This window comes from Equus przewalskii, chromosome 22 (assembly GCF_037783145.1).
Source record: "Equus przewalskii isolate Varuska chromosome 22, EquPr2, whole genome shotgun sequence".
Classification (NCBI taxonomy): Eukaryota; Metazoa; Chordata; class Mammalia; order Perissodactyla; family Equidae; genus Equus; species Equus przewalskii.
In genome coordinates this window covers 3,966,295-4,027,242 of record NC_091852.1, presented here as the reverse complement: position 1 = coordinate 4,027,242, position 60,948 = coordinate 3,966,295, and the positions used below count along the sequence as shown (strand labels likewise).

The 60,948-nt window shown below is 46.8% G+C and overlaps 1 protein-coding gene across 3 annotated transcripts; it reads right to left on the bottom strand.

The window, feature by feature from the left end:
• Window positions 1-1,374: 1,374 nt before the first annotated feature.
• Window positions 1,375-55,585, bottom strand: GOLM1 (golgi membrane protein 1). Of its 3 annotated transcripts, none has more exons than XM_070590384.1 (10): window positions 55,428-55,585; window positions 44,655-44,804; window positions 42,859-43,038; window positions 25,509-25,563; window positions 25,117-25,219; window positions 17,264-17,393; window positions 12,720-12,879; window positions 11,795-12,055; window positions 9,691-9,804; window positions 1,375-4,040 (listed from the first exon to the last, which is right to left on the bottom strand). In XM_070590384.1, the coding sequence occupies exons 2-10, from the start codon at window positions 44,781-44,783 to the stop codon at window positions 3,964-3,966; spliced, it is 1,209 nt and encodes a 402-aa protein (XP_070446485.1). In that variant the 5' UTR covers window positions 44,784-44,804; window positions 55,428-55,585; the 3' UTR covers window positions 1,375-3,963. The 3 variants fall into 3 exon arrangements, with proteins under 3 accessions (XP_070446485.1, XP_070446483.1, XP_070446484.1); XM_070590382.1 differs by lacking the exon at window positions 55,428-55,585 and adding an exon at window positions 54,840-55,357; XM_070590383.1 differs by lacking the exon at window positions 55,428-55,585 and adding an exon at window positions 54,860-55,334.
• Between the last annotated feature and the right edge of the window lie 5,363 nt (window positions 55,586-60,948).

Genomic DNA, 60,948 nt, shown 5'->3' with positions numbered 1-60,948 from the left:
TGCTTTTGCAGTAAGAAATAATAATAAACTTTGGATGACTAAATATTTTCATCATCCCACAGCTGCCAAAGGTGTTTTAAAAATTTGCTTGTGAAGTGTTGAAAGGACCTGTCAGATTGCAGCTGTCCACCTGTGCATTCATTCACACTGTGGGCCTCTGCTAACACTGCTTTCCATTTTAGAAGAATGTCAGCTTTCGGAGGATCTTTTCTACGCAACAACTCTGAATTTCTACATTACTGCAAAGGTAAAAATGCAGCACCTGCCACCTTGTGTTCAGATTCAAACTTAGCCAAGCTTAAAGGAAAGTGGTGCTTTGTTGTGATCACAGGTCATCTGTTGACTTCTAGAATAACTTCTGAATGAGCCCATCTCTAAAAACCAGAGCAAGGAGATTGTTATACCAAGATTATCCTTTATAGGAAACGTCTGGCAGTTGCAGACTGCTGGTTAAGGTCACAGAACTTCTCTTTTAAATGATACTCAGATGTTAAAATGTTGATAACGCAGCAGCTTTTTTGGACAGTGAGGTAAAACATTTAGGTGAACATTTAAGTTCCGAATAAAGGCAGACATGATATATCAGCCTGGGGGTTCCATTACTGAGATTTTACTACAGGTTTGAAAGAAATTAATAAAAAGCAAGCTAACATCAGGAACTCTTCCACAAAGACACTGGCTTGCCTCTAAGGCTAAGTTGGTTTTCATCCGAATTTTCATGTCATTAACATTCATTCTAAAAAGGCATTTGGTCATCTAAATCTCTATAAAGGTTCTCAAAGGCAAAACTTCAGTTATACGGGAAATCAGAGTGTCTGGGACCACCTCTCTGATCCATCTGAATCATTCATTTGGACTTAACCGTCAAATATTTACCAAGCACCCATCGCAGTATTAGAATCTTTGCAGGCGTACAAAGTGTGTAAGCAAGGTATGGTCTGTCACTCAAATCAGGACAGTTATTCTACTGTAGAACCGGCTAGGGCCTTGGTTTATAAAAAAGCTCATTATCTGAAGTTTATATGTCGTTTAAAGATGACAATATTTCAAGTCATTTACCTTTCCCAGAGATGTGTTTCCCTGGCACACCAACAAGGACAGAAGCATTTAGTTTGGGGTTCAGGTGCAGAGGAACATATCTACTTAGAGTACTCCTTCGGTGCGTACATTACCGGAACTTTACAAACCAATTTTTAAGAGACAGTGGCTTACTACGCTTGAAGAAAGTGTTGCCTCCGAGCTGAGAAATAGCACACAAACATACAAATATTGAAATACACAATTATCATAAGCTTATTTGCCCAACTTTCTGACACTAATGAACATTTTCAAAGTCTTAAGCTAACCACGTGAACAAAAATTGTTAATATAACCCACAGTTAATAGAACGTTTATTTTAAATTTACATATTTATTCTAAAATTCATCTCAAAGACAAGTGTTAGAAGTTGACTGTCCTATAAACTACCATTATTTATAATGAATAGTCTTTCAGGCTAAAATACACAGTGGGAGCAGACTGCCCCCCCTGGACCTTAAATGACCCTGATTTCACCATTCTCTTCAAGCACTCGACTGGGAATGGTAACCAGCTATTACCAGCTATTACCAATTAAAACAAGAGTCATGCTAGTGACCAATCTAGTTATTTAATGACAGCACAGTGACTTCACAGGTAACGATTTCTCAAATCCAGCACACAGAAGTACATTAAGTATGTGCAGTGACTGGATTACTCGTGGAATCTAATCCAGTGTTGCTTAGGGAATCTCCATCTGCAGTCCTATCTGTAGGAGACAAAGACCAAACGAATCCACTCCTGTCTACACGCCATGTGAGAGTACAGAGGAAGGTGTGAATTAAAGAGTTTACACCTGTTAAAAATTGGATAGCTGCTAAATTTAATTTTGGATGAAACCAAAAGACCAAGGTTGGTTTTGATATCTACCTGATGCTTATTACACAGGTTTTTGGGTTTTTTTAAACAGCCATGACACCTCTAAATTGTTGCGTTGGAATAGGTGCCTGTGATCCCAAGGGAAGCCAGCGGTAAATAAAGCAGGATTGCCTGGAGAAACAGCTCACAGTACACACCCCTGAATGAATGGCCTTTGGGTGCCTGTGTATGTGAAGACGAAACCATCATCGTTATTTTTTATTCGTACTGACATCTCATCTCACTCCACAAAAGATTTACGGCAAACTACCATCCTTAATCCCCAATTTAAAGCTAATTCTCTAGAGATCCAATAAGGGATGAAGGGAAAATTGAAAGCAGTTTTAAAAGTTTAACTAATAAAGAATATTTTATTTCTCAGCAACTCTGTGCACACAGATTAAACTGAGATGAATAAAAGTTTTATTAATTATTTGAAAAAGCAAGAGAATATCAACACTAAGACTAAGACACAAAGGGAGCTTGGACATGGACTTAGATAAAATCCTGCAAAGCTACTTTTATACCCCTTCAGTTGCCTTTTCTGGGTGAAGAGTTGAATCTCAGTGATTAGGTAAAAGGATAGCATACACGAAGACCATTCAAGTTGGTGATCTTGACCTGGACGCAAACCAGGTCCCGACTGGGTGATTACTGGGGCACAGCGAGTCCACACTGGGGGTGAGGCCAGGATTCCAGCTCACCAGCTCTCTGGCCTGATAAGCGCCACAATTTCTCTGGGCCCTGTTTCCTCGCTGAAAACAAAGGGGTTACACCAAATGACCTGAGTTCCCTGCAGCTCACATCCTGTGACTCGAAATGCACTTTAATAAGCATCACCACCCATGTACCCTTTAGGGAGCCTCGCTGAAAGTCATTCCTGTGACTTTCAGTTATTCACAAGTGGCAACGGCCTGACTACCCTAAATATTAAGAACCAATGCAAGTCAAACCTAATGTCACTATTGTCAGTGTAAATTATGATTAGTCATTTTCCAACTAACTTGATTTTTACATCAGTTTTGTAATAGTTACCACAAGCTAAATGTGTAGACTAGGACAAAAGGACTAGTCCTTTGTCTTGCCTTTCTAAACGTTCCCAATTCATAACACTGCACGGATCCTTAATCTCGCATGCCTCTGCTCTTACTCTAGTGGTGAAGCAGGCAGCCTGTCCACAGCGAGCCCGCGTCGCCCACAGTGCCTGTGGCCGCACCGCTCTGCTTCAGCCCCTGCTGGGTCGGTCTAAGCCCCTTGTGGCTCTTCTTGGTAATATGGTATATTACACAAGATTTGCTTTGCTCACACATATTAAGCAAAGTATAGGCCACAAGTTTTCAAATTACAAGTCACTTGAAAGCATTTTGTACATTAATGACAAGGGTATTATGCAAGTAGTCTTTCTAAAAACTCTCACACAAAACACCTTTGTATTTAGACTCATTTAAAACTGCGGCTAGTGATGTTTGGGTTAACAGTCGGTGCTCTAGGACATTGATTGTCAGAACCAGAAGTGCATGTATGAGAGCATAAACCAACAATGGTTCAGTGCTGACCAGGGAGGACAGAGAGAACGTGCTGGCACCGGTCACTCGGCACAGCATGCGGAGAAGAGAGTGACTCCAGAGGGAACCGAGAAAAAGGAGTTCCCCAGCGCGCAGGTCTCTCCTTCACGTCTGAAGATGGACTCTTCCTGCAGGCTTTTATTTTTTAAACAAAGTTATATTCCAGAAGAAGCTGCCACCGTCGCCATACTTGAAGAACTTGGGTTCTACTTTTGGTGTTGAACTCACGAAATACCTATTAGCTGACAAATTTTGACATTTTAATATACACACTTCAAAAGTACCCCCCAAAACTGTCTAAAGACCATCTCATTTTCCTACATAAAGTAGGTACTAAAACTCCACAATAATCATCTTTAGATGTATGTTTGACTTAGCGCATTTCACAGTATCCAATCCCTCATGAATATTTCGTAGCGTTCTCTGTTCAATCCTGACACGCAGCACGGGATTCCAGTTTGATTCAGAGAGTGTGATTCCTCTTTTCACGCTGATCAAGTAAATTTATTGTGTCTCTTTTCTGATTTGCTGCATTAAGAACTAAAAAGGAAAGAAAAAACACAATATTCTAATATTAAACATTTTGAGAAACCAGCCCAAGCAGGTCCCATTTGACCTAAGTGTCTACAAACTGTGTCACACAGAGGACAGTATCTCCCAGAGCAACAACCTAAGGTGGATTTGCATTCCTAATCAAGGACAAGGCAGTAAAGAGCCCACAGCACAGCCAGCAAGGTGCCAGGAAACAAAGCCAAAACAGCTAAGAACTCATTGTTTAAAAGAAGGAAACAATGCCCCATATCCTATAGAATGGACACGATAAAATGTACTCTCATCAAATTTTTGACATGACCAGCCCCTGGTGTGCCGCGTGGCTCCCTCTGTCAGTGCACCTCCAGCAGGAGGCCCGCTGTCTTAAGTGCCACGTACGGCGTTGGTCAGCTCGTGACTCCAAAGCTCTTCCTTGACAGAGCTGAGGTCTTTCTGTGGCTTCCACCATCCTTACTCTATCCTTTGACACACAAACGACGTAAAAAGACACAGCACAAATAAAACCTAAAACCAATGTCCTAATTTACAACGACTGCACATTAAATGGTTAATGATTTTTTAATTAATTAAATGACCGCCTTAAATGAATAGTGTCTTTTAAAGTTCTCTAATAAAATTGGAGCTAATGCCTTTTTCTCCTACCGTCGCTGGAGCAAACAGGGTCTTAAAGCGGTTCAATGACATAATCTTAAAAATGATGTTGATGAGACGACTTCAACTTAAAACTCTTTCTTAAAAGAGCTTGCAGAGCATTTATCTTCTTTACTTTGCCTACCCCCTCACTCTGTTTAAAACCTTGCACAAGGCCAAATCCTGAGAGGGACACCTGGGAGTGGGGGATACAAGATCCCAAAGCGTGACTGTAAAGCCGAACATCCTGTGGGACACTAGGTTCGTTCCCGGGCAGGGAACCACAACACCCGTCTGTCGGTCTTAGTGTAGTGGCTGCGTGTTGCTGCCGTGATGAAAACTGTGCCAGTGGTATCTCAGATGCCAGCAGGGCCGCTCATGGTGCACAGGCTTCAGGGGAGCTTCCGGACTAGGACAGGCCAGGAAGAAGGACCCGGCCACCCATTTCCAAATAACTGGCCGTGAAAACCCTCTGAAGAGCAGCAGAGCACTGTCTGATAGAGCTCCAGAAGCTAAGAGGATGGCGCGGAAAGACCGGGCAGAGTTCTACTTTGCTGTACTCAGGGTGGCTAGGAGTCAGAATCAACTCGATGGCACCAACAAAAGGCTCATTTAAAAGGATGTGTCAAAAGAGATGAGAGAAACCACACCAGAAAACATGCTATTCAGGAACTGAGGGACACAAACGAGTGGAGTCAATGATAAAGAACAGAAAGATCCAGAGACCTTGTATATGCTTAAAATTCTGACTGCTAATGTGTTCACCTTTTGCATTACAAAAATTACCTAAACAGCCCATGAAAATAATTTAAAAATCAAGTTAAGACTTCTGGAAACCCCAAACAACTCCGCCAATTGTAATAACTGACATGTTGGATAAAATTGAAAGGTATTTTTTAAGAACACATTGTTGAATCAAACAAACCCAAACTGAGGGCCTTTCTCCCAAATAGCTGGCCACAGCACTTCAAAAACCATCACTGTCATAAATGATAAAGCCAGATGGCTCCGAGTTAAAGGACACTAAAGAGTATGATGGTAAACGCAGCGTGTGATCCTGGGTGAGGTCTGGGACCAGAGAGGGATACTGGCTGGACAATTCACTAAATTTAAAACATGTCTATAGATAATAGCAGGTGTCAATATCACTTTATTCATTTTGATAACTGCTCTATGGTTACATGAGACATTAACATCAGGGAACCTGGGTGAAGCGTATACGGAAATTCTTGCTATTTTTTAAAAATCTAAGCTATTTCAAAATGAAAACTTAAAATTTTTTTTAAAAAGTAAAGAAAACATTAAAAAGCATTGCCTATAATGGCAGTAAAAGAAAGAATCTGCCAGGCCAAAAATGAAGTGAAAGTTACCACTCCTGAAGGGGACAAGCATCAAAGCCACCTCTTGCCCTAAGGATTCTGTGGAAGCCTGAAGACACTGGGCTTCTCCCTTCACAGGTTCAAAAGGTGCTGGAGGCCAAAAACTCAAGACTAGGGCTCCACTCAAGACGGGAAGTCAAGAAAGGGGATCCTACATGAAGATGAAACCCTGAAGACTCCCATCCTTGGCTTAAAGGTAATGGGAAATGAACCTGGAAAGAAAGTGGGACGGCAAGAAAGCCCCAGGTGTGGACTGGCGGGATTCTTAACCACGTGAGATGACTGTGTGGAGATATAATTTGAACTTACATTTCCTATGTGATCCAAAAAAACCTGAAAAGAACTTAACTTTATTAAAGAGGTTGTGAGTTTGCAGTGCCCTCCTCAAGACTGGCAGAGGCCAACTGCGTTCTCCAGTGGAAAACAACTGTAACTCGGTCCTCAAAGACGCCCCACAGATGAGGTTCCAGGGAACCCAGGAGCTCACAGTTAAAAAGCACCAAACACACAAAGAAACAAGGGATCGTGAGAGGGAATGTGCAGAGAAAAGAGAAACACAAAGTTTTCAGATACTGCAACTAGAAGACAGGGAACATAAACAACTCTGTGTGATATACAGTTAGAGAAATAAAAGGTGTTTGCAAACGTGAGCAAGGAATAAGGGCCCACACAGAGTGGCCAAATAAAGTTCAGAAATGAAAAATAATTAAAATTAAAAACAAAGCATGAATTAAAGAATAGATAAGACATAGCTGAGGGAAAAATTGTTGAACCAGAAGATATTTCTGAGGAAATTATTCTGAATACAGACTAGAAAGGCAGAAACTGAAAACATGAAAAAGAGGATAAGCGACAGGAATAGAATGAGAAGACCCAACACACTTCTCATTGGAGTTCAGGAAGGATTCAAAAGGGGAGGAAGCGTTATTCAAAGAGACGTCGGCTGAGATCTTCCAGAGAGACTAGACCGGCCAGGTATTTTTAAAAGCTGTTAGACTTGGAACAGTGTGAATCATTAGAGAAATCAATGGCATAGAAAGAGAAAGTCCAAAAATTAGACCCAAGTACACAGGAAATTTAGCATTTGATGAAGGTAGCAACTCAAATCACTGGCTTTGACATGGCAATTTGAGATGGTGTTGGGCCAAATGGGCAGCCCTTTGGAAAAAGAAAATTGGAGCCACTCCTTGTGCCATATACCTGAACACATTTGAAACGAATCAAATGAATCAAGAGATCTAAACGTAAATATGAAAGCAGAAGAGGATTCTGGAAAGACGGTGGCAACAGTGGCATCGTTCTTGAATCTCTGAGTCCCTACACAAAGCGATTAAAGTTTAGCTAACTAAAAAACTCAAAAACCATGGATGACATTTACAACAAAACTAGACGACAAGGACTCTTGCAGACCCCAAAACATCAGCAGTTAAAGACAAACCATGGACATCCACCCATGTGATAGCAGCGTCTAGAGAGAAAACAGAGAGAACAATGGAGCATCTGATAGACCTAGCGCAAGAGAACCCCAAACAGCCAACAGATTTACAGCAGAAAGGACCCGGGCCAATGCGTGAACAGCTGGAAGTGGGGGAGCTCCTGCTACTTCCAGAGCAGGTGACCACACAGTCCACGCTAATAAGGGGCGGGTGGAGGCTGAGGCCCATGAGCTTCTGAAACCGCTCTGCCAGGGCCCCTCCCCAGGTGGAGCCCCTCATAGAGAAAAAGCGCCAGGTGTGGAGTAAAGCAGCGGCTGAGCAGGAGGGCGACAACAGACCAAGGAACCTGAAGACGGCCAAAAGACGGGACCATGTGAACTTCAAAAAGGAGAATAAATGCAACTGAGTGAGATCCATCAAATAGGTTTAAATCCTTAAGTTTATAATTATATTTTAAAAATGTCACCTTCAGAGGATGAGAGGGAAATAATTCCTGATTGTGAAAATGGTAAATAAAGAATCAAGCATTTATCCTGCCTATACTATATGAACAATACCACTGACTATTTAGAAAATATTCCAACTAACAAACGAAATAGCAATGGCTGAATTAGAATGCCACCAATCAATTAATATACAAAGGCACTGACCGTCAACTGCTGCTTACCTCACAAAAAGAAGGACACACACATTACGTGTGTCCTGATGAAAGAACACGCCACTATGCATCATCCTCCAAGGGCCTGAGCCCAAATATCAGCTGCTGATTTGCAGGAAAGAGGAAGGAAAGCAGAACATGCTAAACCACACCATGAATATACAATCCGCACCACCCGCACTGTGGAAAACTCCAGGGCAGATGGTTTGGCTCCGTAACAGACTGTAAAGAAAAGAAAGGAATGGAGGGGGGACCTGTAGATTAAGAGAGACTTAAAGACAGCTCAAATTTACAAAACTGGCGAAGTCTGAACAAGGTGTCCAGGGATGCCCACGTGGTTGGTAAATCCATAAATAAAGGCAAGAACATGCCTGGCAGAAAGGTCAGGACAGGCGTTTCTACCACAGGAGGGACGGCGCTGTGACCGGGACAGCAGAGGGGCCTCCGGAGGGCCAGCCGAGCTCTATCTCCTGACGGGGGCAGGGGGTGCTCACATTCTCAAAGTTCATGTTTTGTGTGGTGTTCTGAATCTGTTTTCCTTCATAACATAAAACAGAAAATTCTGAAAGCATACTGAACAAAAACAGGCGAATTCCTTCCAACTCTAGATGGGAAAGCTTTCTAACTACGACTTAATATCCAGGGGCAAGAAAAGAAAAAAAGACAAAAATTTTTGAAACTTTAGCATGGCAAAAACACCATAAGCAAAACCAACACAAACTGGGAGAAAGTATTTGCAACTTACATCACAGATAAAGGGCGATCTCTCTAGTGTGCAAAGAGCTACTGAAAACTGACAAAGAAAACACCAAGAACCTGACAGAAAAACCAATTTTAAAAAAGGAAACCAGGAGTCCATAGTGATGCTAAAACAAGTGTGCGTGCACACAGGGAGTGGTCCTTAAAGAACGGCAGCTGTAAAAGTGAGGGGGGACAGGACGCGGACAGTCACCGCGCAGACCAGGGTTTTTTCCAAGCTTCCCCTCTAGATGACTATCGGCTCCCAAGCGAAAATGGGCCTCTGCCATGGAGGCAGCTGGTGGGCATCGCCTTAACCAAGGCAGTACCCGCCATTACGAGGCTCCTGGTATGAAGCGAGAGGAACACCACCTGCATGCAGTCACAAGGAAGCAGACGAGTCCAGAACCCGATCCACCCCACTCTTCAGGAATCGAAACAGTAATAATATGGAGCGCTACTCCAAAAAGCTGTCTGGAAGCTGTGCGCGCACGCGAGGGCTTTCTGCTGGGCGCTGTAGAGTGATCAAGTCCCTACATGTCAGTGAAGACAAACCCCCACCGACTCCTGAGGGCCTGAGCCCACCGCACACGCGGCCCTCCCTAAAGGTCTGCAGCTGGGGCTCCTCAACCCTCCGCTGCCTCCCCTGCCCCTACACTCAAAGGCTTCTGAAGAAAACGAGTCCCCTGGAATAGCGATTACGTACAGCACTGCCGTGGGAGTCGTAGCACAGTCAGTCCACAGGTGAAGGGCCACCAAGCAGACATGAAAGTGACCCACCCCACCCCAGTTCTCACCATTTACGCTTTTGTCATTGCCGGCAAGGGCTGCCTGCTTGTCTCTTTCAGATTCTGCTTCATTTTCATCTATGTTGTAGTCATCATCTCCTCCCGGTTTCTGCTGGTTTCTCCCTATAAAATTGGCACAGACACATAAAACACAAGCTACATCACTTCTCTCTTGATGCCATAGGAACACCAGAGCTCAGGTACTGAGAGCTCTTCATGCCCCCTCTCAGGAATGACAGGGGCTCATGTGCTTGCTTCCGGTACAAATGCCCTGTAGGAGTTCTCTACTTACGCATGCCCCACTTCAACTCTGACCTACTATACAAAACATAACCCTAAAACAAAGGGATATACTGCAGGCTGGAAACGGGGCAACTAACCAGCTAACTAAACCCAAATCCTGGTTTTTTAAAGAGACAATCAACTCAAAGTTAAAGAAAGGCACCACTCTTTTTCAGAAACAACAGATTTCTAGTTAATGACAGCATCTCCTCAGAATGGCTCATCGCTCCAGAAGAAGAAAATGGAGTGGCTATTGTGAGCCAAAGGATAAAATTTTCCATCACACATACAGAATTAGGTTCATTCTTCATTATGTTCATCCCTGGAGAGAACAGCGACCAGGAAAGAAGATTGGGACAAAATGCATTCCAGAGATATATGCAGACGGTCTAACGTAAGCATTTTATATGTGTATACATGTAGGTAAACAGCATCTTTTTTAAAAAAGCATGCCCGGGCAAGTTCGCTCTAGTTAGACTCCCTGCACCCACTGCCTGCCGTGGAAAGGAAGCGCAGGCCTGGGAGCTGCGGCTTTACTCTACAGCGAGAGCAGTACAACTGCCCCAGAGCAAGGGGTCTCCCACAGGCCTGCAGGTGCTCTGAAACCTGAGTGCCGCTGATCCGCCACTAGAGTTTCCTTTCTTTAACTGAGAACTCGTGAGAACACATTCTTCAGAAAAAGAAACTTGAGAGAAAATTAGATTTAAGTGGAATCAGGATAACTTCTGCAAATAAGCACATTCCCCAAATTCTGTTACTTGCTCAGTCCCAGAGCACAGGTGTCTTCTACCGACAGTCCCCTACGTGACAATGGTTCAACTCAGGATTTTTCGATTTTACGATGGCGCGAAAGCGATACGCATTCAGCAGAAACCATACTTTGAATTGTGGCCTTTTCCTGGCTGGCGATGAGCAGGAGGATACACTCTCGTGCTGCTGGACAGCGACGGTGAGCCGCAGCTCCCAGGCAGCCGCGCCATCACGAGGGGAACCACCCAGACACTTAGAGCCGTTCTGTTTTCCACTGTCAGCACAGTAGTCAATAAATTACATGAGGTATTCTATGCTTTCTTATACAGCAGGCTCTGTGTCAGATGGTTTTGCCAACTCCAGGCTGATGTAAGTGTGAGCACACTGAAGGTAGGCTGGGCTAAGTTATAATGTTCAGTAGGTCAGGTGTACTAAACGCATTTTTGACTTACGATATTTTCAACTTACACGGATTTAGCAGGATGCAACCCCATCATAAGTTGAGAAAGATCCATATTTAAGCGGCTCCTGTGTCAGCTGGGTTTGAAATTTTTCACGTTTTTAAGGGACCAAAATACATCCCAGAATATCCTGTTGATCTCAGTTTCCCACATTTTCCATTAAAAAAAAAGCTCAACCAAACCAGAAAGGGATTCATGTGTCACTTTTCCGCACTGCTCAAATATGCCCCAAATCCCATTGATCCAATCATCGCCCCCCCCTCCCTCCATGTGCCAGGCGCTGACCGGTGACGCCGCAGGACATGCAGACAGCTGCAGGCATGTGGGCTGCCTGCCACGAGGCCTAGTTCACTTGATGCCAAGCACCCATCTCAAGGTCCTCCACCTGAAAAGTCCCCTTGCCTAGTCGTGAATATTATTTCTGAAAGCGCCAAGTGTGGGGAGTGCACTGCTCTCCCACCTGCCTCCGACTCAACAATGGACGCCAGACAAACAAAGTGAGCCCCAAATGGGGAACTGCCGTTTGGTGAACCTCACGGTTACCCACCCGGAAGGAGACTGAGAGGGCCAAGCGCTTGGTGGAAAGGGGTCGGCTGGCAGCCCCGGAGCCTCTCACTCACCTTCCTTGTCAGCATCCTGCTGCTCCTCCTGCCCATCAGGGATGACGAGCTGGTCCCGCGCAGGGCCCTCCATCTCCTGATTTTCCTGGCTCTCCAACAGGGTGGCTGGCACCTGTGGGGTCCGGCCAACTTCTCCAACGCCTTTTCCACCCGCACGTTTGTCTTCTTCCACAGCCTGCTCCTGGCCTGGCTCGTGTGGCAGCCCCGGGCTGTCCCTCTGAAGTGCCTCCTCACTCACAACCTGAACCTCATTGGTTTCCTCTGTGCACAGAACAGTTAGCTGTGACCTCACTAGCATTTAATTTAATTAAAACAAAAAACCTAGTACCACTCCATTCCAGAGCCTTCCAAGGAGGGTGGATGGGGTGGGCTGTGGTGGGTGAGGCGGTTGGGTAATATATTTTGCGACCTAAGCAGAAGACTCTAGGCCTCTCTACGCCCGCAGCTCCTCTTCAGAACCGCAAGAGGAAAGTGGTTAGACAAACAGCCTGGACTAAGTTACCTCAATTACAGCAACCACCTACAAGAGGAAGAGGGTGCTGAGGTGACCTGACCGTCCCATCTGTTTGAGACAAGTCCTTGGGAGCCAACGACAGCTAGGACTCAGCCCCCTCCCCTCAAAGCCACAGTCCCACCCGTGTCCCGAATAAAGCTGTGGCCTGCACATTTTTCACACGGCTCCCAAAGGACAAGGCAATCAGTTCAAAGGACGAAACATCAGGAAGATGGAGAACGAGCCCTGCAGCCCCGACTCCAGGTGCCCGGGGACACTCACTGCCCCCTGCGGGCCCCCGCCGCGCCCGTCCCCAGCAGCATTGTGCCCTGGGAGGACTAGTGCAGAGTGGACGGCATGCACTGCTGCTATGTTTTTTATTTGAATGGGGCTCCAAAGGGGGCTTAAACGTAATTACCAAGCTACACTTACCTTTGTCACCTTGTCTCTTCGAATCCACAGCTGCCTCAGAACTGGGGGCCGGGGTCCGGGGCTCGCTGTCGCCAGGCACGTCTCCTTTCCCTTGTGGAGCCTCTGCCTGCGGCAGGCCTGCGTCCTGCGGCCGGGGCTGAGGCTCGCTAAGGGCTCGGAGCTGAAACAGGAGCACAGGACCACAGGGCAGGGGCTCCGTGACCATGAACTTACAAAAACCCAAGCCATGCAACAGACCACATCCTTCTGACAAACGGGATCACTGAAACCTGAGACAGGCTGTGATCTATCCCAATCACACCCTCTCACCTGGCGTAAGTCAGGGGATCTGAGGTTGAGTCAAGATCTCCCAGAAGTACTTTCAACACTGGATTACCCAGGAGGCAGAAGATCAACAAGGAAAGAGAAGATTTGAACAACACTACAAACCAACTAGCCTGAACAGACATCCAGAGAACACTCGACCCAAAAAGGGCAAAATACGCATTCTTCACAAGTACACATAGAATATGCTCTAGGACAGGAGAGATGCCAGGCCACAAAACAAGCCTCAACGAATTTTCTTTCCTTTTTTTTTTTTTGGCTGAGGAAGATTCACCCTGAGCTAACATCTGTACCAATCTTCCTCCTCATGCTTGAGGAAGATTTGCTCTGAGCTAACGTCTATGCCAAACAATCCTCTATTTTGTATGTGGGATGTCGCTACAGTACGGCTGCCAACAAGTGGTGTAGGTCCATGCCCGGGTGCCAAACCTGGGTTGCCAAAGCAGAGCACACTGAACTTTAACCACTAGGCCACGGGGCTGGCCCCTAACCCTCAACAAGTTTAAAATCACTGAAATCTCACAAAATATGTTCTCCAATCACAATGGAATGACACTACAAAACAATAACAATGAAATCTGAGAAATTCCCAAATATGTGGAAATTAGACAATATGCTCCTAAATAAACAATGTGTCAAAGAAATCACAAGGAAAATTAGAAAGTACCTTGAGAAAAATCAAAACAAAAACACAACATACCAAACTTACAGGAGGCAGCTAAGGCAGTGCTTAAAGGGAAACTTACAGGCGTATATTAAGAAAAGAGACAGATCTCAAATTAATAACCTAATCTTCCACCTTACGATGCCAGAAAAAGAAGGGTGAACTGAACCTAAAGCAAGGAAGGACAAAATAGATATTAGAGTAGGAATTAATGAAATATGGAACAGAAAAACAACAGAGAAAACCAATGAAACCAAAAGTTAATTCTCTGAAAAGATGAAGAGAATTGACAAAACTTTAGTTAGATCAAGAAAAGAAAGAGAGAAGACTCAAATCACTAAAATAGAAAACGAAAGGGGACAACACTACCAACTTTACACAAATAAAAAAGGGAATACTCTGAACAACTTTTGCCAACAAGTTTGATAACAGATGAAATAGATGAGTTCTTAGAAAGACACAAACTACCACAACTGACTCAAGAAGAAGAAAATCTGAGTAGACTTATAACAAGAGACTGAATTGGTCATTTAAAACTTTCCCCCAAAAAAAGTCCAGGCCCAAAGGCTTCACTAGTGAATTCTACCACACATTTAAAGAATCAATACTAAATCTTCACAACTATTCCAAAAACAGAAGAGGAAGGCGTACCCCCAACTCATCCTATGAGACCAGTAATCACCCTAGTATCAAAGCCAGACAAAGACTCAGGAAAAAACCAATATCTCTTATGAATATAGACACCAAAATCATCAACAAAATACTAACAATCAAATCCAGCAACATATGAAAGGGTTATACACCATGGCCCAGTGGGATTTATCCCAGGAATGCAAGGTTAGTTTAACATCTAAAAATCAATTAATGTAATACATATCAAGAGCATAAAGGACAAAAAAACACATGATCATCTCAACACATGCAGAAAAAAATTTGGCAAAATCCAAAACACCTCTTCTTGATAAAAACGCTCAACAAATTAAGAATAGAGGGGAATTTCCTCAACTTGGTAACGGGCATGAAAAACATACAGCTGACATCAAGCATAATGGTGACAGACTTAGTGCTTTCCCCTATGATCAAGAACAAGTCAAGGATGTCTGCTCTTACCACTTCAATTTAACACCGTACTAGAGATCCTAGCCAGGACTAAGAGGCAATAAGAAGAAACAAAAGAATCCAGATTGGAAAGGAAGATGTGAAACTATCTTCCTTTTCCTATTTTAGATGACATGATCTTGTATACAGAAAATCCTAAGGAATCACAAAAAATACGATTAGAATAAACAAACTCAGCAAGGCTGCAAGATACAAGACCAATACAAAAAATGAACTATATTTCTATACACTAGCAATAAACAATTTGAAAATGAAATTAAGAAAACAATTCCATTTATACTAGCAACAAAAAATACTTAGAAATAATTTGAACAAAAGAAGTGCAAGACTTCTGAAAACTATAAAACATTGTTGAAAGAGATTTTCAAAGGACTTAAGGAAGTGGAAAGACATCCTACATTCGCACATCGGGAGACTTGATATTGCTAAGATGGCAATACTCGCCAGTGACCTACAGAGCCAAGGCAGCCTCTGTCAGAATCCTGCCTTGCTTTGCTGAGAAACTGGCAAGCAGATCCTAAAGTTCATATGGGAAGCCAACCAGTGCACACTAGACAAAATAACCTTGAGAAAGAAGAAGAAAGCTGGAGGAACCACACTTCCAGATTTCAAGGTTTACTACAAAGCTACAGTAATCAAGGCTGTGTGGTAGTGACACAAGGACAAAGAGGTCAATGGAATAGAATTGAGAGTCCAGAAATAAAGCTTCTTATTTACAGTGAACGGATTTTGACAAGGCTGCCGAGACAATTCAGTTGGGGAAAGAAGAGGGCTTTTTTCAACAAACAGTGCTAAGACAACCGGATATCCACATGCAAAAGAATGAAGTTGGACACTTAGCTCATACCATATACAAAAAATTAAATTAACTCAAAACGGATCAAAGGACTAAGTGTAAGAACTAAATGCTAAGAACTATAAAACTCTCAAAAGAAAATACAGGAGTAAATCTTCATGACCTTGGATTAGGCAAAGTGTTTTTAGATATGACACCAAAAGAACAAGCAACAAAAGAAAAAAACAGATAAACTAGACGTCATCTAAAACTTTTGTGCTTTAATAAACACCATCGAGAAAGTGAAAAAAGAACTCTCAGAATGGGAAAAAGTATTCGTAAATCATGTATTCAATATCTTTATATATCTATGAATATATAAAGAACTCTCACAATGCAATAATAAAAATAACTCAATTTAAAAATGGGCAGATTTGAACAGACACCTCTCCAAAGAAGATATCCAAATGGCCAATAAAGCATATGAAAAGATGCTCAACATCATTAGTTACTAGGAAAATGCAAATCCAAACCACTCCACACCCAGTAGGATGGCTACAGTGAAAAAGACAGATGATAACAAGAGCCACTAAGAATGTGGCGAAACTGGAACCCTCATAAACTGCTGGTGGAAATGGGAAATGGTATGATCACTTTCTGAAAATAGCCTGGCAGGTTTTCAATACATTAAACATAGAGGTACCATATGACCCAATAATTCCACTTTTAGGTATATGCCTAAGAGAAATGAAAAATTCCGTTCACACAAAAACACATACATAAATGTTCATAGCAGCATTATTCATAGTAGCCAAAAAATGGAAATAACCCAAATGCCCATCAGCTGCCAAATGAATAAACAAAATGTGGTATATCCATACAATGGAATATTATTCAGCCATAAAAAGGGATGGAGTACTGATACATGCTACAACATGGATCAAACTTGAAAGCATTATACTAAGCGAAAGACATCAGACACAAAAGACCACATACCGTCTGATTCCACTGATAGGAAATGTCCAGATAAGGCAAATCCATAGAGACAGAAAGTAGATTAGTGGCTGTCGAGGGCTCTGGGGACTAGGGGTAAGTGGGGAGTGAGCTATTGGGTACAGGGCTTCTTTTGGGGTAATGAAACGTTCTAAAATTGACTGTAATGATGGTCACATAACTTTGTGAATATACTAGAACTGTAAGTATGATACGGGCGATTGTATGGTCTATGAATTACATCTCAATAAAGCTGCTATATTTAACACAAAGTTTTCCCAGAAGGCTGTGCTCTGCACGGCAGGCTGACAGCACAGCACTGATCAGCCCCATCAGTGACCAGGTGACCACGGTGGCCACAGGATGTAACCATCTCCTTGGGACTGAGTGTCCTCAAAACAAGAAAGCAATAGCAAGTCTCTCCCAGGACGGCCATGAGCTTTAAGTGAGGTGACCCCTGTAAGCCCTGAGCGTGGGGCTGGGACTGCAGGCCAGTGCACTCGGTCAGAGTCCCGGCATCTGGGGACCGGCTGCTGTGTCTCAGGGAACCAAACTCACAAGGAAGAGCAGAGATCAGAGCAAATCAGACAGTGGGCAAGGGAAGAAGATGCCTGAAGAGAGGGCAGGAATACCTTCTGGAAGTCCCTGGCAGAAAAACACGAGAATTACCTGCTGGTTTGGGTCCTTTTTTTCACTCAGGTCCCTGGAAGCGACAGCTTCATTTCCCTTTTTGGTGACTTCTTCTATTCGCTCCTCACACTGCTCCTTCACCTCTTTCATCTGATTGATGCACTGGCTCCTTCGGTAAAAGAATGCAAAAGAAAGGACAAATATTTAGGGATATGTCTGTACACCCAGCACGTCCCTGCTGTGACTCTGAACCCACTTCAAAAGGAGACCCAGCACATTTCTTTCACCCAAAAACACAAAGCTACATGTGTGTTTTCAGTTATTAAATGACAAGAAAACTGTAGTTGATTGAACTTACTAAAAATGTCACATTGTTCTAAAATAAGTGAACTTTACTGGTTAGAAAAAACAATTTTTTAAATATAATCTGATATAATAAAAAATTTGGTCTTTGTCCCCAACTATTAGCACAGAGCTCCTAAAACCCCTGGAATTTCCTGAGCAATAGGAGCGTCTTCAGTTCTTCATAAGCAGCCCCTGTGGACCACACCTGCGTTCATGCTAATGAGCTGACTCAGGATGGAGGCTGCTGGTCAGAGGAACAGGCCACAGCACCAGAGGACAGGAACTTTCAGCCCTGCCCTGTCCTCCAGGGAGAGGAAGGGACTGGAGACTGAGTTCCGTCTCGTGGCCAACGACGTAATCAACCATGCCCATAGACCCTTAGACACAAACTCTGGACCACCAGGCTTGGCAAGCTTCCTGGTCGATGAACGTGTCTACATACCAGAAAGGTGGCCCCCCAATCCAACAGAAGCTCCTGCTTCCCCTCACCCCAGACCCTGCCTTATAAGTCTCGACCACTTAGCTGCTCCTGAGTTCTACCCTTTATACTAAAACTGTAATTTTAAGTACGGAACTTTCCTGAGTTCTGTGAGTTCTTCTAGAGAATTCTTGAATCTGAGGGTGTTGTGGGAAGCCTTGAATTTGGAGCTAGCCAGGCAAAAGGACAGGTGGCCTGGGGACACCCGGAACTTGTGGCTGGTGTCTGAAGTGGGGGCAGTCTTGTGGGACTGAGCCCCTTAATCTGTGGACTTTGTGCTAACTCTGAGGAGTGTCAAAACTGAACTGGACTTCCACTTCCAGGAAGATGGAACATATGCATTTTTCCTATTCCTCCCACTAAGCACAACTAAAAACTCTGAACGTTATATTTAAAACAAACATAAGAAAACTCTGAAAGGTGGAGAGAAGGAGGCAGACTGACTCGGGACCTCAGGATCTGAAGGACACCCAGCAGTGTCACTGCAGAATCCGTAGGAAGCCTGCATTTCCACGTAATGAGGCCCTCTGCCTCCCCATGGGGTGGTGTCAGAGGACGTCAGGGAGGAGTCAGGGCTCCACGCCTGCCCAGAGGTTTCAACCAAAAATCACGCAACACATCAAGAATGGGATGAAAAGAGAGAATCAACAGATCCCAACACCGACAGGAGAGAGCAACTGAAATGATCTGACGAAGATTTTAAAGCAGCCACCAGAAAAATGTTTTAATGAACAATTACAACTTGCTTGAAAGAAATGAAAAAATACATAGTCTCAGCAAAGAAATAAAAAGTCTTAGCAAACAAATAAAACATACAAATAAGAACCAAATGGAAATTTCAGAACTGAAAAATGCAATAACAAAAATAAAAAAACTCTGGAGGAAAGAATCACTCAACTGGAAGACAGAACAACAGGTATTATCCAATCTGAACACAAAAGGAAACAGACTGGGGGGAAAAAAGAGCAGAGCTGCAGGGACGTGTGACTCTAACAGACGGCCTGATTTCGTGTCATCAGAATCTGGGGAGAAGGAGAAGAAAACTTCCCCAGCAAGGCCCGCGTAGCTGATCACTTTCGTGCCCGTCTTCAAGATACTAGTCTTATTCACTCCCTCCCATGACAATATAAACTCTCTGCCCTGCCCGGATCACGCTGAGCTCCCCAGATTCTCTTTCTTTTCTAGAACAAGTCCTAATCCCCCTTCTCTACTCCCCATTCTGTAAGACTCACTTCTAAACGGCCTTTCCTAAGAAGTCTTACTCTGGGTCACAGACAGGCACTCATCAAAATGATACAGTTTGGTTGAGAATATCGAAAGGCACTTTCAAAAAGTGTATAAGTCAGCATCAGGTTTGGCTGCATGAAGCACACAGGCCCTAAGATAGCAGTTTACCTTTTCCACACATAAAAGAGCTCTGGATGTAGGTCATCCAAGGCCCGTATGGCAGCTCTGAGTCACCAAAACTCCAGGCTTCTCTTTCTGTCTCAATATCCTAGCACTGGTTTCTATCCTTACGATTACCTCATGATCCAGGATGGCTGCTAGTGGTCCAGCCATCTTGTCTGAGTTCTGGGCAGCAGGAAGGAAGGAGGAGGGAAGGGGTGTGCAGTGGCCTGTCCTCATTTTCAGAGGCCTTCCTACAAGTCCCACCCCACAATTTCCTTTCCCCACTGGCCAGACCTTAGTCAACTGGCCATACCTAACTGCAAGGAAGGATTAGAAATGTAGTATTCTTGCTGGGAAAAAAAGATGAATAGATTTGGATAAGCACTGACCAGTCTTTGCCACAGGCAGTTTCGAAAACGTTTTGAGCCACAAAACATTGATAAAGTAACTGAATCATGTCCCAAGTTGAGAACATATCCAATTACATACTACATTAATTTAAATGGATTAGAGTTGGAGACAGCAGTATGAATTCATGCTTAACTTAATCTAGATACAGATACACACACACGTATCTCTTTGCTCTGTCATCTGAGAAGGCCTAGCAGCAATGACACCCTGGGAGCAACAAGACGCCTTGTGCCACGATCTTGGTTTCTAATACCATTCTTAATAAAAAGAACCAGAGCTCCCTAGAGAAATGGTGGATTGGTTGATTCCAGGACTGGGACAGGAAATATATAAGTCTGAAGCGTCTTCTGGTGCCAGAGTGTAAGAAAGTGCTATAAAAAAGGTGGGGGAGGGGCACAATACTGGGATATGTCGACTGGATAAGGGAGTCAGTTGAAGCAGCTCCCAAAGGCCAAAGCTGGAGCAATTTGAGGAAAAAAATAAAAATTGGATTATAACCCAAAGTCTAAAATAAATATCCATGAGTCCATCCTGACATAAACAAATAAGTAGCCTGATAGATAAGAAGAGTCAAATCTCCCGTGCAGGAAAATTCCAATGTATACAGATACCCCACCCTAAGGAAGCGGAGCATAAACCTGCGCCGTCTCTACGTGCAGGCTCCCACAGGGACTTCCTTCCAAAGATGACAGAGCAGAGGGAGAAAGCAGAGTAACCTCCTCCTGCGGAAAGCTGACCAACACGCCTCCAGCAGGGGACCAGCTGAACGTCGTCGCAGTGACAAGCCCTCCTCACGGGAAGGGATGGGAACCGTGCTTCCACTCCGCAGCCTTCCTCCCAGAAATGCCGCCCCAGAGGAGCGACTAGAAAAACACCGGATATATGATGACTGAAGGACATTCCACAAAACACCGACCAGTACTCCTCAAAACTGTCAAGATCATAAAAAAGAGAGTCTGGGAAACTGTCACAGCCAGGAGGAGCCTCAGGAAACAGGACAACTAAATGTCATGTGTATCCTGGAACAGAAAAAGGACATCAGGGAGAACCGGAATAAATCTGAGGATGTCTGAATCAAGCATGAACTTCAGTTAATAATGAATCTATACTGGTTAATTAATCGTGACAAATATACTATCCTAAAGTGTTAACAATAGGGAAAACTGGGTGTGGGGTATACAGGAACTCTGTATTCTCTTCTCAATAATTCTGTGAATCTAAACTCTTCAAGAATTTAAAATTTGGGGCTGGTCCCGTGGCCGAGTGGTTAAGTTCGCATGCTCCGCTGCAGGCGGCCCAGTGTTTTGCTGGTTTGAATCCTGGGCGCGGACATGGCACTGCTCATCAAACCACGCTGAGGCAGCATCCCACATGCCACAACTAGAAGGACCCACAACGAAGAATACACAACTATGTACTGGGGAGCTTTGGGGAGAAAAAGGGAAAAAAAAATCTTAAAAAAAAAAAAAAGAATGTAAAATTATTTTTAAAAAATAAATAAAACTAAATTGAAACGAACTGGAGGACACCCGGTTGGCGTCAGAGAATTACGGTTGGCGCGTACAATCTAATCAGCCCGAGCTCCCAACGAGCTGAGACATTCGGAGGCATCGCTTCAGCTCTCTGCCTGGAATTTATTTTAAGCGTACCTTAAATGTCAGAGCTTCGAAGAAACTGAGAGAACTCCCTGCCTGTACAGGTAAGGAAGCCAGGCGGTGAGCTGACTGTCTGACACCGACAGAAAGCGCTAAGGCGGACACCAGAGCCACACGTCGGCTTCTGACTGTGCCGTGTCTCCTTCACACGCAGGCATTTCAGAGCAAGTGTCAGGGCACTCAGCCTCCACCCCTGGGACACAGCCTTCTGGTCAGAGGACTGACTGGGTCTCATCGTCCCACACATACAGGGGCATCGAGTATTGTGGAAATAACGAAAGACAGGCTTCCTGGCCATGGACAGCTTACACATCGGGAGAAGACTTGGTGAAAAATTCATGTAAATAAAATTCTCACAAACATGCCAGCCCCAGGCAGTAGACTGGTGCAAAGCAGCTTAAATACAGCGAACGACAGAGAGATGTCAGTATCCTGAAAGAACTAACCATGTCCGATTCTTCACTACTAAGCAATGTCGCAGAAGCTCGGGATGGCAAGTGAGCAGGGGCACGGCGTTCCTGAGCCTTTAAACCTACGAACAGGAAATGCTGTTTCCACCCACTCTCAGCCCGGCCAAAATCTAGAACAAGGAGCCTCTCTCCGAGCCTCCAGATGAAGGCTGGCTGTCCACACCCGAGCTCGACAGCAGCAAGAGGAACCACCTCAGAACGAAGCTCAAATTCTCAGACACAGATCAGCAGATGGCGACACTGTTACTTCCTGAGCCTCAGGCTGGCTTCTTCCCACATGCACATGGCAAATATTCAGGCATCAACTGGAGCTAAAATGTAGGACATACAGGACTGGGCACCAGCGACTATTCTAACTGGTGCAACTGACAATCAGAGTACTATGAACGGAATGTGCTCAATCCAGCAATCGACCAAGGCAGGGGAGCCGACCGTCCAGGGCGCTATCTTCAGAGTATGACTAGCTACAGTCCGGGAAGAGCATCCACAAACTGTTTCCTCCTGGCATGGAGATGAGACGGCAGGCAGTCCATCTGATACACCTCCTCTGAGCGCTTTGGGGAGAGACTGCAAGGTTGTGTTTGGTTCACATACAGTGATCACTTAGTGATGTGTGCCACAGGTGTAGGAATAAGAAGAGGGGACAAGTGCTGACTCTGATACTGGAGAAAGAACACTAACTTACGCATCAGGAAATCTAGCCTGTCAGCTTTTTCATTCTCAGCACTGCCCTCTGTAAAAGGATTAGACCAGAAAGGGGGTTTTAACAGACGGCGTGCAGGTATGCTTCCGAGGTCCCACAAATTGAACACACAACTTTGTGTATATATCCATTTAGAAATTTGCTAACAAGGTGTCCATACATTTTATCGGATTCTCAAAAAGCGTCTATAATCCAAAGAAAGTTAAGAAAAACGAACTCTTTCCAGTTTTCAACATTCCATGAACATCATCCCTGGAAGCATCCAGCATATGGTGGTACAAGGGACAACTAGTGAAACAGATGTGGTCAGCTAGCAAGAGTTTCCAACCCAGCTATCACCCTCCTAAGGGAAGAATGTGGCCCGCAAAAGCCAACCCAGGTTAGAACGTTCTGCTCACTACCTGTCTGAATGCTCCTACACGGGGAGCCGAGCTGCATGCCCTGTCACTGGGCCCTGGCTGACTTCCAGCTAGGTCAAAATCTTCTGCGTCGGCATTTATCAAGGGAGGCCATTGATGGCTTATTGTATTCCAATCACTGGAAGGGAAACGCGTGTGCTAAGGCATCCTTCAAAGATGAGTAAGACCGGGGCACTTCCTTTTCATCTGATTGCTTTTCGGTGGTTACCAGCCTAGCTCAGGGTTTCTTACCTGGCACTCCCGGCGTCTGGGCAGGTAGAACTCTGCTGTGGGAGCAGCCCTGTGCACTGTAGGTTCTGAGCGGCAGCCCTGTTCTCGGCACACTAGAAGCTGGTAGCACCCTCTCCCGAGCTGTGATAACCAAAAACTTCTCTAGACGTTGCCAAAGGTCTCCTGGGGGCAAAACTGCCACCCATGGAGAACCGATGGGCTGGCTGAATAAGGTTCCACGCGCATATTTTCTCATTGTGTTTCCCTTGCTTTGACTGTTTGCGCATGTCCTTTCTGTATTTACAAAGTTGATCTTAAAGTAATCAGGAAGATATCACGGTGAGCAGACAATCTTTAGAAGGAACATCAGAATCCCTACAAGGGCAACGGGCGGGCGTAAGGAAGCTTACTCTCCTGCATTGCTGGTGACCTTCCAGAGGGCAATTTGGCAATGGATACCAAGTGGCATACTAACCCTACAGGTGAGTCTTTTTTAGAAGGAAATAATCCAAAACGATAATTTTTAAAAGTTATATGCACTGATGTCAGGCAAGTTATAATAACTGAAATTTAGAAGTAACCTAAATATCCAACAAACAGGGAAACAGTAAATTAAATGTGGTACCTATACATTATGGAATATTAACCAGCCATTTTTTACGATAAAACATTTTGGAGCAATATGGATTTTTATATATACATAATGCAAGTGAAAAAATGATTTAAAAATTTTAATGGCGACTGCAATTATGTAAAAAATTCATACGCACTTGGACACAGACTAGAGAGAAGTCAGTCACAGGGAAAAGAGGGCTGGGGTCACGGGTGGCTAGTTGTCCCCAAATCCCAAACTTCCTGTGCTTGAGTTATACTGTTTTTATGAGGAAAAAAAGGAGAAAAAATACACAGACTACAACTTCATTCTCCACCCTCTAAATTGGTTTTTATTCTCTCACGAATGGGTTAAGGTAATTTTTTAAAGCTTACTGTTCTCTTTTCATCATAAAAGTACTCCAAGAAGTGAAAGTGTAGAACTTTCACATGTAACTGAAGTCATCAGCTGGAAACAGGCTGTCACAACTGCGAGCAGGAGGCCTAATGTGCAGCAGGTGACCACTCACAGCACCACACCTGGGCTCCCGCCACAGACACAAAAAGGGAAATCGCTGAGATTACGGACACTTAATTCGCTTGACTGGAGGCATCATTTCACGATGTACAGTTATACCAAATCGTCATATTTTACACTTAAATACACACAATGATTATTTGTCAATCACACCTCAATAAAGCTGAAAAAATAAAAGTACTCCATTCTCACCGCAGAAATTTGGAAAGACCTTAAAAGTCTCAAAAAAACAAAACGCCCACAATGCCAACAGCCAGTGATAAATCAGACCAATGTTATGCCAGAATGCCTTCTACTCTGTGAGTTGGACTTGGGTCACATCTGAGCACTTCTGGAAGACATTTTTAAAGGCTTTAGATTATCGACTTAACCAATACACCTATGCTTTACGGACTTTTAAACTCTGTTAAGTTTTAAAGCATGCGGAGCAAATCATTCCTACTAAGGGACTGCCCTCTTATTACTGTCTATGGTGAGCCCACTGGTGAACTTTTCCACAGCTTTCTGAAGCACTGCTGACACTTCAAACGTAAAATGCATGAAGGACACGACTTGTAGAAGGGACCGAGGCTTTCCCGCAGGGCCCTGCATGCTCCATACTGGAAGGGCCGGGGAGCGGAGGCTGGACCCTGCCTGCCGCCCTCCGTTTAGAAAAGGTCAGCCCCTGAGGGGCACGCACTTACAGGTCGTAGGAGAACTTCCTCTCCAGGTTGGTCTGGTTCTTCTGGAACTGGAGGACATCCTGCTGCAGTCTGCCGTAATTCTTCTGCAGGGCCTTTAGCTGGTCTGTGCCGAGAGGCGGGCACGAGATCGCACATGTCACTGGCACACCATCATGACAGGGCACACCATCAAAACCCACAGACAAGAACACGATGGGCGGCGGGACATGGGGGCGGGGAGGGAGGGAGAGGGCAGAAGACGGGCAGTCATCACTACGTTGGCCTTGGAAGTGGCCCTGGAAGGAAGACCAGGGCCCCGCAGGAGCCTGCACCCTGACTCTTTGCTAGACGGCTCTTTAAATGTCCTTTTTGAAGGGGAAAGAAGGCGCGGCACGGAGCAGAGGCGGACTCACCTTGCAGCGTCCTGATGAGCCTCTCGCCCGCCGTGATGTTGTTCACCAGCACCGCCTGCAGGAAGACACACAGATGGAGCCGCAGCGCACGCGCAGGCCCGGGACACGCCCAGCAGCTGCGGGGGCTCCCGGGGCAGCGCTGAGCCACGTGGCCCAGCAGGGCAGGGGGCCGGGGCTGCCCCAGCTCTGGACGCACTCCTCCTCCACCACGGACCCCTCGGCCCTCTGCGCAGCCCGGGACACAGCGCCGCCTGAGCCCAGGCGGCCAGCAGAAGGAAGGGCCGGGCGCAGGGCGCACCGCCAGGCAGCTGTCTGCGCTCCCGTCCTCTCCTGCCCGCAGTCATGGCCCCTGGGGCAAGGCAGGTCGGGGAAAGCTGACAATGGAGGAGGGAAGAAGCAACACAGGGCTCAAGAAGACAAAGAAAAAAAGGAACAAGTGTGAGTGTGGCATCCAGCGTGACAAGCGGCCTGTACAGGCCGCGTCCCTGGCGAGCACTCCACGTCTACGCCGTGTTCACTCCTCACTGCAGGGGCACGGGCGGCAGGGCTACCCACTTTATGGGACAGGAAACGGAGGCACAGGCTCAAGGGCACGTGGCTCTCTTAACAGCTACAGGACCCGAGCCCGGTGGCTCCTTCCAGACTGCGAGCTCCTCGGCACGACTTCCAAACTGGGAGGGGACCCCAAGCAGGATGCCAGCTTAGCAGACACAGCCAGTGCTAAACCCAAGTAAACCCTGACAAAGAGAGGGCGAGAATGGTGAACGTCCGAGGGTAGCACATGGTGTACGACGACAGCCACACCACCTCGCTCTTCTGCGCCTCTGTGGTCTCCCTGTGCCCTCTCTGTCCAGCCCTCACTCTCTTTGGCCTGGACAGAGCCAGGAGTGAATACAGGAGTGTGCTCCCAAAAACGAAAGCTGGCCAAATGAATCTGGTGCTTATTTTGGGAGATCTGAGGACACACAACATTTCCTGGCACAACAAGGAAGAAGTGACAGTAGTAATATCTGTATAATTAATCTCTCAGGGAGAGAGTATCAAGAGGAGTGTTTCTAGATGCTCGACATGGGCAGGGCGCAAACAGAACCAGAAGTGACAGGAGGACTCAGCTCCCAGCTCCTGCTCCTCTCAGAAAAGGCCTGCACAGGTTCAATGAAAAAGACAGAAGATTAGCCTAAGAGCCAGCAGTCCCACTTCCAGGTATACATCCAAAGAACTCAAAGCAAGCTCTGGAAGAGATACCTGCACCCCCACGTTCACGGCAGCAGCACTCACAACAGCCAAGAGCTGGAGGCAACCCAGTGTCCCTCAACAGACAAATGGAGAACGACAACTGGTACATACACACAATGGAATATTATGCAGCCTTTAAAAAAGAGGAGTGTCACATGCCACAACATGGATGAACTCTGAGGACATTATGCCAAGCAAATCAAGCCAGACACAAAAGGAGAAATAATGTACGATTCCACTCACATGAATTGTTTAAAGCAATCAAAATAATAGAAACAAAGTAGAAAGGTGATTCCCATGGGCTGGGGGAAAGGGCATTAGCATTTAACGGGTATAGATTTCACTCTTGCAAGATGAAAAAGTTTTGCTGCACAACAAGGTGAACATATTTATCACGACTGAGTTGTACACTGAGACTTCCACCTCACGTAAGTATCAAAACCACCTTCCCGCTGAACATCAGTGCTGAAAGAAAACAGAAAAAGGGCAGGAACAGGGAAACGATTATGCGCTAGTCATCTCGAAAGCTGCTCTCTCTCAGGTAAGTCATTTCTACAAAAATTATGGCGATGTGACCAGTCCCTTCACGCATTCCCCTCAGCCTGAGCCCAAAAAAACCCATACTGGAGTCTGCAACTATCTGAGGGTTTAAGAATGTTTAGGAACTGCTGCAGGCTGCAATATTTGAAGATACTTCTGTCGCCCATGTGACTTCACTCTTCCAAAGAAAATATATTCTAGTTATCTTCCCCCACCTACTTACTTATGCATGGAAAAATACAGTCTCCACTTAAGAAAAGGAGAAAAGGATTGCAAAATGCCAGCGAGATCTTTTCTATGCAGTTCTATATTTATTGAAAATCTTGTTGACTCATTTCCAGGAAAACTATGAAAATGCTTCTACCTTCTTTTTGGGTTCAGTACAAAGAAAAGAAAACACCTGCATTAGACAAAATTACTTTCAAATGAATTATATATTCTACTCTAACAGCCCAGCTGCTGTTCACATCGCGGGCAGCTGTACTTGCTGGTGTGCGTGAAGTGTCCCCTGGGAACGCTCACGGGAGACAGGGAGGCTGTAGGTGCCACCAGACTTTACCTGGAAACTAAACTCAGAGGACTCGGTGCATCACCCACGGACAAACTTACTGTGACCATTCTATCTGGGAAACAAGTATATTCGATCCAACTATTTCTACATTAGATTCCTAGAAAAATAAGCTCAATGTTTCATGGAAATTTTCAAAGCAGTAAATCTACAACAAATTATCATGTTCTGAAAGCTCAATAAGATGTGAATGACTAAATTTTAAAAATACTAATGTTTTAAGAGCTCACTGGAAGTGTGACGCTGATCCCATTAAGAAGAGAAGGCAGCCTTTGCTGCTGTATTCGTTTGGCTCATTAAAATAATCAACCTGCTGTGAAGGTGGGGTTCCACCTTTAAGCCTCGCTCAAGAGGACCCTCCAACTCTCTAACCTTGTCAACCCACCAGCAATCAGGCACCTGGGGAACTTCTTTGCAATGACATTCCTGTCAGTGCCTCAGGGAGATGAACCTTAAATGAAAATCTTAATCTTAGGGACCTGCGAATGACATTAAGCATGAGTGGAAGAGGAAGTAGTCGTTTGTCTTCTTTTTACCCCTCACCAACTTCAAAACCTCCCAGAGCAGTGCCATCCAACAGAAATACAACGTCAGTCATAAATGGAAAGTTAAAAATTTTCAGTTCTCACATTCAGTAAGAACAAACAGGTTGGGCAAGGATTTGAATAGACATTTCCCCAAAGAAGATACACAGTGGCCAGTAAGTATATGAAAGATGCTCAACATCATTAGTCACTAGAGAAATGCAAATCAAAATGTGAAGATACTGCTTCCCACGCAAAAGGCGACAAGTAAAAAAACCAAAAAAGCAAAGTAAGTATCGACAAGGATGTGGAGAAACTGGAGCGAAACTGGAGCCGTCACCACAGCTGACGAGAATGTAAAATGGTGGAGTCGCTGTGGGAAACAATTTGGCAGTTCCTCAAAAAATTAGAGTTATCACACAACCCAGTAATTCTACACATAGATCCAAGAGAAATGAAAACATACGTCCACACAAAAACCTGTCCGCACATGTTCACAGCAAGAATTGTTCATAACAGTCAGACAGTGGAAACAACTCAATGTCCATCAAGTGATGAAGGGATAAGCAAAAGGTGGTATATCCATATAACGGACGACTATTCAGCCATAAAAAGGACTGGAGCACTGACACGCTGCAACATGGATGGACCCTGAAAACACTACGCTAAGTGAGAGAAGCCAGAGACAAAAGGCCACAAAATGTGTGATTCCACAAATGCATGCCCAGACCAGGCAAATCTAGAAAGTAAATTAGTGGTTGTCAGGGACCGGTGGGAGCGGGAAACGGGGAGTGACTGCTTAACAGGTATGTGTTTCTTTTTGGCGTAATAAAACGTTCTGGAATTAGGTAGTGGTGATGGTTGCAGAACATCGTAAATATACCAAAACCCACTGAATGACACACTTTAAAATGGTTAAAATGGTGAGTTTTATGTTGTGTAAATTTTATCCCAATTAACAAAAAGAAACAGGTGAAATTAGGTGTTAATGCTTTATTGAATCTAATATATCCAAATTATCATGTCAAGATGTAATCAACATAAAAAGCATTAACGAGATATTTTACTTTTTTTTTCATACTAAGCCTTTGCAACCCAGCATATTTTACACTTTCAGCACATCTCACTTGAGACATTTTCAGCACTCAACAGTCACTCACCGGTAGGGACAGCACAGCCCCTGGGGAATAAGAAGGGCGGGCAGAGGGACAGTCTGGGAGCAGAGAACTGCCAATTAGTTATTTATTTACAGCATCCCACTGAGATTATACACTCATACCAGCACCCATTGGCAACCACAACAAAACAAGTACTGCCTGCCACACACTTCACACCTATGGCCCCTGTGGGCCAAATGCTGGCTCACCAAACACATGTTCTCAGAGAACCCAGGCACAAAGTCGTGTGGCCACTAGTCCCGTCCACAAAAACCCTACGGTTGACAGCAGTCACTTTTGTGGTTAAAAATAAGCACACACAGAAATGTGAACACTGGCTGGATCTTTGCTATGAAGGGATCACTGGCATTTTTAGTGTGATAATGGTATGAGAATGTTATGAGAAGAGCAGATCCCGCCTTCTAGAGATACACAGTGAAACAGGATGGAAACAGTGTGTGTCATCATCACTAGCTTGATGTTGGACACATGTGGGGCCAGCAGACCATTCTGTCTACTTTTTCATGTTTTAACTAGTCTACACACACGGACACACACAGATAATCTTGTCACAGCACTAATAATTAAAACTGAAAAGCAAAGTTAAGAACAAATTCTTTTATAATCAACTTCAAGGCTGGTTTTAGTGGAAAAGAAAGATGAGTTGGAAGATGCTGAGGTAGACTTTTATTTTCTGAAGGAAATTCTGGCTAAGTTCAAGATCTTTCAGAGGCACAGATCCTTCCAGTGTGTTATTTCTTACCTGTAATTTCCCTCGTAAAATTAAGCAGTTTTCTTATCACAGTATATATAGTTCCACCAACAATTTTTCAGCTACGATAAGAGCTTTTAAGGCTCATTAACGGGATAAAAGGGAGGAGCAAGAAAAGGAGACATGAGGAGAGAGAGCAAGAGAGAAGGCGGAGGGGGTTTTCTTGAAGAAAATGAAAAGACTTGAAAAGTGGGGAAGGAAATGGAAGATTCCGTGGATTCTGGTTTGGAGTCTGCTAATTTGTTCCTTGTCCTCTGACATATCACTTAACTTCTCCCGGCCTCAGTTTCCCCAGCTGGAACCTAAAGCCTGCCGCGTTTTAACAGGGGCACACGATGGGCATTCAGATTGGACGATTCTTTATTTTCCGTACTGTCCCCGACAGGGCAGCATCTTTAGCAGCCCTGCTCCCCTCGCCCCCTCTAAACGCCAGCAGCACTCGCATCCCTGCAACGTGTGTCACCAACACAAAAGGAAAGCCCCTACATTTCCAAGTGGCCCGGAGCGGACGCTGGAGGTTCAACCGGTCAAACCATTGTTCTTTCAAGAGAAACCGTGCAGCGGACACAGAGGAATGACAGTGGAGCCAGGAGAGACGTCCAGGCCCCGGCTCAGCACGCCCGGCCCCCAGCCTCTCCACCACGTGGAGAAACTTCTCCACTGGTCCGACGACCACAAGGATGCCTCCAGCCCGAGCCGTCCGCGATTCTGCAGGCCGCCAGCAGCGGGAGGGAGCGCTCCCGGGCGGCCGGGCGGCAGGGCGGGGCGAGCGTGCCGGCAGGAGCCGCGCAGGTGCAGAGCGGCGGGCAGGCCCGGGGAAGCACCGAGCTGGGCCGAGGGGCGGCACGTGCAAGCCCGCACGACGGGCGCACTACGAGGGGCAGGGGTGCACAGACCACGCCGCGGCCCGGGGGCTTCCCCGGGGAGGGCGAGGGCAGCCACAGGCCAACTCACAGAGCAGGCCGAGAGGCGCACGGGCTCAGTCCCAGACCCACTCTCGGGAGAGAAAGAAACCCGGGACACTGCAAGTGTCAGCACCTGCAGCCTGGGTTACTCGCGGTAGGGGCTCAGGAGTGTGTGAGAGAATCAGGGTGCGGGTGTTGAAGACAGCGTACGCAGTGAAGCCAGCCAGACACAAAAGCACAAACACTACCATTCCCCTCACGTGAGACCCCTGGAGCAGCCAACCACGCCCAGGCAGAGAACGGTGGTGCCGGGGGCGGAGCGCCGGGAACACAGAGTGGGTGGCTAACGGGGCAGAGTTTCAGTTTGGGAAGATAAGTTTCTGGAGAGAGATGGTGGTGACAGTTGCACAATAACGTGAAGGTACGTAATGCCACTCAACTGTGCACCTCAAAATGGTTAAGATGGGGGCCAGCCTCGTGGCCTAGCGGTTGAGTTGGACTGCTCGGCTTCGCCATTCCAGCTCAGTTCCTGGGCGCGGACCTACTCCCCTTGGCAGTGGCCATCGGTACCTGCGACTCATATACAAAATAGAGGAAGACTGGCACAGATGTTAGCTCAGGGCCAATCTTCCTCAGGAGGAAAAAAAATGGCTAAGATGGTCATTCTTATGTGATGTATGTTCTACCACAATAAAAAAATAACCAAAAAAACTCCACAAAGAATGAGTGTGGGTGAGTCAGTGAATTAGTGTGTGAGGGTGTGGACATGAGCGAGTGAGTCTAAGTCAGTGTGAGAGTGTGACTATGAGGGTGTAAACAGGAGAGATGAGTAGGTGTGAGTGAGCGCTCAGGAGGCAGAGGCAGACACCTGGAGGGTCCTGGTCAGAGGCCAAGGTGCCCACCTGGCAGGTGCCAGCACCAGGCAGGAGAATGGGCTCAAGTCCTGAACTTCCAATGGAAGGTTGATGGGAGATGATGCATAGCTGTATGCAAAGCTTAAAGAAAAAAGAAAGAAACATCATCTATCCAGAGGACCCAAGACACACAGGCACAGCTGCTCCAACACCCCAAACGGCTCTTGCCCTAAGGTCCCCACGATGCCACGCAGAAGGGAACAACATCCTCCCACCCTGGTGGCTGGGAAAGCACACCCCAAACTCGCTGGCAGGCAGGGTGGGACAAGCCTTGGGCTGGGCCCCTCCTGGGTGCTGGTTCTTGCCTTCCCAAATGGGAATCCTAACAACATCTCCACCCTCACCTGTGGGAAAGCCCAGCTTGCAAATTCTGACTTTCTGCAAAGAGGTGTACACAGACACCTGGGGACTAAAGAGAAAACGAAAACTGAACCAAGTGTACTGGACTGCAGCCCGTGCTCCTCACAGATCCCCCACGTTGTTCTTAAACACGAATTAATCAGAGCCCCACTCGTCAATGCCAAAGAGAAAACAAAGGAAGAGAGCGCGGGGTCCAACTAACCGTCTCTGTGCATTTCACCTGGAACACCTGTCCTGTGAGTTAAGTTCACAGCAGGTGAACAGAAGCTCGGGATTCTGAGTGACCAGGGCATGAGACAAGGCCAGCCACAGGAGCACACCCGGGGGCGTCAGACCTCCTACTGCAGGAAACAGGAAGCACTCTCCTGGAAGGAAGCAGCCAAGCCCAGGAGTAAACAAGAAGCCCGGTACCTGTGTGGGCCACATGTGCTCGACGGAGCACGGCCACCGCACACCACCAGAGGACGCCTTCCTCGTGGACCTACCCAAGGTGCACTGTAAAAGCACAGCAGTCTGAATCAAGCCTTCCCGAGCTTTCTCCCGAGGTCCAGCACGTCCCTTCCCTTGAGCGTGGGAGGTAAGGGGGGACGGGAAGGGTGGAGACCTGCCACGCATGCCCGCTGGCGCAGGGGCAGTGCAGAAAAGGGCATCTGCTGAGCATCAGGTATTTTGCTGTTTTTCCTAACAAGCACTTTTTTTTTTAACCCGGGAGGTAAATTACTCGAGTTTAATTACAAAGCTGTCTTTTGAGGCTACATCCAATCAGCAAATTAGAGAATTTACAATCTGAAAAGACAAAGTGTTCCGAAACACCTTTTTTCAGGGAAACAGATTTTCGGTGAGGTTTATTGCACCTGCTTGCACCTTCTGCCTCTACGTAGACCTCTCCACATCCCATCTATCGCCAGGCCTGTCGGTTCCTCCCGGGCTCACTCTCCAATCTGCTCACCCTGCAGAATTCATTCCACTCCTACCTCCATTCAAATGCGCAACATCATTTTTGCTTCAAATAGTCAAGAGCCACCTGAGTGGTCTGCCTCCTCCCCGCCCCAAAATACTTCCCAGGGGCCAGGGCCTGCCTTTTAAATCCCCAGATCTGATCTGATGGCTCTGACCCACAGCTTAAACTCAAGTCCAAACTTACTGGCTTAAAGGACCTTTTGCAAACGGGCCTCCACATTCCTCTACTCTCTGCCCAACACCACTCGCTCCGTCTCACACCCAGCCACCAGGCGCCATTCCTGGGAGGAACACACTAACCTGGCGTGTGCAGGTGAGATACCTGAGGGCGGCTCTCACAGTGACTCACGCAGCACTTACAACACCCCCCACCCGCCTAGCAGAGTCCTCATGTCTGTGACACGCTCCTTTTGCCCCGTTTTCCTGAAGGGAAAGATGCAAATGCTACAGTACATAGTCCACACTCAATCCCAGCAGGATTCAGACTCCAATTAGATGCTGAGACTGGAACGCCGAACAGGGTTAGGGGGTGAGGTGCAGAATGGAGCAAGGATGGGGTGCCCCTGGCTCCAAGCCAAGGGTGCAGCCACAGCCTCCTGGTCCAGGCTCGGGGTCGGGCCTGCTGTGGTGAGCTATCCCCGTCGAGGCTGTTCCTCCAGACCCTTCCCACCTTTCTGCAGGCACCTGCTTCCCCGTACTAAATCCTTTCTGCTTAAAATAGGTAATTCCTCTGTCTACAATTGACCCCAACAGGCCTATTTAACTAGTCTTTCTCCAGCACTCAAGGGGAAATACACAGACAATGGACACCACCTGGTACAAACATGGCATCTGGCAGAATAAATACTGAGCGGACGGGCAGAACTGAATACGGAAAATGAATGGTAATAAGAACAGAAAAGCTGCTTTAGAACCCTTGACTCATAATCACTCACAGGGATACAAGATGATAAAAATCAAAGACACTACTTTTATCTGCACAAGTCCACTCCAGTTCCCCAGGAAAGCCAACCCTCCAGAAGAAAATCACCACGTTCTCAGGTGGGCAAGAAAAGCTGGCCCCGAGAGAAGCAGCTGGAACACTGTGAGAACTGTGTCTGGCTGCATGAGGACTCAGTGGTGGAGCAAGGGAGATGGGAAGAGCCAGCAGCCTGGGCCCAGCCCCCGCCGGCCGCTCTGCAGGTCCCAGGAGCCGGCAGGTGACCTCTCAAGGCTCCGTCTTCACCTCCGTCTCAGAGTGACGACACCTGTCCCCTGTCAGGCACTTTGAGAAATTTAATGGGTTCACGTGTGTGAAAGCACTGTGAAAACTCTGAAGTGGGACAAATGCCCAGACTTCTTAACGTCAGTGATCTCCTTTTTAAGGGGCAAAATCTCAGAGGGAGTCATTCACAGCAGCGAATGCTGCGGCAACTGACTGGGGCTCCACCCCCAGGTCCTAACCTTGGCTCTCCCAGCTCTCACCGTCCAGCAACCACAGAAACTCCAACTAACTGGTCACTTACAACAGGAAAGCCCTCTAAAAGTAGGACGTTTTCATCCCACTCCTGAAACAATGCTTTCTAGAGCCTCCTCAGGCCCCAAGTTACTGTGCGAGAGGGGAGAAACCTGGAAGCTTGCGTGGCCTCCTCAATGTGGCCAGTCTCTCTCCACCTTGCCAGCTGCCTCCAGCTATAAGCTTTTCTCTCTGGACACACAACAGTTAACGCATCTCCAGCACCCCCTCTTCTGCCCTTCCACTCTGCAACCTCTCCTTTTCCAGGGCAGTTGCTTCCCTTCAAGAATGACATGGGAGCTGGATTTTCATTACAAACGAAATGTTCCTCAAAGGACTTTCTCTGCACTACTGCAGGGTTAATTCACATACTGTAACAAATAAGTGGAAAGTCTAAATGTCCACGCTGATAAATGGCTGCGAGAAACTGGCCTTGAGAGACTGTCACAAACACAAATACGGAAAGTGAAGCTCTGACTCTAACTTTTGGCCAGTGCTCAAAAAATGAACACAATGGCGGGAAGCTCAACACACCCTGGACCACGCGCCATGACTAACCCAAGGGCTCCCAGACTCGTCTCCCGAGCATTTCAGACATCAAGTCACCTGTCCTGAGTGATGGGATTACAGGTGATTTTAATTTTATCTTCAAAACTGTCTGCAATAACAAGTTTTTGATAATTAAGAAAAAGACAACTTTTTTAAAAATTACTTAAGGCTGACTTACACACAATCATTTCCTGTTTCAAAACAAAGCTGGATATCCCTTTTTATATATGGCTTAGGAAGTGACCATACCAGGGCTTCCAAGTTATATAAATACACATGAACTTGCATAACTGCATTCATGGAGTCAAACCGTCCTAACCACACGTATTTCTGTAACAGACAGGGAGGCAGGAAAAAAAGTAAATGAAAATGACAGTTCAATCCCCAAGATTCAGTTGAAGTCTCATTTGAAGTATCTGCTAGCAAATGATCAGAGTCTGTGGTTCAAATTATCAAGACAGAGAATCTGATTGATTGGTCAATGCCCTGGCCAATGAAGGCTCTCCCTCTGTGCCAGGTTTCTCCCCTCATCCAATGGGCTGTGGGCCATGAAAATGGAACAAACACGGCCACCTAGCCTTCCAGGTGGGCAGCAGTGACGGTGAAGGGCCATTCTCCAGAGAAGGGAGGCCTTTAGACAGGGCAGGCAACGACACATGCCACTGCACAACTTTATCTCCCAACGGACTTCCCAAACAGCCAGCTGGGATTTGTCACACCTTCTGCTTTCCCATCTCTAACCCTTTGCTTTATGTTACTCTACACGCTGAAAGGCCATTCTTCCTCCACAAACTTCTCTAAATCCCATGTTAACCTCCAAGGATCAAACCCAGTCTTTTCAGGAAAAGACTCCAACTCCTTTAGCCAATGCTGAGCTCTCCCTTCATGGAACTCCTATTGCTGCTAATACTTACTTATTCTCTAGTCATTTGAAGGAATCTCCTCTTCCGCCAAACAGAATGCAAGGTGCTGAGGACAAAGGGCCCCAGGCACATGCTAGATATCTAGCAAGTACTGGTCTTTCCGGGAGATTCCCATTCATTTATTCATTCACCAAAAGCTTGAATTTCTACTACTGAGTGCCCATCTCAAACCTATGAGACACAGCCAATGATCAGGCACATGGCTTAGAGTGGGGCAAATCAGAAAAGAAGAGTGAGACATCACACACAGAAATGCAGGGCCGCTGACGGGCTCCCTCTGTGCCAGGCTTCTCCCTCATCCAAGGGCTGCGCTTCGTGAAAACGGAAGAGGCCAGGAAGGCGCCAAAAGTGAAAGACAACAGTGGGACCACTTTCAATGAGCAACAGCTAATAAAAATGAAAATATGTGCAGCTTCAGGTCCAGTCATTCAACTTTCAGGGTTATCCCCGTATCCTTCAAACTCTTTTGACTGTGACCCACAATGCCAAAGGGTACCTTATAATTCAGTACATTCACACATATACAGAGTTTTTATATAAACTGACACAATGGATTCACTAAACAATACTTACCATGTACAATAACACTGTAACATTCTTAATTTTTTTACTGTGGGTCATAACCCAATAAACTATTACTCACAGCTCACTAATGGGTCCTAAGCTACAATCAGAAAAACACCGTGGGGTTGGAGACACTTGTACTGCGGAGGGAGCCCTGTGGAAGCACGGCCACTGTCACCTCCTCTGTAACAGGGAGATGCCAGAAACTACCTGAGGGCTCACTGATGGGGCTGAGAATCCATGGTTCATTTATACAAAGAAACAGGGCACAGCAGTTAGAAGGAGTGATCCAGAACTATGAAATAAAAAAAGACCTCAAAAACAGTGCTTACTACAAAGAGTAACGGAGCAACCAAACATGCACATTAAAAACTCAAAAATTTAAAAAACATGTATTGCTTTTGGCTGCATGCTGTCAAAGTTCAGAAATACAAACCAGAAGGCTCATCATTAAAGTCCATCCTAGTGCCCATCTCTGGGCAGGAGAGAGAGAGGGAAGGGACTGAGAAGGGACACAGAGGGCCTCTATTCATGTTTTTGTTTTAAAAGATTTCTGGGTGAGCAGCACACAGGTGTTAGCTTGTTCTTCTGACGTTCCTGCAGGTCCAGCTATTTCAACGTAAAACTGTCTGGGTCTCATTTCGTCACCAGAGCGCAGCTGCGGAGACGCTCGTGTAACGTTGCCACGTGTCTACCCATCTCAGGTGACACTCGCAGGGCGCCTGAGTGAGCTGGTCCCAGTGCCAAGGACTGGAGACGCCCCGTGTTCCAATTCTGGGTGAGTCGGCCATCTGGGGAAAAAGCGGTGAGCAGCGAGTCTCTGACATGTCTTCTGAACATTTTCAAAGATCCCAATAATAATGGGTAAAAATGCGAAAAGATCTCAGAAAGAAAGTATTAATGGCCATTACTTTGTAACAGCACTGCCAAATTATTTTAAAAGAGTTATAGCTCTTAGTTATAATGCCCTCTACTTTTTAAATCGTTTCATTCAGGCAGGGCCAAAAAAATGAAAATAAAAACCCTAAGAAAGCAATTTTATTTTTAAAATAACAACACAAAACACCTGGGCCCCACGCCGGTCTCCGGATCAGTGGCTGCGTCACGACGGCCTGAGCGCTCAGAAGACACTGCGCGTGCACGGGTGCGCGGAATCTCCAAGAAACGCTCTGTCCTCTGAGGACTTTCTCCAGCACCCAGGGATCCTGAGCCAGCGTATTTTTCTGGGTGAGCTCCCGGGTGACAGTGACGCGCCTGGGAGAGGGCTCTGGCTCTGAAACAGCTTCCGTAACCAGGCAGTCAACATGCCCAAGGGGCGGCGCAAACGCCAGCCAGCGGATAAGCGGAGCCCAGCCTGCCGCATCACGGAACAGTCGCAGGCTTCCAGAGGGCACAGCCACCCAATCAGAAGGCGGCCTCGTCCTCCAGCACACGACTCGGAACCCACAGAGAAAGGGAGCGGGCGCCAAAGACGCGAGCGAAGGGCCCAGCGGCTTCTCCGCAGAGCAGACTCTGCACCTCACAGGCCCAAACCAGGCTTTCTCCCGGAGTTCCGCCTCTCTCCTCCAAAGCCGCACTGTCCAACATTTGGCTTTTAAATTTAGATTAGTTACAATTAAATAAAACTCAAAATTCAGTTTGTCAGTCCCACCAGCCGTATTTCTGGTGTTCAAAAGCCAGACGTGGCCAGTGACTGCTGCAGGGCAGAGCACAGAGAACGTTTCCTCCATCACAGGGAATTCTACGACACAGCGCTGACCCAAAGCACCAATTTCATCACCACATTTTGCCTTTCGGTTTGGTTCTCAGGCTTCTACCCAGGCCCCCACCTGAGCACTACAGTGCCTGCCCCGGCTGGACGCTGGCAGGGGCTGGAGGTCTCCAGGCCATCTAAGACTTGCAAACTGCCCCCTCCCATGGCTGAGAATCACTACTAGACCATCAAACGATTCTTCAAAATTCTGAAAAAGAATGTCATTCCAATTCAAACACAAGTGCTAAGCTCCTAAGATACGAAACGAGATAAGGTAAAGGCAAGTCGCTGGGGCGACGGACCAGCCCTACTTCTCTGGGAGCTGCCTGGCCATACTGAGAGAATCACACATTTTTTGCCTGAGAATTTGGAGTCGGCAACAAAGGCGAGCTGGGTGGAATATGGCAGTCCTTCGAAGCAAGGAGATGGAAAAACAATCCCACCACCCAGCTCCAACAGCGATCGACTGAGGCGGCCTGGCTTCCGCTGAGGCCCACCCATCCACGCCCCTCTGTGCTCGTAGGTGACCGAGAACTCCGAGGAGCCTCTCGGGGCCCAGAGCAGCCGTACGTGCCCAGAGCAGAGGGCGGCCAGCGGCAGGGAGGGAGGCCTCCTGGGGGCTGTGAGGGTCCAGGCCTCATCCTGGGGGACGGTTACTAAGCCCCTCTGGGCCTCAGTTCCTTCCCCCGTAAGATGAGCGCCAACCTCCTGAGGCTGTCGAGAGGAATACAGGAAACAATCCCATGAGATGTTGAGCTCCACACCCAGCTGAGCGGAGAGCAGTAAGCGTGAGCCCTCCTGGCTGGGGCAGGGGCTGTCACTGGTACTCTATCCATGGCCCAGCGGCACCGTTTGCTCTTGGTTCTAACAGACACCCCAGCAACTTCTTCATCCCTTCTTAAAGCTAGGACAATCTGGTTTCACGGTTTCACCTTGGGAGGAAAAAAAGGAGTCCATACAAAAGAATACACATATACGATCACTACTGATGCTGTGGCTCACTATTACCTCCACTGCTATGCTTTTACTATTACTGTGACGACGACTGCTACTACTACTAGTTACTACAACTAGTTGTAAGAATAGTAACCACCATTTTTTGAGCTTCTACCCCAAGTGAAGCACCATGCCACACCCTTTATAAGTATCTCACTGAATCCTCAGTCACTTGTAATGAGATTCTGTTATTTTTTCCACTTGACAGCTGAGAAAATAGGTCCAAATAATTTAACAGATTTGCCTAAAATCACAGAGCTGAGGAAAACAAGGACTTGAACCCAGGTCTGCCTGACCGGATACCCCATGCCTTGCACCACTACACCCAGCCCAGCTAAAAGCCTCCTGGAGCTAAGAAACTAGCCCCCCAACCTCAAAAGACAAGAACTTTGTATCACATAACCTAAAAGTTAAAAACGCCAAACGAACAAGGACCCTCACTGTTTTCCAGTGGCTATTTGACCCTCTTTCAAACGTGCAGTCTACCTTCTTTACTGGGACTCCTCGATTTTCATTATCTATGATCAGCTGTTTATTCTGACGACAAGGGCCGCCCTCCCCTTGGACCCTCAAACAGTTCTTCAACTTGCAGGTGGGGCAGGAGGAGAGAGATCTTACATTTTGCCCCCTTTTTAAAAAAGCCATAAAACTGCAGCATTAAGAACCAAGGTGAGGGGGCCAGCCCCATGGCTGAGAGGTTAAGGTCATGCACTCCACTTCAGCGGCCCAGGGTTCACTGGTTCAGGTCATGGGTGTGGACCTACATGCCGCTCATCAAGCCATGCCAAGGCGGTGTCCCACATAGAAGAACTAGAATGACTTACAACTAGGATGTACACCTATGCACTGGGGCTTTGGGGAGGGGGAAAAAAAAAGAGGAAGATTGACAACAGATGTTAACTCAGGGCCAATCTTCTTCACCAAAAAGCATACCTTTAAAAAAAAAAAAAAGAGCATTAGCCACGGGGATGGTAGCCCTGGCTTCCCAGTCACAGCTTGCCTTTAAAAGAAAGAACAGAGGTGAGCCAGTCCCCTGTTTCTGGCTGGAAGATGTTCCCTCTCATTTCTTCCTTTAGAGGCAGATGTTCTTAGCAAACAGCAGGCCAATCAGATTTCAAAGAATTCCAAATTTGTGGTCTTAGCTCCACCACAGACTACGCTCAAATGAACCAGCATTTCCATCTCGAGGACTTGCCTGTGGGGATGATGCTTCACTGACTGTCACCGTGACCCCTCTGCAACGAATGATTCTGTGCATCCTCAGGACTCTGCCCACACGACACGCAAGCCTGGTTGTCTGCAGCCCGTTTCACAGGAATTGGGGGCCCCACGCATGCACACCCAGGCTGGGGCAGGACACCCCATGAGCAGAAATTACCCTGCAACCTCTTTTCCTTCTCTCCACCCGAAACATGCACCCACTTCCATGCAACGCACAACAATGTCCAGAAGCTGGGAGGAGCATGAAGAGACAGACAGTTGCTCCCAGGATTTTGGGTTTCATGGGCCAGTAGAATTTCAGAAGCATGTAGTAGACTGATGGAGTTAAGACAACAATGACACTTAAAAGTAACCACCAAACACCACACACGCACACACACACACACACACACACACACGGCCACACTATCTTCTATCACTACCATTTCACAATGAAAAAGTTAAAAACAAAAATGTAGACAGGCCAGAGGTCCACAGTAAAAGACAGTTCTTCCAAAGGAAAAGAGAGTTAAATTTTCACGTAATGACACACACACACAGGGGAGGAGAGGCGGCACACAGACACACACAAGACCTTATTTTCCTTTCTACCTCCAGATGGAAACCCGCGCTCTGGCTGGTCCGCGCCCAGTACCGGGCACTGCAGAAGTGCTCAGCCAGCATGGACGGCCCTCCCACCTTGCCTTGCCCAGCCCGGGAACCCATCTCAGCCCAGGCTCTGCGGGCGATCCTGCTGGTCCCTCCCGGGTCCACTTTCCCAGCCAACACCCCCCAGCGCCCATCACACTCCTCCTTCCTAACCAAGCAGGAGGCCGGGGTGCCAGAGACCTCTCTGCACGTCCTGCAAATCCCAGACGGAACTTGTGCAAACTTTCTTCCTTGAGAACAAACTCTACTTCCTCCAAAACGTCCTTTGAGGGGTTCTGTCCGTGTACACACTGAGAAACGTCTAGGTTCTCGTTTACTCAGTTAAAGGAGATTTCAGGGGCACAAACAGTGTCGCCCACGTACAAACCAAGTGATGAAAAATCAGGAAGCACTTTACTATAACAGCATTAAAATTGGAACAACTCCCAGAGAAGAAATGTACATTTGTGAAAATGGGGAAATACTCTGCAAATAAAAAAAAAGTATTTCTCACATTTTAAACCAGTTACGTAAGAAAAGTCTGAGGCCCACCTAAAAGTGATTCATTTTCTGGCGAAGTGCTAGCCAGCAGTTCATAATAAAACCAAGTCCACCTTCGTAATACTGCCTTCTCCCAATGAATCAAACATTCCACGGCCAGAGGCGCAGGCATTAGTGGTGAGGGCTGAGCCCTTCTAGGTAACATGCAGTCGTGAGTGTGATGTGCTTTAGGATAGAGGATATTAGTAACTCACACCTTTACACAATTTAATTCACAGCAAAGTGCAGCCACGCCTTCCTAACAGAAAAAGCAAGACACAGAAAGCTTAGATGTGTTCACTAGCAGGATGCCCCTTGCTAATCTATGTAGGATCTGATTTTTAACTTTTTTAAAAACCAGCACTCCTGAGTCCCCTGCATTCTTTGGTAGCATTGATTAAAGGTCTGATCTCCTCTCGGCATGAGATACTCGAGGGCACAGATGCTATAAAGCATCTGGCACAGGCTGGCACAGAGCAGGTACTTAATCCATGTTCGTAAAAAGTAAGAAAAAAAGCCAAAAGGAGGATGAGTCTGATCCATTTTGCATTTCTCCCATTTATCACCACTGCAAAAGGTTTTACAGCAAGCCCACCCAGAGACTAAGGGGAGGTGGGGGAGATGCCCAAGGCTTGATTAAGAGGCAAATTCTACACAATCACCTAGATATACCCACAGCCGCTCATCTTCCCATTGAGAAGAATTTGGCTGGAACAGAATTAAGAGGAAAACAAAACGGGTCTTGCCTTCTCATCCTGGTATAACTTGTTGACGCTCTCCATCTGAAAGTTGTGGCTGGACTGGATTTTGTCAAGCTGCTCTCGTTGCTTCTCCAGCTCTCCCTGGAACTCATTCTTCTTCAGCTCCACAGCGCCTCTCTCTGCAGCCGCCCTGCGGACCCTGCCTTCCAGTTCCATGATTCGTGTCTACAAGGACAGCACAGCATAAGGGCAAGTGTCGAGCCACCTCTGGAGACCAGTCCACCGAAGCTCCCTCAGTAAAGACAGCATCGGGGCCCAAAGCCAGCACCAAGCCTTACCCACAGTGTGCTCCCACGGCTCGATCTTGTAGGCCAGTTGTCTAGAAGCTAAAGCAGGTTTTTCTAGAGAAATGGTGCTACATGTGGAGGAATTCACTTCTCTGAGCTTCGGTGTCTCCCCTGCTTCGGTGTCTCCATGGAAACACACCTCACCCCTCAAAGGGGTTCTCTGAGGCTTAACCGAGCTAAGCAGATGAATGCCTCAGGCTTTACCTGGTGTGAGCCGGTGCTCAAAATCTCAGTTCCTTCCCCTGCTAACAGAGCACTTGACAACTCTGTACTGGACAAAATTTCTGAGAACAGATCCAGCTCCCCAACTCCAGACACCAGACCACATGTGCCCGGGGAACAGGAGCACCAGAACCCCGGGTAGCCAAGCCAGAGAGCAGGACCAAACCCGCAGACGGGACTCAGCTCCATGGCTGAGGGCCCCAGCTCCGCGTCAGAGACTGGGTTGGATCCAGCTCCCCTGGACTTCACCTCTCTGTGCCTCAGTTTGCCCGCCTATGAAATGGCAAAAGTAAAGTCCCAAACTTAAAGTCTGTGTTCAAAAGAAGATCATGTATGTAAGGTACCGCTAAAGCAGAGTTATCTGACACTTGTTAAAACGGTAAGGGAAACTTTATTCAAGACTTCTCCAACAGGGGTCAGGACTGTGGTTGCTGGGAGAGGAATTGTGCTCAGCTCTGAAGACGGCAAAGGCAGGATTTACAGCCAAAGAGCGGAGTGCGGGGCCCAGTGGGGGCAGAGTATTAGGAGGAGACATGGAGGGTAGGGGATTCTTGCTAAACCGGCCTCACAGGATCCTTGCTGAAGGCCAAGGGCTTAGACTCCAAGCATGAGGGATGAGGAGCTTGATCAGGTATCAGGCGTGGGGGATGACTTGGCAGGATTCCCTGCTAAGCTCAGCTGGGCAGGCCACACACAACCTGGGGGCCAAGACGGAGGCCTGGTCGAGAGGAGGGCTCAGAGAAGCCTGAGTTTGGTCAAGGAGGGCCTTTGTCACTGCCCAGCACGGTGCCTGACCCACAGCAGGCAACAATAGATAGGAAAGCTAAAATTATCATTAAGTGATGATGATAAAGATTGCTACCTCTGAAAACATTTCTCACACCCATTATCCAAATACGTTTACACCACTGCTCTTTGGTATCTAGTGTGAACTGGAGGACCAGAAAGGACTGTGGTCAGAGGACGTAAGCAAGCTGTCTTCCCAGAACCGGCCCAAATGGCTCGGCTGAAAATTAACTGACATGACAAGCCAAGAGGGATGTTCTGGCGCAGTCTAAGAAGGCATGGGGGGTCCTTTCCCAGCCAAGAGCAGAGGTGGTATGGAGCGTCAGGCCTGGGGCTGCGGCGGGATCTGCACACCCCTGAACCCGCATTACAGCGTCGCACACCACTGAGCAAGGTGCCTCATGACAAGTGACAAATCCCTCGGGCCCGCCACCCAGCAACATCACATACTCCATGACATCCACAAAGACAAGACAAACAGAACACCTGGAGATCCACGCTCCGGGAGCTGGCGATCCAGTAGTTGAAGCCCAGGACAATGATACAGGCCACCAGGGCAGCCAGCACAAGGGGCGGCGACTTCATGCTCCGACGCCCGTTGCCCAGTCCCCTCATCTCAAAGGCAGGGCTGAGGAGCTGCCAAAAGAAAACAAATACGTAAGCCTCAATGCCAGCCTTACCATGCCCAAAGCAGGCCACAGCCGCCACCACAGCCACAGAGAGGCGGCCTGCCCCCAGGCACGAGGAGCATTTCCTCCTGGAATCGTGAAGCTGGCCCTGAGGAAGAACGGTGGGCTGCAGTGGTGCGCGCCCCGACCAGGCGGCCGGCCGGCTCCCCGGACAGGCTCCTGGAGCGCAGGCAGGAGAGCACTTCTCGCACGCGTCAGCCTCCTCCTGCCTCCCCGCAAGGTCTGAGAATTACTTATCGGTCAACAGCAAGAACAAACATTAAGTGCTTCCATGTCATATTAAAGACAATCCGTTTCTCCTTATTAGCCAGAGGGCTTTGTGATTTCATTCCTAACAAGGGACGGTTTTGCCCTTTGACAGAATTAGTAATGACACCTAATTAACGTGTCTCCTGAGCAAAGCAGGAAGTCATCCTGGAGGAGTGTGGCCTCGTACTGTGAGCTACCACAGCGCTCGCTGCTCAGACAGGGCCCAGCAGCAGTAACAAGGACTGGCCCTGGCTTCCTGTGCCACCTGCCCCCTCCTGTCAGAGCCTGGATCAGTGTGGGCACAGCGCAGAATGGCACACAGCACGGCGAGTAGGCAGAGACTTCGAGAGCTGCAGAGCGCCAAGCTGCTTAAAAGAAACACAAACGCAGCTCACACGAAAGGAGCTGCTATCAGTTCCATTCACAGGCTTCAAGCCAAACCAGGCCTGGCTGGATACCAGCACTGGTCACTAAGGCCAAGGAAGTGGACTCTTCCACACGGCTCTGCTGAGCCAGATAAAACAGGACCTGACCAGAGGGAGGGCAGCGCACACAATCAACGCTGTCCGTGCAATCAGCAGGCTCACAACACACACGCTTTCCTGCCAGGTGCGGCCAGCAGTGGGAGAGGCAGGAGAGAGCGCCAGGGACGCACCTTCCAGGCAAAGTTCCTGAGAACCTGTAAGAGCTGACAGAGCTCTCACCCCACGTACGGCAGTCCTGTCAAAGTGTGTCCCGGGAGACGGCTTCTTTCTCAGCAGCCGGTACTAGGGTGGCAGCCGAGAGGGGCATCAACAAGCAACCTGGTGAATCACCTACAGTAAAGGCCACCAGAATTCCTACGTATGGAACAGACGGCGGAATCCAGCCTCCGCTGGCGCCTTCCTCACCAGCTTCTGGTCACTCAGGATAAAACAGGAAAACAATGTTTCAAATTCAATTATTAGTTGATATCAGCAGGCACTGTACATACTAAAGGAGAGGAATGCTCAGAAATAATAAACTTCTGGAAGATTCTATAGGTCCACTAAAAAAGTGTCTGCACTGCTTTATCATATGTGATTTTGATTGCAAAAGTCTTTTTTATTCTTTTAAACTTTTTTTTCAAATACAAAAGTACAAATACAACTAGGGAGAAAAACCACACAGAGTACACAGAAGTGTAAAATTAGAAGTCCCCCTCTTCTCTCTCCAAAGCCCGCCTCCTCCTCCAGCGGCTGGCAACCCTCGCAGGGCATCAGAACCACCTGGGACATCTTCCTGGAACACCGACACGTGAACCCCACTCCTCCTTCTATTCAGTGGGTTTAGGACAGCCCCCAGACATTGGTATTTTTAATCTCCCCAGGTGATTCTAATGTGCAGCCACGCTTCTAGACGTCATTCTCCATGTTCATGCATGCATATACAAGCATCGATACATATATTTTAATCCAAACAAGATCATGCATAGTGTTCTGTAATGTAACCTCTCAATAATATGTCTTGTCACCCTTTTCCTAGCAGCACAGTATGGTTTAGTCCATTCTCTTGAAAGGCCTGAATAGGGCATCACTGTTTGCCAGGATTTACTTAATCTCCCAGAGGGCCTTTCGAGGTTTTCAAGGCTTATTTCCAACAATGCTGCCACAAACACTCTCACATATCCACACCTGTGTTTGCAAATGCTTATCCAGGGGTACCATCCCTTATCCACAATTCTGAAATCCAAAATAGTTTTTAAAACCCAAAGAGATTTTTAAAAACTCATCCAGGAACAAGACCTGGCCCGACCTCAGACCAAGGTCTGATCAGAACTCACCTGGAGCTACCTAGTCTCTATCTTTCCCCCTCATGTGAATATTCACACATTTTGCTGCAGAAAGATACGTGTTTGATTACGGGCGCTGCCGCAGATCCCCCCGGGGCTGTCACATAATGTATAATAAATGCATTTTATTCTCTTCTGAATTCTGAACAAATTCTGAATTCCAAATACCTCTGGCCCCAAGGGTTTGGGACGGGAGGGGGAACCAGCAGGGAGCCGCCTGCCTGTGAGGCACCGACGGAGAGCTTCAAGTACAGGGCCCCACTGAGTGCTCCCACCAGTTCCAGGGGCATCATCACGCCCACTTTGCAGGAGAGGAAATAAATCACGGACAGCTGTGCATAAATTTCTGTAAGTGGAATTGCTGGGCCAAAATACACATGCATTTAAAATGGACAGATCGTGTCTTCTCCAAAATATTTCACAAATTACAGAGGAAAAATAGTACCTTTACAGTGCAGAATCCTGGCAGACACCATCTTAGCCACGCGATCAAGGCTAACATCACAGAAATGAGCCAAATAGCCTCACGTACTGCCTGATGCACTGGCAGGAAAATTCAGAGGAACCCAAACTGAGAGACATTCCATAAAACACCTGACCAGCACTCTTCAGAAAGTGTCAAGATCAAGAAAAACAAGGATAAGACTGTCACAGACTTATTAACTACAGAAACATGACAATTAAATGCAAGGCAGGATCCTGTCCAGGATCTTTTCCAACCGAAAAAGACCATCAGGGGAAAAACTGAAATCTCAGTAAGTTCTGTACTTCAGTTAATCAGACAGTGCCAAAGTTAATTTCTCCATTTTGATAAATTCTCTGAGTATGTGAGATGGTAATATCAGGGGAAGGCGGGTGAAGGATATAGGAGAGCCTTCTGCACTATTTTTGCAACTCTTTCATAAACCTAAACTCTAAAAAAGTTTTGATGGATGATACCATATTGGCTTCCAAAGCGCCTCCAATAATTGACCCTCCCTCCAGCAGCACGAGCACGTCTGTTTTCTCACACAATATGTTAACTAATATTTGGCAATCGCATTAACGATATTTTAAAATACACTTCTTTAGTTATGAGCATAAATGAGCATCTTTTCATTTAGAAACCACTGCTGCTGAGTAAAAAGGGACGACACAGGTGAAAAATGGCAAAGGCTGACGACGACTAAGGGCAATACCTCAGGGCCCGAGTTTATGGCTGTCAGATGTTGCAAACGCTCTCCTTTCCCCACCTTAGAATTTATGTGGACTGGAGGAGACGGAACTGCGTCAAAAAGATGTATTCATTTTAATTTAGGCTCCAGAAAGTGTGTCGTCTCATCTGACTATAGGCATCTGACACACTGAAAAATGATTAACCTAAACCAGACAGCCTGTGAAACCCCAGGCCTCCCTGGAGTGGGAGTTAAGCGGCGTGCTTCTGCATTAAAAGTTTCTTAGTAAATTGGAAAAGTCATGAAAATCCTGCAGATTCTTTCCTACTGGCTTAATTAATTTAAAAAATTCAACCAATTGGTTAAAACTGTTTACTCGTAAGACAAAAAAAAGTTTTATACGAGAACAGAGACCTCTAATTACTTAAAAAAAAAAAAAAAAAAAGCATATGAAAATGGACAGCCCAGGGGCCGGCCCTGTGGCTAAGTTTGCACACTCGCTTCAGTGGTCCGAGGGTTCGCTGGTTCAGATCCTGGGCGCGAACATGGCACTGCTCAGACGGGCCACATAGAGGAACCAGAAGGACCTACACCTAGGATATATACTACTATGCACTGGGGCTTTGGGGAGAAAAAAAAGAGGAAGACAGGCAACAGACATTAGCTCAGAGCCGATCTCCTCCCCCACCAAAAAAAAAAAAGAAAATGGGCAACCTGCCAAATCCACAAGCCCCTTGACCCTCCTAGTTAAATATCTGTTTTTCATTTCCTTATTTTCACATAGGGCTTTTAATCACTTAGGCAAATACACACAAGCAATCAAATCAGATTAGTTTCTTTGACCAATGTCACCACTGTTGAAACAACACAGCTTTTCCAAACAGTGGGGGAGCCACACCTTTATTCCTTCTCAGAGGAACTGGCCTCATCTGGATCTGAGAGCCCAGAGCCGGAGGTGTGCAGGAGGAAGTTTCACTCAGAAGCCACTGCAATGAGCAGAGACCTGGGAACACCCAAGCACAGCACCTCAGGGTCTGTGAAGGACTCAGTCACCAGCATTTTTTTGAGGGTTTAAGAATGTTCTACCTTGTCCCAAAAACGTCTCCAAGCCTGGGGTCAGCATCCCAAGGCCCACAGGCCATCATTGGCCTGTTTTCTAAATAAAGTTTTGCGGAACACAGCCACGCCCCTTCACGACTTCCTGGCTACAAGGCAGAGTTGAATAGTTGAGAGCCAGCCATTTAGAGGGTCATTATGACAATTAAAACGTTTATTACCTGGCCCCTTAGAGAAAGTCTGTGGATTCCTGCTCTAAACCAGAGAATTAAATGACCAAATCCATTGTATTCCCCTTAGATTGCTTTAAAAATTTACCAGGAAGTACACAGAATCTCCTCTCACTCCCCCACCCTCCAGTATAAACACCATGTTTTCCCCTATCCTGGAAGCTGACAGCTTATAAGGAAAAAGGTTCATGGTGACCATAGTTAACGACACTGTCTTGCATATCTGAAACTTGCTAAGAGAGTAGATCTTAAAAGTTCTCATTACAAGAAAAAAAAATTTTGTAACGGTATGGTGACAGATGTTAATTAGACTCACTTTGGTGATCACTTCACAATATATACAAATAATGAATCATAAAGTCGCACAACTGAAACTAACAGAATGTTATACATCAATTATATCCCGATAAAAATTTTTTTAAAAAGAAAAATTTTTTAATTAACGCACACACCTAGTGTTATGTAGTGGAAATACCAAAAAGCAAGATGGAGGAGTGAAAATGAATAAAAATCAAATTCCATCGTGTTTTTTCCAGCACTGGGAATTTTCCAAAGAAACGCCACATCCCACGTGGACGCCAAGACTACATTTTGGCAGGAGCTCCCCAATCTTTCCTCCAGTTCAGGAGTCAGCAAACCAAAGCTCCAGGGCTGAATCCTGCAGCCACCTGTCTCTATACATTGTTCATAAGCTTAGTATTTACTTTTGTGTGTGTGTGAGGAAGACTGGCCCTGAGCAAACATCTGTTGCCAATCTTCCTCTTTTAGCTCGAGGAAGACTGTCGCTGAACCAACGTCTGTGCCAGCCTTCCCCTATTTTACGTGGGACGCTGCTACAGCGTGGCTTGATGAGTGGTATGTAGGGCCTTGCCGGGGGTCTGAACCTCCAAAGACAGGGAGTCCGCTCCGGCTGCGCTCACTGATTCTCGGGAAGCAGAAAGGCACATCGGAGGAGACGTGTTGTTGAGCTTTGGAGAAATATTTGTTCATCCCTACCATTTAAGGGCTGAGTTTTGTTTGTCCCCTCCACTCTTTCCTGGGTCTTTCGGCTTTGGTTTTATTCTACGATTGTCTCCCACCCCACCATCTACAGCCACAAACAGTCTTCCTAAACCAATCTTCTCCTGTCTGCCCTGGAGAAATAAGGTTTCTTTTTACTTCTCTAAGAAGTAAAGAGTAACCTAAAATGGGAGTCAGCCTGGTGGTGTAGTGGTTAAGTTCGCATGCTCCACTTCGGCAGCCCAGGGTTCACTGGTTCAGATCCTGGGCACAGACCTACACACCACGCATCAAGCCATGCTGTGGCAGCATCCCACATACAAAGTAGAGGAAGATGGGCACAGATAGTTAGCTCAGTGACAATCTTCCTCAAGCAAAGAAGAGGAAGACTGGCAATGGATGTTCGTTTAGGGCCAATCTTCCTCACCAAAAAAAACAAAAAAAGCAACCCAAAACGGACTCCTTTAGAAGTAACTTCTTAGTCTACGTTCTTTTCTCCCTTTGAGCATCTCAATCAAAGTCACTGATAGAGTGTGGACAAGGTACCTCATTCTTTAATCAGAATGAAATGATCACTAAGTGCAGGGTAGCACAACATTATATAGGACTCTCCCTAACTGATACAGAAAAACTACAGGAAAGATAGGGAGTCATCCATCTGCCACACAGCTATAAATGACAGACAGCAAGAAATGATGGGCTAGAACCTCCAGTTCTGACAGCACTTAAATTAGAGAAATATAGTTAATTTTTTTCTATATCAATCATTAGCATATTAAAATTTTGTCCCTTCTAAGAATTCACCAAGGCAATACTTTTCAAAACTGATAATGGCCAATGAGCCACCTTGAAGTCCCAGCTGAAAACAGCCTCAAAAGGCTGGAGTCCTCCCCAATATCACATGGAGCAGAAGCAGCACTCAGCTGAGCCCTCGCCACCCACCCGCAGGGGCAACAACAAAAAGGTGGTTTGAAGCTGGGAGATGGTTTGCTATGGAACAACAGATAATCAAAACACAAACTGTTGCGAGAAAAAAGGTGCAAAATAGTAATTATCATACGATCCCATTTTCATTGAAAAATTTTGAAGAAACACCTTCAATAAATGAATATATCTTTCCATCCACAGAAAATGTATAGCAAATGTTTTAGGGAACGATACACAGAAGTCGTAGTGAGAGTATACTGTGGAGAGGAAGAGAAGGGACGAAGCTTTCATTTTTTACTCTATACAATCTTTTTTCTTCAATGAGCATATTTTTAATACAAAAGCGAACAACAACAAAAAAAATTACGGTGAAAGGAAGGTATATAATGGTAATATTAGCAAGTTTTGAAACTGTATTTCCAGCATTCCCAGATTAAATCATAGCATTTCACAGCTTCCTCTAAAACAAAATGTTTATAGCATATGTATATACCATGAAGTAGAGAAACAAACTGAGTTCATCCCAATGCTCTCTTCTGTGCTGGACCCCATCACTGGGGACACAGAGGTGGCCAGAAGATCTCTGTCCTCAAGGGACAAAAAGCCGACCCAGGTCCCGGTCCTGAGCCTCGGCGGGTAACCAAGAGGAGACAGAGTGCAGCGTGAGGCCCAGCTCCAGCTGGTGGCAGCCAGGCAGTCCCTTCTCCCAGCCTCCTGGGCTCCCTGCGCACGGGTAACTTGGGGCAGGCCTCCCAAGGCCAGTGTGAAACTCAGCAAACACCCAGGAAAGCACCTGCCACCAAGGAAATACTTAAGGAAAGGGACTGCTCTGGTGTCACTCTGTGGCATGGACCTTTTTTAGCTTCAGTCTCCTCTTTTAAAAAAAAGAAAAAGCAGGGATCAATTACACCTGCCTTCATGGGAGTCCTCTGAAGAGCAAATGGAAGAAGGATCTGAGGCTGAAGAAAGAAGCCAGCTGTCTACAGCAGGGCACGGGCCTCCCAGAGCGGGTACAGGCCGCTCCACAGGGCTGGGGAAGAAAAGCCTGGAAGTTACATTTACTTTTATCCAAAAAATAGGATACAAACTATGTTTTAGCAATATGTGTAATTATGTATGTACTAATTATACTAGTTATTTTACACTATGTTACATGATACTAATTACATTATACTACCATAAAAGACTAACAGTGCTGATAAAAGCAGAAACTGACTCTGCATCCTGAGTCCCTCTGCCGAGGGTCACATGTCACCAGCTTCGGAGGACCTCAGCAGGGAGGGCAGGTCTGACAGGGCCACCTGCTCCCTTTTCTTCGCCTTCAGCACATGCCACGTGTCTTGTTGGCAGACGCACAGTGGGGTAGACTAACAAATTATAACTAAGTCTTACAAAAGATATGAAGTTTTAAGATCCTATAAAAAGAACAAATTAGTTATACTAACGAATGCAAGCACAGGCAAACAAAGACCACAACTAGCAAAGCACACGCTTCTCATTCTGAATCAACTGTGCACAAGCCCCGACACGAAGTAAAAACTAGGAGGGAGTAATCAGATCCAAGAAGAAACGGGCCACAAATACTCAAAATTCAAGAAAGTGTTTGGAACAGGGTAAACTCCACTGTCATTAACAACGAACACAGCCCTAAGTGTGCTGGGCCTCGAGACCCAAGACAACCGTGACACACACACCCACACAGGGAGGGCTAAAATCTTTACTAATAAAAATGACCCAAAACGTCTGGAAACCACAGCAAATAACAATATAGATCACTATAATCACATTATATAGTATTTTCACATTTTTTTTCCTGTTAGGCACTAATCTTTAAAATCTCAGCTAGAAGTAGTTCTGTTTATATAGCCCTAAACGGTTTAAAAAAATAAAAATGCTGTAAAATTTTGAGAAGGTATGCTTTTTGTTTTTTTCTGAAAGTGTAAGAAATTTCTGAATGAAGCAAAGTAGACTCTCCGAGAATTTAGGAAATAGTTCTTAAACTTCACGCCAAGTCTCTTAATCTCACCAGTAACCTGAAAAGCCGAGAAAATGACCACAATCTAAGAACTTTTTTGGAGGGGCAAGTGAAATACCACTCACACTTTTCTACGGTGGAGCAAAAGCCTATCAAGACCAGCCTTTCCACTTTTGCAAAGGTTTAGGAAAAATTTTAACAAAGCTCTTTTTTTGTTGTTTTTTTACAAAAAAAATAAGTGCTTTTTTTCTTACCTCAATTATGGATGTTATTTCTCATGTGAGGTCATTAAAAAAGAAATGAATCTCCTCCTAAGGCAATTTACTTTTTTCTAAAGTAAATCTAATAACACAACTGAATTGAAGCCCAAGGCAGCAGGCCCCTCAGCTGGGTCCTCCCTCCCTCCGTCCCTCCCTCCCTCCCCGCCCGCCTTCCCAGGCTGGTCTTTGGGGACCAAGCTGTCCTCACGCTCCCTTTCACTACAGTGCCCACCCGGGCCCCTGCTCCCCTGTAAAGCCGCACCTGCTTGCAGAGACCCCCACCCTCCCCCTCCTCCCTGCACAGGCTCTGTCCTTCTCCCCTTTGTGCTTCGTGTGCAGAACGCCAGCCAGCTGCACTTTCACAGGATTTTCAGGAAGATCAGCAGTTCTCTCCCCGCCGGGGGAAGGTGGGCACATAAACAGACTGAAGGTAGCCCTGGGCCTGACCCCTCACCCGTCCTCACTGCTGCTTCTGCCCCATCCCTCAAAAAACCACGTAAATGCAAAACCTTTTCATCCCCCATCAATAACTGGACCTCCAGGCAGTTAGAGAGCAGATAGCACGCTAGCTTCTACAGCAATGTTGCAACAGGACCCACTCCTTCCTCCCACCCTTGACCAAAACTGATAAAAATGTGACAACCTCTCCATAGAAGAAAAAAATACGTCTTAAAGACAGAACATTTTTCTTTAAACGTCCTAGGAATTCAATGTCTTTTTGAACACTGACACCTTAAAAACAGTTCTGGCCTAAGAATTAAGTCTTAAGTTGCTGCTTTCTATTTACAAATAAAGTAAAATTATCCTCCCTAAAAGCATGAACTTAGCTTCATCTTTTATAACACACGCAGGAGGAGCTAGAATGCCTTGTGGGAGAGGACCGCGGAGAGGTCCCTTTGCTCCCCAGGTCTCCTGCTCCAAAAAATGCAGAAATACTAAAACGGACTAAATTTGAGTCAATCTGATGGCCGTGAGCCAAACACAGTCACCCCAGAGCTGTTAAATATTTCATCAGGCTGTAGAACATCTTCATAATCCGCCCCATTACGCAAACATTTGCATAATTTAGGGCCACAGGGTCTTGGAGACCCCAAACCAGACAAAGGAACTCTCAAAACCGTGAAAGTCACACAAGTACGGTTATGCAAATCTGGAAACCAAACATCAGAAAATGACTAGCATCATTATGGCATCCCGAATATAATGATTCTTAAATTCCGCTAAAAAGATCATTCGCCAAAGTCGGTATTTTTCCTATTTTGTTTTACATTTAAAAAATCATTAAAAATATTAAAGATATGTGAAATACAGAATATACAAACCCAAGAGACTATACGTATACCAGAGCAAAAGTTCTGTGGATCCTCCACTCTGCCCACGGTGGGAAACACAGGTCCCGGAGGGGGCCTGGAGCATCCCTGAGACCGGCTCGGGATGTGCTCCCGCGGCGCGGCCCAGGACCCGGCGCCGCTCCCGGTCACCTGCCAGGACGCGCCCGCTGCCAACGTGGGCCCCGGGGGGGTGGGAGGGGGGAGGCGCGGAGCGGCACGGCCAGCCGTCCCCGCCCTCGTGCCAATCACGCCCGCAGGACGGGCGCTAGTGCGACTGTGGGGATGCACGCTTTTGACTCCCGATGCTGACGCGCGTGACACAGCCAGGGACAAAAAGGAAGGCCCCCACCGGCCAGGCCGGCTTCCGCAGGGACCGAGAACCTCGCCCAGCTGCTCCCGGCGGCCGCGGGACGGAGCGCAGCGGGGCGGGCGGGGCGGCGCGGAGCCGGCCCCGAGGCGCCTCCGGCAGAGGCTGCAGCCGCGCGCGCGCCCGGGATCGGGGACCGGCGCGGGGCCCGGGCCGAGGGAGCCGCGGGCAGGAAGGCGGCCAGGGCGGCGAGGGGCGCGCCGCTCACTCACCTCCCGCCGCGCCTCCGGCGGCCGCTCGGCGCTCCGGGCCCGGCTCCCAGGCCGCCCGGGCCGCTCCCCGCTCCGTGCGCCCCCGCCGCGTCCAGCGCCGCCGCGTCTCCGGCCAACGCCGCGCGAGTCCCCGCCCCCGGGCAGCGCCGGCGGCGGGGGAGGCGGTGCCGCGGGCGCGAGCAGGCGAGGCCGGGGCCGCGCCCGCGCCCGCGCCCGGCGCAGCCGTCACAGGGACGCGCGGCCCTCCCCGCGCCCGGCCCCCGCCCCTCGGCCCCCGGACCCGGGCCCCTTGCCTTTCGCCACGGACGCGGGGCTCTGCGGGCCCCGGACGGGGAAAGGCGCGGGCGGTGCTTCCTAAGGGGGCGCACAGGTGGGAGGCGGCGGCAGAGCCAAGGGACCTGGAGGGACACTTCCCCTCCCCCGCCTGCACCACCCCGCAACCCTGGGCCTGAAGGAATTTTCTGGAACCCAGAGCCAAGCACACACCTTGCTACCCTCACGTCTCCTCCGTCGGTGGTCTCAGCCCAAACTGCCCAGAGTAGGGGAGCCAACGAAAAACACGTATTTGGGGATCTATACTCGCAAAATTGTCTTTTTTTCTTTCCACAGCCCTTCCTAGTTGGCCCTGATCTCCCACGACTGTCGTGTCTTATGCCTTCATTTTTTGGACTGTGAGCCTCACTACCTGCAACAGATAAAGTGAAGATTCCCGGGCGCTGCGCAAGCGGGGTCTGCCGGGAGCCCTCAGGGTGGAGCCCGGGAATCGGAATTTTAAACAGCGCCCGGGTGGCTCTTGGGCACACGCAAGTTGGAGAGTTGTTAGGCCATACCTCCCTGAGCTGATGGTACGAAACTAACGACCTACAGGGTAACCATTTAGAAAATTTAAAAAACTCTAAAGCAATGGTTCTTAACGCTGACAGCATGGACCAGGTGTTAAATTTATCTGGGAGCTTTTAGAGTATTTAGATGCCAAGGTGAGTTCTGAGTGTGAACATTGGTATTTTGTTTGTTTTAAAGCTTCCCAGATAATTCTCACTTATGGCCAGGATTGAGAACAATTGTGCTACAATCATCTCTTTCCAGCGAACCTAGTTCAGGTGTCTGGGCAAGGAACCCCATCCTCTCACCCCCGCAAATCTCGACAACAGAAAACAAGTAAATACACAAACTCCCAGGGGAGTGCTCACAGGCAAAACTGTTTTCAACCAGAACAAAGACTCTCCTTGAAAAAGGTGACCAACATACCTTACTGCCACCTGAGCACCGCTCTCCTTAACTGCAGGAAAAGTATCTTTTATGAGCCAAAACCTGTTAACTGAGTTATGAATGACAATACATGAACCCTGTAAAGTAATATTCTACTATATTCCTACATATTTGTTACCCACTGTTAAACCACTGCCGGGTCAGACCAAGCATTCAAAAGCCAAGGGTGTGTTGGACATCAGCCCTGGCTTTTCCAATGACTTGACTTGCATCACTTCGCTCTGCTCTTCTAGTGACCTTAAGTGACCACAATCAGGATTTTTGGACAGGTACAGTAAATTCCCTTTCTTGTGCCTTTTGGCTCTCCTAGTTATGTTTTGCCTTCTTAGATGGGTGGGCCATAACTTCCATCTCATTTGCCTCTATGTAGGTCTCCATTAGTGTCTCCCATTTAGCAGCAACTAATTAGTAACTAAGCCAGTGATTCTGCTTTTTCTCCCCAAATCCCCCCAGTACATAGTTGTATATTTTAGTTGTGGGTCGTTCTCGTTGTAGCATGTGGGACGCTGCCTCAGCATGGCCTGATAAGTGGTGCCATGTCCGCGCCCAGGATCCAAACCAGCAAAACCCTGGGCCGCCAGAGCAGAGCATGAGAACTTCACCACTCGGCCGTGGGGCTGGCCCCTAAGCCAATGATTCTTAAACACTTTATGCAACAGGTCTGTATGTCTAAGTACTGGGGCAGCTGGCTGAATTAACTACATCTTGACTTGAGGGGGGATCAGTCCTTTTCAAGTTTCATGAGAATCTTTATGACAAAACTTGGAATTTTTAAGATGCAGTAATATATATATTGCATATATAAATACTGGATTTACATTCCTTATAAAGTTCCCTTCTATTTCATCAAGGCTTCTTATCCAGAATATTTAACTTAATCAGTTGCTGGCCCTAAAAGTTCATTTGGACAAACTTTGATTAAACGCTGTGCAGAGGGCTGTGGTGGTGGTTGCAGTGGGCACCCGTGTTTTCCGGTTCAGCCTCCTTTCCCCCATTTGCTAGTGGCACCTGATTTTCACAGAGGAACCTTCCACCTACACCAAGAGATACGGCCTTGGTAGGACTGTCAATCAAAGTGATGTCCTCTCCAGCTCAAGAGGTGGATGTTGAATTCATTTTTTATTTGCTGCCCTAACAAATTATCATGAGCCTAATGGCTTAAAACAACGCAGTTCTATAAGTGAGAAATCTCACTGGGCTAAAACGAAGGTGTCAGCAGGGCTGCGTTCCTTCCTGCAGGCTCTAGGGAAGACCCCTGTCCTTGCCTTTTCCAGATTTGAGTGTCTGCCTGCGATCCTTGGCTTGTTACCCCTTCTTCCATCTTCAAAGCCAGCAATCTTCAAAATCAGTGACATCTTTCTAAATCCTGCTTCCGTGGTCACATCTCTGTGATCCAGCTGGGAAAGGTTCTCTACTTTCAAGGACCCTTGTGATTGCATTGGTCCCACCTAAATAATGCAAGATGATCTCCCCCCACCGCAAGGTCCTTAACTTAACCACATCTGCAAAGTCCCTTTTGCCATTTCAGGTAACATTTACACGTTCCAGGGATTAAGACATGAAGGTCTTGGGGGGCCATTATTCTGCCTATCACAGACCCCTATCCTCAGCTGGTCCATTATACTCTGCTCCTGGAGTGACCACGGTGATGACCCAAGGACTGGAAAGGATCGATGTGTTCTCATCTTAATGATGGCACCCATCATTTTTGATGTGTAGATCTGTAGGTCTGGTTCCTGTGCCTCCCAAGGCCTGACTCTTCTGTTTATTCTTAATTCTGAGCCTTTCTCCATAGCCTAGAACTTACTAGAACTAAATGTAATCCATAGTAGGAGATAATCAGTACAGAATCAGAGTTCTCGGTGGCAGACAATAGAAACAGCCTCTAAAAATCTTAGGAAAAGGGGAAATTGATTGGACAAATGTCAGTGTCTCACAGAATCAATGGTGAGAATCAGTGAAATCATATTCATTGACTTCCAATCAATTTTGAAAACCTAGATGCTACAGAGAGCTAGGCAGCAGAAATCACTGCAAAAGTGACACAACAGAAAGAATGGGTGTGGTATACCTGCCGTACGGCTGCATCTTTAAGAAATAGGACCTCCAACTGACCCCACGTCCTTGCAACGCTGCTCAAGAGACCGGTGTCTGGAGGGAGCTTCCAGGTGCAGGAATTTGATTCTATGCCCGTCCCCCAGGCTGGCAGGGATAATGCCTCTGCTTTCTGTAGTGGGATGTGGACATTAATTCTCATCAAGGCTACACACCATGGGACATTCCCCCAAAAGGAGATTGAGATGCTTATAAAAAGAGGAGGTAGAATGCTGGCAGGCAAAAAAAACTAGCAAACATTCCCCACAAATATCCTAAGAGAAATTCAAAGAACTGCGGAGGAGGCAGAAGTCACAGCTATTTAGGAAAATCAAGAAAGACTATACAGAAAGTGGGTGTAGATTACCTACATCAATAGTAAGTGAAGCCATAGCATTTTAGTAAAGCTGTGTTTCAATGGTCCAGCCTTGACTAAATAGAGGACCAAGAAAGCGTTGACTTGCTTTGGCCCCAAAATTCTTTAATGCTCTTCCCACTGAGAATGGGGTCTGTGTCTCCCCCCCAGAAATCTGGGTAGGGGCTTATGACTGCTCCAACAAACAGAAGACAGCAGAACTGAGGCTGAGGCTAGGTAGGTCACAACAGGTGACGCAGCTTCCACCTGGCTCTCTCTGGGATGTTTGCTGTTGAAACCCAGCCACCACGAGAGAGCCCAGGCCACCTGGAGGTGTTCTGGCAGCAGACCCAGCTGTGGTCTTAGCCAACAGCTACCACCAATTGCCAGATGTATGAGTGATTCCCCCTTGAACTCTGGGGTCTCCTACGCCCAGTCTTTGAGTTTTCCATCTGACTGCTACTGCAAGAGAGACCCTAAGCGAGAAGTGCCCAGCTGAGCCTAGTCGGCATGCTGGACCCTCGTGATAATCGTCAAATGATTGCTGTCTTAAGCCACTATATTTAGGCTGGTTTGTTATGCAGCAATAGATAACCACAACAGCCAGCAGGGCACTGACACTTTAGTATTGACTCATTTTCCAGCACCTTTTTGAGGCCAGTGAGTGGAAATCAATCAGGAAAGACAGAAGACACAGTAGATCAGGGCCCAGGGGCAGGAATGGAGATCTCAGGAGAGAGGATGTTGCATGGAAAGAGATGCAGCTGCTCCTCCTCGCTGAGAGTATCTTGTTCCACCGTCAACCTTGGCGGCTCTTGTTTATCGCACAATACTTCCGGAAGAAACCACATGATGTAAATTAAAAACTGGGGAAGCTGGCAGCCAAGGAAAAGGGGAAAAAATGTCTTATGTGTGCTAAGAGGCCATGACTAAAAATAGAGAAAGATAAGAATCTAAAAATCTAAATTGTATACACTCCTGTCTTCTATTTTTATCCTATGCAAAATTGTAACGGAAGTGACTTTTGTCTCTATTTTTGGGCTCCTCTGCTCTTGATTTTCTCCACGTCCCTCACCCCCAGCCTTCCAGAGGCTCTGTTTCTGCTCAGTTCTCTGCTCAGGCAACCAGTGTGTTGCCCGATGATCACTGGACTCCTAGAGATGCAGAGCCTTAGTCAACATCCCCTCCACCTGCTCTGATACCGAGACTCCTTTCACAGTATGCAGGATGATAGACAGTTACTGGGATGGATAAAAAGAAGGCTGCTGCTTTCTTTTATATAATGGGTCTCATTTTCCTCTGGAGTTTCCATCAGGAAATGGTGGGGAGTAGAGGAGAGGACCCTAAACTAGCCAGTTAATGTTTCTTTCAGTCTCTTTTGGATAAATGCTCAGTCTTTCTGATTTCCTCCTTGTTCCTCTGGTCTAGGAGTGTTTGGTGGCTCTTACGTGGTATTGTACTGGAAGGAAGAGTTAAGCCTTGGATTCCCCAAGCTGTTGAAAGGATCCAGTCTTCCCCAGTGCTGTTGCCATCTTCCAGGGAAGTGTCTTTGACGTTGGTCTTGAAGAGAGTTTTATCCCCCCATGTCACAGGATCCTAATGTTGGGACCTCAGGTATCATCTAGTTCAACACCCTCTTTTTAAATGTTTTTGGTTGTTATCTAATATGTTTTTTATTTCCAATTTTTCTTTCTGCCTTCTACCTACCCTCCCATCCTTGCTCTTTGATTAGCTAAGCTGGAGGTTCTCAAATTTTTGGTCTCAGGACTGTAAATTTTTATAAACACACCTAAAAATTATTGA

Bases quoted from the DNA above. Each gene is read 5' to 3' on its own strand.
- GOLM1 (XM_070590384.1), bottom strand. From the start codon at position 44,783: ATGAGGGGACTGGGCAACGGGCGTCGGAGCATGAAGTCGCCGCCCCTT. The intron at 25,564-42,858 runs GCAAGACCCGTT...GTCTTCCTGCAG, and splicing joins AGTTATACCAGGATGAGAAG to GCGGTGCTGGTGAACAACAT. The intron at 4,041-9,690 runs GTGAGAACTGGG...TTTCCTTTTTAG, and splicing joins CAATGACAAAAGCGTAAATG to TTCTTAATGCAGCAAATCAG.